At 42.0% G+C, this 71,675-nt stretch overlaps 3 protein-coding genes across 5 annotated transcripts in view; 1 reads left to right on the top strand and 2 right to left on the bottom strand.

Moving 5' to 3' along the window:
• Positions 1 to 23,377: 23,377 nt before the first annotated feature.
• On the bottom strand, positions 23,378 to 24,880 carry LOC105929554 (cyclin-dependent kinase inhibitor 1C). Its single transcript, XM_012867398.3, has 3 exons — positions 24,191 to 24,880; positions 23,988 to 24,078; positions 23,378 to 23,502 (listed from the first exon to the last, which is right to left on the bottom strand). Exons 1-2 carry the CDS (start codon positions 24,732 to 24,734, stop codon positions 23,990 to 23,992), a joined length of 633 nt encoding a protein of 210 aa, XP_012722852.2. The 5' UTR covers positions 24,735 to 24,880; the 3' UTR covers positions 23,378 to 23,502; positions 23,988 to 23,989.
• An 11,377-nt stretch (positions 24,881 to 36,257) lies between these two features.
• Positions 36,258 to 63,750, top strand: ptdss2 (phosphatidylserine synthase 2). 3 transcript variants are annotated; one of them, XM_012867431.3, is made up of 13 exons: positions 36,258 to 36,510; positions 37,075 to 37,303; positions 43,641 to 43,742; positions 45,644 to 45,726; positions 49,682 to 49,749; positions 50,184 to 50,318; positions 52,913 to 52,963; positions 53,138 to 53,251; positions 55,819 to 55,937; positions 56,809 to 56,923; positions 57,476 to 57,621; positions 57,714 to 57,899; positions 63,332 to 63,488. In XM_012867431.3, the coding sequence occupies exons 2-13, from the start codon at positions 37,092 to 37,094 to the stop codon at positions 63,486 to 63,488; spliced, it is 1,488 nt and encodes a 495-aa protein (XP_012722885.2). In that variant the 5' UTR covers positions 36,258 to 36,510; positions 37,075 to 37,091. The 3 variants fall into 3 exon arrangements, with proteins under 3 accessions (XP_012722885.2, XP_012722877.2, XP_036003097.1); XM_012867423.3 differs by having other exon boundaries at positions 37,070 to 37,303; XM_036147204.1 differs by lacking the exon at positions 36,258 to 36,510 and having other exon boundaries at positions 37,092 to 37,303; positions 63,332 to 63,750.
• A 7,322-nt stretch (positions 63,751 to 71,072) lies between these two features.
• Positions 71,073 to 71,675, bottom strand: part of tmem168b (transmembrane protein 168b) — a 4,182-nt gene continuing 3,579 nt past the window's right edge. Inside the window, exon 4 of the mRNA XM_012867410.3 lies at positions 71,073 to 71,675. This exon is cut by the window's right edge and continues 655 nt beyond it. The gene's annotated coding sequence lies outside the window, so the exon portion shown is untranslated.

Here is a 71,675-nt window from a genome sequence, read left to right as displayed (position 1 = left end):
GATGAAAAATATGCTGCTCTAACTCTGCGGAGGGTCTTGTTATACAAGAAATCTTGTTATACAATAAATCTGTCCAGATCAAACTGTGCAGTTTAAAAATCCATCACATCAGCGCATGAGAAATTGCTCCTCCATTGTTGAGCGTTATTAGTGACAAGAGGGCAAATAGATTTTAAAATGATTTAGTTCACATTAACCAGCTTATTGCTCATGTTCATAGAGAACATGGGTCGGGTCAGCCAGAGCCTTCTGGTGCAGTTTTCAACTCAGATTTTTTTTTTAAATAGCAGCTGGTGTATTTTTGTACATCGAATTAAATGTTTAATTTATGTATTGATAAAAATCCCTGTATGTGCAGCAAACAGGCTTAAACTGGCAGCGACCGGACTTTCACTCAGTTCTTTCTGAAAATGTTTAACACCTATCCTGGAGTCTTTGTCAGTTCTGCTGGCTCGTACTTCACCAACCTGTAGTTGGTGCGCTGCTGTTTTTAAAGAACATGGGGGCCTATCTTCCTAAAGACATTCTAAGTCAGATGCAAATCAGGGACTCATGACACATTAATCTAAATTATAAGTGTCAAACTACAGTCATCGAGGGCCGGTGTCCTGCAACTGTTATGTCTCTGCATCTACACACCTGAGACAAATAATCAGGTCATTAGCATGACTCTGGAGAATTTAACTGCATGCTGAGGAGGTAATTCAACCATTTCATTCAGGTGTGTTAAACCAGGGATATATCTAAACGTTGCTGGACATCGGCCTTCAAGGACTGGAGCTTGACACCTGTGATTTAGATTCATGTGTCATTTATTTTGTTCTGGAGTCTTGCGATATACTGTTGTTGTTGTTTTCGCTGTTTGGGTTTCGCCATATACTTTCACTTCTCCGTCTTTAGATCAGTGGCTGGACAACTGCATGTTTCAGATTTTCAGGAACTACACCTGAGGACAAACTGCTATGCACAAGTCTGTAAGAAAAACATCTTTAAATAATCAAGGTGGAATTGCATCATCCTGTCTTTCTCTCTCTCTCTCTCTCTCTCTCTCTCTCTCTCTCTCTCTCTCTCTCTCTCTATCTATCTATCTATCTGTGTATGTATATATATATATATATATATATATATATATATATATATATATATATATATATATATATATATATATACTTAAACTTAAATCTTTAAGATATTGTATAACAGCTTTCTGTGTTTCTTTTATTCCCTCTCATGTTGTTCCTATTAAGCCTTTTTTCAACAGCTCATCTCTCCTGTATTGTATTAGAGTGGTAATAATTACAGTAAGAACACAGAAACAAATATAATAAGCCGGATCGCCTTGGCTGCTGCAGAGTCCTGCGCTGCCATCTTCTATCTCTTGGTTCTCCTGGTTCTTCTACTGATTTGTAGCAAATTAATCAGGCGACTCAAAGTGTTATGTCGTCATATTTTGTCATTATGCTGTAATAAGCAGGAAGTAGAGGTTGCTAACTAGCACGGACCACAGGATGTAATGGAGGTTTTAATGAATGTGTTGCTATTGTTTTTACGGATGAGACAAAGAAGTGCTTGAGTCTCTTCGTCTGTCCACAGGTACCTGCTGTTGCTTCCAGCCCTGTTACTGAGTGTTGTGGGAACATTGAGGAAGACACCGGCAGCAGAAACAGCTGATCAGTCATGTGAGGTTCACTACATCAGAGCTAATTCGAAAGATTTTACCGGCTCCTTTTTAGTGCATTTACTGTTAAAAGTAAAAATCCCCTCAAATGAGTGTAAAAAACTTTTTTAATAAATTCAGTGAGTTAATTGGATTTTTTGTCTTTACCTCAGCCTCTTCTAATCAATATTTCAAAATATGCATTAAAAAGCTTGATGGAAAAAGACCTTGTATGTGTCTGTGTGAGAGGGAATGTGTTTCTCTGGTCATATTTTCTCTCTCCTTTCCTCATTCTTTCACAATCTGACACTAACATTAAATGGCATCAGCAGATCAATGCTGTGCTTGTACAGATAAAGTTTGACCGCTTTCCTTAAAATTGCAATGAAAATTTTGGGGCACGTTCACACTGCCATCTGTTATCTGCGTTGCAGGTAATGTTATTTAACGTTAGTTGCTTGATGTTCTTCCGGCTGATTATTTAGATTGAGCATTTGCCATGTTGCTCAGGATAATACAATCCTGTTTGAATGGCACTGCACTTTGTTTAGGACAGTGATGGGTGGGTAATTGATTTGCACCAGACTTAGAAAGCGCCTAGGAAGATGGGCCTCCATGTCCTTTAAAAAAATAGCAGTGCACCAACTGCAGGTTGCTCAAGTGCGAGCCACCAGAACTGACAAAGACTCCTGGATAGCTGTCGAAACGTTTTCAGAAAGAACTGAGCGAAAGTCCGGTTGCCTCTGATTTAAGCCTGCTTGCTGTTGCAATGACCCGGATAACTGAGAATTTGCACAGCCCTATTCTAGAGGTAGTAAAAAAGTAGTAGTAAATTAGTAGTAAATTCAACTTATAAATTCCTGTATAAACCCTGATACAAAAGAGCGTGCTTATTTTCTTGTGAAAATGAAGGTGTTGGCACTTTAACAGAAAGAATGACCACTTCAATTCTCTTCTAAAAATGCACCTTCAACATTGTGTGAATGGCTCACTGTTGTAATCGCAGTTGTAGAGCCCCAAAAGCTGCTAAATGTACCTAAAATTTAAATTTTCTTTGAAGCAGAAGTCCAGAGTTCATGACGTTTTGTTGTTTGTGCAGTCCAGTCTAGAAAACAGTCTGAGTATTATCAGCTTAAGTAAAAGCGAAACCCAACAGAAGCTGGGAAAGACCCTTCTGCTCTGGGTTCCTGTCCAACCTAAGATAAATGGGACTGTTTCAAAACTTTTTACAGAGCCAACAGGTCTCCTTAGAGCTACATCACGAAATAGACAAACCATGAAGGAAGGCTGTAGGTGCAATTCCCATCAAGGAGACCAGCATGGGTAAATTGTGAGTTTTGGGAACATAAATGCTCACATCATCTGAAATCATCTAATTTATTTATAAACTTCTTGCAGCAGACGTAAAAGAAAAATAAATACTGATGTATATCATTTTGACACTGGCTTGTATCATCCCAGAGGTAAGGTAGGTGGAAATAGTCCAGTATGTGTGGTATGATCAATAAAACAAATTCAGCCGAATTCTTTGTCAAACAGCTTTTTTTTTTTTTTTTTGCTTTTTCTGTGACAAACTCTTATTTCTTGCATCCATCACATGGGGGCATACTTCGACCAACAGACGGCTCCCTTTCACCCACCCCGGCCTGCTACAGCACACTCAAACACACACTTCGCCGCTCACACCAGACTTTGACATCCAGTGTCACGCAGGGCGACACCCCCCTGTCTTTTAAATGTACACAATCGCCATTCACTCGGCAAAATCCACACACACACCACGTCCCGTCTGGATGGGTACACTTTATCAACACACACGCGCGCTCCTACGCATGCACGCACCCTTTCGCCTGCAGACAAGCGAGCACTTCAACGAGGGCCCCTCGGCTTATTGGCTCTCCATTTGGCTGGTGCCACTTAGTGCGAAGGTTTTGTTGTCGGCTCACGGGGGGGGGCCGTTCAGGGCTGGATGGGCTGTGAGGGCCACAGGATGGAGGCCACGCCCCGAGTAAAGTCCCCACATTAAAGACATTAAAGACTATCTGCAACATGTACAGAAGGTTTACCTACACTCCTCTGCACGGATGATATTCCAATCAAGGGCTTTCAAAGACACAATGGAACGGGTCTTTTTTCAGACTTGGACGTGTGTACACGCTGCAAAAACGGATCTAAAAATAAGTAAAATGTTCTTAGAGTTAATGTTTTAATCCTTGATTTGAGCAGGTAAATAAGATTATCTGCCAACGGAATGAGTATTTTGAGCCCTAAAATAAGATAATTAGATATACTGTACTTAAAATAAGATGATGGAGATGAATTGTCCCCATTTTAAGTGCAACAATCTTATTCCATTGGCAAATCATCTTATTTACCTGCTCAAATCAAGGACAAATACATTCATGTTAAAGAATATTTTACTTATTTCTAGTTCCGTTTTTGCAGTGCAACAAGCAACTTGTACAAGTGTTAAAAACTTGAAGTAGGTACAAAATTTGTGCTTTTCTTTGGCGTCAAAACTATACATGCAGAGTTCGATATATTCAAACACTCCTCCCCCCCTTTCTAATTAGTTACATGTTCCTTTGTAGGTTCCAAAGAAACTACACACTTTTTTGTAGCCATGAGCGCGTGCCTGGTATAAATGGAGCCAAATATTTCTCCTCTCTTCTTATGAGAAATTGTAGATTTCTGATGAGGTTGACTGACCGCGCACCTTTGGTTTAGGTGCAATAATCCTGAAAGAAGTGACTTCTGCTGCTGTTACACCTGAATATATGTCAATACACATGTATATAAGTCACCGTGAATGTACATAAGATATCCTCTGCCTTATTTCTATTTTGTATTTTTATTTTCTTATCTACTTCTTTTTGATCCACTGTATAAACGGGGACACACTGTATGTACCTGATGCACCTTGTCCTACTTTGGCACCTTCTTCTTCTTCTTCTTCTTCTGATTACTGAGCCGATGTGACATGTGAATTTCTCCAATGTGAGATCAATAAAGCCTATCTATTATATCTTACCTTCTGACTTGACTATACCCACCCTAGATAAGGTAAAAAAGGCAGTGTACTAGAAATGTAACGATTCCCCAGAACGATGCATCATGTGCATTCATGTGGATTCAGCTACCAAAGAATGTTGGATACATAATGAGGCCTGTGTTTCTGACCCTGGTATTGTGTGGGATGCATTTAAGGCAGTCCTACGTTGGCAAGAGTACAACGTTGCTCATATGGTAAGAGGGGAAAATATAGACAGGTTGGCTGGGTTGGAACAACAACTAATGCATCTTGGACACCAACGTGGCCAAACCCCGGACCAATTCACGTCTAACAAAGTAAATGCTTTAAGGTGTGACATAAATAGTATTTTTTTGTTAAGTTGAATTTGCTCTGCTCTGTACCAAACAGTGCTATCAGGAATGCTGTGAAACGGTCAGTGATATTCCTGGGTCACAGTGTTGAGCAACCGAGCACACGAAATACCATCCCATCCATTCTGAATAATAAAAACAATGTAAGGAAACGGAGAGAGATTTGTAATAGTTTTCAGGGAATTTACCAGGAACTCTATACATCACAAGGGGAAGTTTTCTACAGCCCAATATAAATCTACTTCTTCTTAACTATTGCAGTGAACTACTGGAAAGGATTATCTCTACAGGAAATACAGAACGCTATCAGTGGTATCAAAGTCAGGACGAACTCGTGGCAAAGGTGGCTTTTCAGCTAACCTTGATATCGTGACGTACTTGTTCCTGCACTATTAGTTTCTAACAGCACACTGGAGAATGGCCAACTCCCTATCGTTATTAGAAAAAGTCCGATTACATTCTATATACGTATCTTTCTGAGAAATTGAGATTGCTAAATCCTTGCTAATGTACTGTCAAGCAGATTCAAAACGTGTGTCCCACAATAATGCATCCACACCAATAGGCTTTGTTAAAGGCTGATCATCCGGAGATAATATGGAAAGGCTCCTGCACATATTTATGGGGAAAGAGAGATAATCCACACACGGTCACGGCTTTTTCCAGTGAGTGGGAGTATTTGTTTTTTAACATCTTGAAGAAAAGTTGGGTTTGGGCCAATAATACTTGCATGGATTAGATTACCATATAAGAACCCTGTGACCTCCGTTTTGTGCAACGGCATAATACCGTCTTTTTCTTTACATAGAGGCACGAACCAGGGTTCCCCGCCTTCACCCCTGTTCTTTCCAGTCGTCCTTGAGTCCTTAGCAGTTCCAACATTTAGCAACTCAGACATTAAAAGAGTCCAGTCGGGTCACCGAGAGCAAGAGTTGTTTTTATTTGCAGATGATATGTTGCTAGTCACATGAAATACCCAGGTTGCTGTTCCAGTCATTTAGTTCCTGATAGATAGACTTTTACATTTATCTGTTTATGAAAAAAACTTGGGGAAATCAGAAGCTAGGCCGATATCTAAAACTTTCACAGATTTTTTGATTGGTCAACATGGCAACCAAATGGCCAATCAAATGAGGGCCATACCATTATGTGAAAACAGAGAGGGGTGTAGCTGTGAGTAGAGTGGAGATTGGTAGGTTGTCCTGTAAAAGTAACTATGAGCGACAGGCAGGAAATAAAGCCTCTGGCTGCAATTTAAAGACTCTGGGGACAACAGAGCAGAGCTCCATCACTGCAGCATAAAAAATAACTTTAAGAGCAGGTTCCACTACAAACCTGCAGAGACATCAGAGCTGTCAATTTAGTGGAGAGTTTGTTTCTGGTTCTGTTCTGTGGATGTCTTTGCAGGGTTTTTTTTTTTTTTTTTTTTTTAAGTTGAGCAACAAAAACATTTGACTAAAATATTGCATCATTCTGCAAATCGACTGATGTTTTTTCTTTAATTTCCAACTTGAACACTTAATTTTGATATTCCTTATTATCTATTGATAATTAAACAGTATTGAACAGAATTGATCTTTTTTCATATTACATAATCGTGTGTGTGTGTGTGTGTGTGTGTGTGTGTGTGTGTGTGTGTGTGTGTGTGTGTGTGTGTGTGTGTGTGTGTGTGTGTGTGTAAGTATGGTGTCTAGGCCTACTTATTTTAGCCACAGTTGCACCCGAATTTCCCCACTATGGGACAGTAAAGGTATTTCTTTTGTATTAAACATAAGTAAGAAAGGTTTCTAAAAATGCATTATTTATTATGCCTGAATTTAAATTAGCTGCTTACCTGAATGTGTAATTATTTTTATCGTATTTATGGGTTAGGGTTAAAAAAAATAAGAGTTCAAATTAGCTCTGAAGTAAACTAGAAGGGTTCCATTCAATATGAATATAATTATGCTTTATAATCTAAAAAAAATCCAGAATACAATATGCAAGTTAAACTTTATGCATTTTTGGTTTGTGACCATTTTCACTACAGAGGCAGATGTATTGATATTAAGTCAACCAGAAAGGACTGAGCTTAGACATTTTGATCCTAGAACTTTTCAGCTGCAGATTTATTTTTGTTATTCAAAAAATAATATAATTTTTTTGCTAATTGGCATTTTTTTATTTCTTTCCATTACTCTTAAAATAAGCTATGTGTTGTGTGTATATATATAATACTTCACATTGATTTGTGTGTGTATTGCATGTGCTTGGGTCTGATTATCATTTGCTGCATTGCTCACCAGTAATCAGCGGTGCTGTAACGCTATAGAATGACGAGGGTGATCTTTCTAGGAACGGAGGAGATTTCTTTGAGGTTGGAAATGCGGTGGGGTGGTGAGAGTTGAGGGGACGGACAAGAAGGGGGTGTCCACGGTATCTGGCAGCAGATGGCCTGCCTCTCTCCCTGTGTCTCCTTTTCGGTGACATCCACTGGGAATTGGAGAGGCCTTTAAGCATTCCTTTAGAGGCCAAATGCAGATAAGTAAGTTATGCAGTTCGCCACCATCTGGACTCAGACAACGCCAGGCCTCCAGCTGACAAGTGCGTGCATGTATGGGTGTACCATAGTTGTTGTAAAAAGGGAGGGGTCAGAGCCATTCCTGGAGAGAGCTCTGTCCTCCTCCTTCTCCTCCTCCTCCTCCTCCTCCATGGTTCTGAGTCAGTATTGTTAACTTGGGACGCTAACATTGGGACATTTTTTTTTTTCTCGTCATTGTCAACAAATTTGGGCCCGTCCTTGAGCAGCTGATGGTGCCTTCATGGGACACAGCATCTGTTGTTAAACAGAGGGAGGGAGCAGGAGAAGATGGCGGGACACCTCGTTAGGTTTGCCAGTTTTCCCGTTCCCATCGTTCAGGCCTTTGTGCGCATTGTTGCCGGCACCACCGCTCTGCCAGGTCCGCTCCGTGTTTGACCTGCAGCGCGCCTCCTTGTTGTTGTGTGACTCCTGATTCTTCGCTTAAACACAAAAACAACATTGTTCAGATGCAATTGCGTGGGCAGATGGAAGATTCATTAACTGTGTTACTGGAGTTTTTTTTATAATAGAATTATAACAACTACAGTTTTACAACAATAAGGTCTGCCAATGATAAAATAATGAATTTACATAAAATATCACGGAAAAAAATCTATGCTGCTTTTTGTCCTAGAGTTTTGTTTTTGTTTTTTCAACAAAAATAACTTGACAGGAACTATCTCTAGATTGAAAGAGGTGTGTAATGTTTGCCATCATCTGATTATTGAAACCTTCTCAGCTGATCATTTTCAACAGATAATTTTCAACAGAATCAAACCCCGAGATATAAACCTATCACGATTTTCACTGCGTTCAGTTTGCTGGGAGTTTGGATAAACTCAAAACTTTTTGTGAATACGTTCAAGTGAATTTGTGGACTTTGTTGTAAAGCTTTCATTTTATAAGAATTACTCCAATCGTTTTCCTTTCGGGTCAAAAACGGATCAACAAGACAAAACCCTAAACCAAAGTGATTTACTGGGGTCACATGACTGCAGTGCACACCAAAGGTCTGGGAGCCACGTCTTTACAGGTCAAATATTTGGAAGCAACCTGATGTTTCTGTTCACAATCCTTTTCATAAAAAAAAATCCTAAAATGACTTGATTTTGAAATTCATTTAATACACAGACAAACTTTGCTTTCAATGATATGCTCCACTCTCCTCTCTTTACTCTTTAGGAATATGCTGACGCTACCAGGATAAACATGACTGTCAGGTTCCAGGTAATTCTTCTAGTGAGACATCATGGTAAAAATCAAAAGAGATCAGCTGGGTTCATCTTTGGGTAAAAATTTCCACATACCAGACAAGGCCATGTTTATCTGTCTATCTATCGTGCCGCTCCGGAAGCAGACGGCTTAATGACCAAAAGGAACCCTGTTGCATTCAGGGGAAAACGATGAAAAAACTTGTAAGCCTGAATAACACCATCTAAACTGTATAAGGGTGGCAATATGCTGCAGAATGGGTCGGTGCATGTTGTAGCATCTTGAAGAGAGGATGATATGTGCATGTAGTGAAGCAACATCTCAAGGCATCAGTCAATAAAGACCAAGCTTGGGCACAAATGGATCTTTCAAATGGACCTTAGTCCAAATTATGTTGTTTTAATTCTCTGATTAATAACAGCTTTATCTAGCGTCCTGTTATTGTTACATTGTGCTGCTCTACCAAAGTGTCTCTCTCTCTCTCGCTTGTCATCGGACACAAATCAAATCAAACTTCTTCGTTTTGTATTCTGCGGTGTAAATTGTGAGTCAGACTCAGATTTAGAAGCTGGTATATGAAATACATAAAGTGAGAAGACGCACAGGTAGATCATCAGAGTTTAGTCGGTGAATCCACCTGGTCTCTGCTTCAGAGACCTTTCAGGTTGTGGAGGCGTGAACGATCTTTCTCTGGATCCACGCTGAGCCGCCGACGCGCCTGAAGACCCTCAGGATTCTGTTGTGGATGTTCTAACTTTATTGCAATTTAATTCAAATTATGTTCTAATTTTATTTACATAACCTTTGTTATGACGGTTGAGTTGTAACTGCAGCTGCAATCTCTCCGTTTTTTTTAAGATTGGGGTTGCGTCAGCCCGGTCGGGACATGGAAGGGGGTGCGCGGCGAAAAAAGTTTGGGAACCCCTGCACTACACCATACCCCAGCACACTACAAAAATGGCCAAACCGGGTGGAGTGGAACGCTCAGGTACCTGGAGGGGGACGCACTGCAAAAACATAATTAAAAATAAGTAAAGTTTTCTTCAAATGAGTGTATTTATCCTTGATTTGAGCAGCAAGTTTAAATTATCTGCCAATGGAATAAGATTTTTGCACTTAAAATAGGAAGAACTCATCTCCATCATGTTATTTCAAGTGTAGTTTATCCAGTTATCTTATTTTAGGTGTAAAAATACTCATTCCATTGGCACATCATCTTATTTACCTGCTCAAATTAAGGACAAATACACTAATTTGAAGGACTTTTTTAGTCATTTTTAATTCAGTTTTTGCAGTGCGGGGTGTAGAGGTGCTGTGGGGCAAAAATAACGAGGCATTCGGACCAAATCATTGCAGTTCCACTTTATATAGACCACAACTTAAATGATTTCAATGAGGAAAGGAAGGCTCTAAACGGCATGGCATGTCCCCTTTAATATCTGGTTTCAACAGCAGATACGTTCACTTTAGTGATCAGGTTGGTTGCAGCTTACTTTTCTTTTTCGCTTTGTCTGACTAAATGAAACTTTCCAAACTGAATTGAGCAACCCAATGAATAAATATGTAACCTCGGTTTCTCCTCCAAAGTCCCTTTTTATGTGAATACCACTGATGGCCACGGCCTTGAAATAAACCTCCTGGATCGAATTTAAGCTCTAATCCTCGTCATCTCCGCCCCATCATCTATCATTCTGATGCTCTGCTGGGGTACATCTGTGCACTGCAAAAATGGATCTAAAAATAAGTAAAATGTTCTTAAAGTTAGTGTATTTGTCCTTGATTTGAGCAGGTAAATAAGATCATCTGCCAATGGAATGAGTATTTTAACCCCTAAAATAAGATAATCCTGCACTTGAAATAAGATGATGGAGATGAGTTGTTCCTATTTTAAGTGCAAAAATCTTATTCCATTGGCAAATAGTCTTTTTTACCTGCTCAAATCAAGGACAAATACACTAACTTTAAGAACATTTTACTTATTTTTAGATCCATTTTTGCAGTGTGCAGCTAAGCAGCTTGGCTTCCTGACCTACTGCTCCCTATGGTATACGGAATATCTGCCGTGCAAGTGTAAGGTCTCCTCCTCATCTTGTCTGATATCCTTCCTTGAACTTTTACAAGCAGGTTTGTGTGTGGACGTGCGAGTGCATCTGCAGGAATTAGCATGGGTGCGTGCCTGAGCAGGCCTTTCCTGCAGAGTAATTGCACGCTGCATGTCAGCCCCACTGGCACTGCCCTGCGTGAAAAAACGAAGCACGTTGCTAATCCGCCACCGTCAGGCAGCCAGCAGCGAGCGAATTTGACCCCCGGACCGCGGCCACAAATTAGGACGGGCCGACAGGACCCTGAGGCGTTGTGGGTATTGTTGTTGACTGCCAGCAGGTTTCAAAAGTGCATGTGAAACGGGGGGGGCCACGGAGAGGTGAAGATTAATAGCGGCTTGCTGACCTCGGAGTACGGTTATAAATCTATATTGCCATCAGCAAACACGCGGGAAAGACAATCCAGCTGAAAAAAAAACCTCCGTGCTTCTGCGACCGCGCAGCTGGGAACAAGAAGGATGAGCCCGAATTCTGCCGCTCCCGGCTGCAGCCAGATGAATGATGCCCCTTTGTTGAGCCGGCCGCGGCCGTCCCTTTTCATCCCGAACCTGGGGAGCAAATGCGAGGCATGAATAGCATTAGTCCGAGTCAGTGCACACATAGCGGTGTAGCCAGCCCTGAAAACTCTGCCCGATGGCCCTCCTCCCTCAAGTTTTATGGGCCGAGATGATTGAAGGAGAAGAAAAACCTCGCTGCCGATAGAGAAGAGGAGCGGGGACGGAGAGGCGTCACCGAGACGGATGGACGGACGGCCGAGCAGAGATAGCAGCCGCTCACCAGAAGACTCTCGTCCTGCGGAAGGAGAGGACGTGAAGGGGAACAGGTTGGCTGCAGAAGAGCTGAAAAGGAGCAGCACAAAGGGAGGGAGGGGAGAAGAATGGCGGCGGAGGACTGTTGGTGTCAGGACTGGCGCTGGGAAGGAGTTAGATCTTATTCTTCATCGTGTCATCGCACTATCTGCGTCGCCTCCGCTCCTCTCACGTACCAATTATGCAGCCACAATAAGGCAGACCTCTTCCTGTGGAGCTGCATATGTTCCTCCGGCTGTGAAGCCACACAGTTTTTGATAGCTACAGTATGTGTGAAACCCTTGTAGGTTCCTTTAGTCTGAACCCGGAACCTTGTCCATCACAGACCACGGGCAACGCTAAATTATCCTCTGTCTGCCTCTGCAGCGCCGTCGGAAACCACTCGATGTTTGTTTTTGTCATGTTATAACCACAAACTCTAGTGTATATTTCAGGGATTTTATGTAACAGAGCTCCACACAAAGTGGTGCATAATTTTGAAGTTGAAGAAAAACGTATACATTGTGTTCAAAATCTTACAACAAATACGAAGTGAGTCGTTGCCCAGATTTGGATTCAGTACCTCTGAGTCAGTATTTTGTAGAACTATCTTTCGACGGAATTACAGCTGCAAGTCTTTTGGGGTATGCCTCACAACTTTGCATGTCTAGAAACTGATGGAGTTTTATTTTTCTCTGATTCTTTCTTGCAGAATTGCTCGAGGTCAGTCAGATTGGATGGGGAGCCTTTGTGAACATCAACAGCTTTTGCCACTGATTCTCAAATGGATCCATGTTTGGGATTGGACTGGGCCATTCTAACACTTGGGAATCCAAGACATTGCATTTACTCCCTGTTGTCCTGATGGAAGGTGAAGCCTCACCACAGTCTCAAGTCTCTTGCAGCCTGCAGCAGGGTTTCTTTGGGTATTGCCTGCCATTTAACGCTATCCATCTTCCATCAGTTTTGAATAGCGTATATATATATATATATATATATATATATATATATATATATATATCCCTGCTTAACAAAAGCATCCAGTGCATGCTTCGGTGGCGCAGTGGTTAGTGCACATGACCAATGTGCGGAGCCCTTATTCCTCGACGTGGCCAACCTGGGTTCGACTCTGACTTGTGGTCCTTTGCTGCATGTCTCTCCCCCTCTCTCATACCCCCTTTCCTGTCAGCCCACTGAATGAAAAACAAGCCACTGGTGCTGTACGAACCTAAAAAAAAAAAAGTAAATAAAAAAACATCCCACAGCATGATAATACTGCCACCTTATTCCATGCATGGGGATAGTGTGTTCAGATATAGCATTAGATTTCTTCTGCACAGTGTGTTACCTATAGGCCACAATGGTACATTTAGGTCCCTTACCTTTCTTGTTGCAAAATGCAAACAGGATTTCTCATGGTTTTCTTTCAATTATTATTTTTTTTTCTTTTTGCTATGCTCAGAACAACTAATTATCCTCCAGCCATTGTTTTCCCGTCTGATCTGTGGATCTTGTGATGACGCTGCCAGATCCATTGGCTGGAGTTCAGCATGCAAGCAGCTGGAAAACACCTGTGTTGGTCCTTCATCCCTATAAAAAGGGCTGCATCCTAAAAGGTCTAATTGGTAAGGACGCTTTAGCCAAAGTGGAATTGTGTCAGTGTTCGCCGTGATAAGTGCATGATAGGAGCTATAATAAAGTCCAGGGCTCCTCCCAAAAACGTCAAATTATAGCTCCTAGCTCCTGTTCCTTGACCTTTTATGGGGTCAACTGTAAGAACTCTATCATGGGGAGGAAAGGAGCTTCAGACTGCTGTACCAATTTCGGACAGCCTTTAACTCCAGCATCATTGTGTGACGAAAATGCACATGGATGATTCTAGTCAAATCCGGGCCTACAGCCTTCTGAAAATGAACTGCAAGGTGTGCGTTATGAAGTCTTGGGAGGAGATTAGTAATGGGGAATTTAATGTTAGATAGAGGGGATCTTCATATCTGAAGCCATTTACAAACGGGCATGAAAATGTGTTAGTTTTGGGCCGTGAGACCAAAAAGAACGACAGAATTTGAAACCTGTACTGCTTCTCTGTCGGAGCAGATGTTGAAAATTGCAGAGAATTACTCTGACGCTCCCAAAAACGGACAAAAGTCTGAAGGAACTGATTCCTGCAATTATTGTCCTGAAAGGGGTCACTGGAAAGCAGAATGTCCTGAACTGCAGGCCAAAACTAAATGAATAAAACCTGCTGCAGCCTCTGCACCTGTTACATTTGGGGAATAGAGAGAGTCTACTGATGATTTGTGGATTCCTGCTTTTTTTTGAATGCCTTTGCTCCTTTTACTGGTTTTGTCTCCTTGGTCAGAGGTAAGGATAAAGTTTCTGAAAAAATTATTAATCACACATGTGAGTAAATCCTCTGAAATATTTATTTTGACGTCATGTTAAAAGAGATGTTGTAGCTTACACTAGAGGATGAGTTTTTTTTTCTTTTCTTTTGATTATTCTATCTTTGGAGGGATGTTTGGTCCTGTGATCCCTTTTTTGGGGGGTCACTGTCTTTATGGGTGGGGGTGTGAAGGCCCTGTCAGGTGACGGTGACGGTTTGGTTGAGCTGTTGCAGGAACGGATCCATTTGGCTGGAGTGCAGAAGGAAAGCCAAATGGAAACACCTGAGTTGGTCTTTCATCCTTATAAAAAGGCTTAGGTGCTGTGCAGTGTCAGAGGGGGAATTGTGCTGACTCTAACAAGCCTCTAAGGTCTTCGGAAGAAAGCTTTTCCTAAACTGAGACTAGAATACAAACTGGACTCGATTTATTAGTTAGGGGACTTCTGAAGGCACTTCATTGCACTGGGTAAACCCTGGGTAAAGAGAAGTAGGCAGAATACAAATGCACACCGCACTTTTCAGATCTCCATTTGCAAACGAGGGGCACGATAGTTATGTGCTGCTTTGTGGTGGCCTATTTCACGACATCTGAATAAGATTAGCTGCATGTATTCTGCCGAGCTGCTAACTAATACCCTCCTAACATCCATACTTTAAAGGCCATAACATCAACTAGTGCTCCTTGCATCCTTGTGTGGGAACGTAACAGTCACCACATGACTGTGAACCATTGATGCCAAGAAGCCTAAAGAAAATGCAACACGGGCACCAACAACAATACTAAACTTGGGAATGTACCAATAAAATTGAGATGTCTTTATATGTCCCCTATTTAAATCACCCTGGTTGTTTTTATAAACAGTTTGCCAGGTGTGGACAGACAGTTAGATATATTGTCGCGTCCTGTAAATACAGCCCAGCATTAAGCTAATATGGCAAAGACGTAGCTAATATCATTAACATTGTGTCGGGGAGGAGAGCCGGTGTTGCATTGTGCTAGTTGAATCTCTGTCATGGCTTACAGCGAGCCCATAATGGAAAGAATGAGGCATCGGTAATGTTATTAGTTACACCTGCTTTTCCCTCAACTAAAAAAGTTAAGTTTTATGTCTCAATGGAACAAAGAGGCCCAAGTCTGCAGGGGAGCACCGTCACAAAAAGCAACTCCGACAAAGTCACATGGGCAGAATCGCTATGAATATCTGCCTAGCTTTTGGATATTTGGGGGGGGGGGGGGGGGCTTGTCCTTTTGGAATGAAGATAATGGAACTCTGCGCTGTTTTGGCGCCAGGCGGTGTTGACCTTTTCACCTTTTTGGGAGGGGGTAAAAAAAGAGCAGCCCAAAGAGAATGGAAATCCCTTAATTTGCCAGTACTTGAAAATGTTCCACTTTTAGTCTTTGTGCTGTCAAATGTTATTTTGGCTTGGAATCGTGGGGAAAGAGGGCCTGCTGGTTGTAGGCTGTGTTATGATGGTGTCGAAGTAGTATGATGAAGTAAAGAGGGGAAAAACATCAATGTGAAGTTTTTTTGTGTTTGTTTTACAAAAAAACTGGAGCTGATGTTGGACTGAGAAACTTAAATCGGTTAAAACCGCATATGTTAAGCTGTTTTTCCAGTGTGCATACATTGCTGCAGCCATTTCAGACTTATAGAATGGAATTCTGTTCTTTAAGCCATTTTAACTTAAGTCGACACCGATCACTTATTTTAAATGTTACCTTGTAAACACACTTTTTTTAAAGCCTAAACAGGAAACGTGAAAATGGCCCATTTATATTACTGTTTACTGGTCTTCATAAAAGTAAAAAAAAAAACTAATCCAAAATAATAAAGTTGTTGTTGTTTTGTGATTGTTTATCATGCTTTTTATGGCAATAAAACTTAACGCCTGGCCTATTTGTTGACAGACACACACACAAGATGATTCTTGCAAGAATGTGCAGGCATAAATACTTTTATAATAACTATTCCTGAGTTAAATGAGGTCACTTTTACATTTTCTAAATTCCAGTCATTGTTCCTAAATTAAATCAGTGAACAAATTTAGTAAGATGGTAAGTTGTCATTATAATAATTTTGTTGATGGCAACAAATATGGCAGTTCTGAACTAGCCTGTCCATCCATCCGCCCGCCAGCCCACCCACACTAGTCATCTGGTGGATGCTGGGTGAGTCAGGCCACAATAACCACCATGTTACATTCTAATAATGTATCATTTATTTTGTTAGAATTTGTTACCAAAATAAAGTAAGTTGTTAGAACTGAACAACTATTCAGTGTAACAAATAAAAACAAATATTAATAAAAATTTAAATTTTGAGAATTTTAAAAGCTGGTATTTAATGTGCTCCAAGATTAGTTTTTATAGCGTTAAAAAAGGGAGATAGAAAAAAACATAATTCAGGATCAGGTTTATAATAAAGTGGTAGAAGAAATATCTACTGTTTTCACATTTTAAATTATTTACAGGCTACTGATACAGGCTATTTTCTATGCACTGTCATACATTATAGAACAAAAGACTAGCCATTAAAATAATTAAAATTTTAGTCAAGTACATTAGTTTATAAACGTAATCTTAAATAATGGAAGAATCTTAACATGAACAACTTTTTAGATGTGGGTTTAGTCAACCATACCTGTTCATCATGCGTGGTTTGCGGCAAAAACCTGTAGGGCCAATGTGTTTATGTGAGTTCTATTTTGACTCAATATATCAACTCAGTAAAAATAAAGGAATGTTTAAAGATTTACAATTGATAGTTTTTGAACAAGAATGTAGGTTTTATGCAGCTTTAGCAAGTTTAGCAACAGTGCTAATGCTAGTTAAGCTTGCTAGCAAACTGAGCTTCTAAACCCTGAAAATGAAATTTATATTGTATCTGTGTTTTTCAGGTAAAAGTTTTGCATGCCGCCCTTGGGAGAATATTTAAAAAGTTTGTACTTTATAAAGTTTTTTTTACTTGCTTAGCAACAGAGGTCATTTCTTTCTTGCTAGTTGCGCTTCCTAACCCCGAAGAAGACGTTGCTAACGAACAGCGCATCTTGGTAATTAAAATTTGTCAAACAAAATGTTTAAATGCCACCTTGTTAAACTACATTTAAAAGGTTAATTATTATTTAAAGACCAGTTTAAGCCTTAACCCCAGTCTAGTTTTTTTTTTCTTTTTAACATAGAGGACAAACTAGATGACAAACACAGTGAAGGTAGGCAACTTGTTGGTCAAGATTTTTCAGGAGGATCTGGCCACAATTGTGAAACTGTATCCTCATTAATTAAGTGGTTTTGTGATTGATAAATCTGAGCATGTAGGTTTTATATGTATAATAAGGAAGAGTAGCCTATTCTGAAATTTTTAACATTTAAATGCATGCTAATACCTTGTTGTTTAACAAATGGTGAATGTAGAGTATGTGTGTGTTATGATAAATAGAATCAGGGAGGACAAACAATTTTTAGAAGAGGTTGGAAACTCAACTAATTTCTGCCCAGAAATAAAAAATACATTGATCCAAGTAAAATGTATGCAAGTTGTTGCAACGACTTTCTTTATTCAAATTTGAACAGGTTGTTTTATCCGTGTGGGCCCCTCTCCACTCGCTTCAATATGTAGACCAAACTTTTTAAAGGACCTCCCTTTTTATCCGTCTGTGGAGCATTAAATCTTATCCCCTTGATGCACGGGGAGAGCAAAGTGAATCAGAGATCGAGGCAGCAGCTCGATTCACCCCTCCTTCCTTTACCTCCTTCCTACTCAAACCGAGACCAAAGTCGAGATGCAAAGGGGGGGGGGGGGGGGGGCAGAAAGGGAGGGGTTGGAGATGCAGAAAGAAGATATTTGAAAAGCTGCCACGAGTTCCCTGTCACACCACCTCCTGCGTGGATTGAGCCGTGCTCTTTGTTATCAACAGGCATGAATACTGAGTGGATGTAAAGAGCAAAAAAAGCTAAAGACAGAGAGGAAAGAAAAGAGAAAACACTGGCCGTGCGTCTGCATCTGGTGGCCGAACTAAAAGTAACTTGACCTGCAGATTCACTGCAGTAATTCTCTCATTATTGGATTCTGTTGGAAACTGTTGTACAGTTCATCATTGTCATTTATTTATACATTTTGGCAGCTTCCTGTTGAGTGTTGATACTGTTTCTTTTTAGTCGTTGCTGCTCTTTAAACACAGAATTCAAATTACGTTATCAGATTATTCTAACTGCCGTTTTTACGCTTTGTTTCTGATTTCATTTTTATAGTTTTATACTTTTTGTAATGTGTGCATACTGTTCTAAAGTGTTTATGTTGATTGCTTTGCACTAATTTGCACTAATTCGATTGAATTGGCACTTCATGTCATACACTACTGTAACAACATAAATTCCCTCTTGAGATTAATAAAGAATATTTTCTAAATCTCAATCTAAGCATAGCTGGTAGATGTTAACCTTTGCTTTTCAGAGTTAATGATAGTTGATGTTTTTTCTGTTTGTGTGCCTAAGTGTAAAGAAAGCTATTATTGGAACGAATGCTATATAACCAGTTAAAACTATGGTTTTCTTAAATCATTTTCAAGATTCATGATTTATTTTCTTCATTATTCTTTTTAAAACATGCAAACCTGTTTCTTTGCAAACTTTGCTCATTCACATTCACAAGGAGACAGGTGTCCAACAAGCTCACAGACCCCCACCAACACCAAAACACACACACACACACACACACACACACACACACACACACACACCAAAACACACACACACACGTGCATTTTCTCTCTCTCTCTCTCTCTCTCTCTCACACACACACACACATGCACACACACAAACACACACACACACACACAAACACACACTTACGCACACACACAGACAGACAGACAGACAGTAGGATGCAACCTTCCAGCAGGATTAAATAGGGATCATTTTGGGATTATTTTGGAATGTCACAAAACAGTCACTTTAATAATTTAACAACATTTTCCTTTAAAAAACAAGGGATTGCTTAAACAGGCATCAAACAGGCCTTGCAGAGGTGTTTAGCAGAGTTTTTGGGTCATCTGCGGGCCCTGCAGGCTATCCTTGGTTTGCTCTCACAGCTTTCTTAATACGTTTGATTTTTGAGTTTCCTTGTTGTTGTTTTTTACAGCTTTACACCCATTTAATTGCTGGACTTGGTTCTGTAAGTCCACTAGCTCGGATTAACCTGCAACACAACGTTTGAACTGTACGATTCACTCTTTTTCCACCTGTTCTGGCCTGGAGGCCCAAAGAACAATCGGACCTGGATTCATGTTCCAATGTGCGTCACTCAAATACTCAAAATTAAATGTGTTTTTTTTTTTTTTTTTAAGAGGGGCTGGGAGGGGTAAAGAGGGGGGTCAGGGAGCTTTAACTCTGTGACAAAGCCTCATTTGCAGGTCAATGCGATGGCACACTCGCCTCTCCTCTCCATCCAGCTCGCCTTTGTTCCCAGTCGCCTGCGCCGATGCCAGATGGTCATGGAAAATGCTAATTCCCCCCACCCCACCCACCCACCCCCCCTCTGACTGATTTTCCTCCTCTCTATATTTAATTGCCGTCTTCTATATACCGTCCCGATAATTACGTGCTTCGAGTGGAAAATGTGTCCCTGAAATTATACTTTTAGTCGCTACATTTGCACAAAAAAACCCACAGACTCAGATGTGCAGTCACCTTTAATATTTGGAGCCGTCACTGAGCTTGACTCGATTTTGCATGAAGGGTGAGGACTTTCACCTGTATTCAAATAAACGCATTTCAAGCCACTGTTGTCTGCTTTTGGAATCAGATTAATTAACTTGAATGAAGTTTGAAGGTAGAATTGAGTGATTAATGTTTTTTTCAGATGTATTTAAAAAATTAACTTCCATACAGACTATTAATAAGTAACTCTTGTTATGTATAATTGTGCAAACATAACTCCTTAAATGATTTGCGTTGTTTTTTTTTTTTTTGTTTTTTTATGCATCCACAACTGTTCCTGCTCTTCTGAAATTCTCGCGTAGTGAACATAGATTATTGCACGAGAGACGGCACGTAAATAAGTGCATAAAAAAAAAATCTGAACTTTGCAGCGATGCAAGTTAAAGGTCAGGTGGGGGCCTGTGAGACCCATGAGACCGAATCTCTCCATCAGCAGCTGCTTGTACAATGATGATCTATTGTCGAAGACATGTTTAATGAGGTCTGCATGTTCGCTGTCATCTCTTTCCTTTATCTCCGTCATACTCGCGTCATGCGTCGGCTGAATGAAGTTATAATTGTCAGACGGGCCATTATGCAGCTAATTTAAAATGGCAAGGCTCCGTGCGTGTGAAGACGTTGGAAAACAAATGATGCCTTGACTGGTTCTGGGCTTGTTTAAAAAAAGCTGGCCTGGGCCTACAAATTCATTTCTGTTCGGCTTAAAGAAGGGCTTAGCGAGTTGTTTCTCGGGCCTTAACCTGTGAACCTCCCCAGAATGGCTGAAATTCAAAACCTTCTCAACAAACGGGAGCGACTTAAAGGTTCTATTTACTGGGACAAATTTTATATAGTTACACAGCTGCAGGGACAAATAGGGGAAGATGACCTGTTTAGCACCATGAGGGGGCATGGATGGAGGGGGGGGGGGGAGTGGGACTGAATCCGCCTGAATGTGTCCAGTCTCCGACACAGCAGAGACTTCATTAAAGTAACACATAAACAGCTGTTGTCTTTAACATGTAAACTATTGGGAATCTAAAACTGAGCTGAATGCGCTCCCAGCTCCCCCGCAGGCATATGGGCGTTAATTAGCTGGATATAACCATAGATTAATTATAATATTTTTTCTTTGCCCATTGGTATCAATGGAGGAGCCAGACAAAGTGTCCTTTGTTCTCTTACGCAGGACATTCTGTGGCTGGACTGAATAGGTCTTGGCTATGTCTACATGGATTTGCCATATGGCAACAAAAAGGAAAGAATGGAGCCAGAGAGCGCTTTGTGTTGGAAATCAGAACAAGCTCCCGTCACAGCTTATGGCTGACAAAGTCACCATCAGATAGTCTCCGTTTCCATCCAAACATTCGCGTCGCACCGTCGGGGGAATTCAAAGGCCCTAATGGACTCGCGGAAAGTTATGAAATATAGCCCCTATTTGCTTTGTGGGGCATTGACAGGCGTCCGCGCATGCATGCATGCATGCAGGGCCCCGCGTTTGGCTTCTTTCAATTAAGGGTAAACTTGCAAGTATGACCTGTTGAATGGTTTGTTTCAATAGACAAGCACCATAACAAAGACTAGTAGTTTTCTTTTTTGCACTTTCTGGCAGGTGGCCTCCACGCCCGGTGTATCCACGGCAGGGTAAACAGAGTGCGTGTGTGTGTGAGTGGGTCCTTTGGAGGGCCTTGTTGAGTGCGGGTTGGACGTGTGTGTGTGTGTGTGTGTGTAGGGGGGGGGGGGGTCTTTGCGGCGGACAAAGCGGGGATCCAAAGGCAGCTGCTGCTTCTTTACAAGGGGCGAAAGGGCCTTTAAATCTGAGCCTATATCCCGCAGCTGCCATTAGGGGTTGCTGCGTTTGAATGCGGGTATCCCCCCGCAAGGGTCTTTGGGTTCATGTGAAGCGGATCCACGCAGACAGAACGTAGCATCACCGCATAGAACATCTGATATCTATATAGACAGGGGATAATTTTATACCGCTTTTAAAGGTGACGGAGCGCTAACCAATCCGAGGAATGCCGGTGATTTCACCCCTTTGCGATCGTCTACTCTGGCAGTTTTGGGTTGTTTGGACTTTTTCATACACAAAAACTGAAGCCAGTCTGGTTTCCCTCTGGTTTTGGTGACTGATGATATAAAGATAAGGGTGCGGTTTCATAGGTTTTCTGGCCTGCGTAGGAATTGGAATCAAACGAGGGTGCGGAAAATAGGTAAATATACTAATTAATTTTGCATTTTTCTATTTATCACCATAATTCAACAAAACACCAACAAGTACGGAGATAAACAAATACATTTTAAAGTACGTTAGTGCTAAATGGCAACACCTTTATGACCCATAAATGTGTCCCCTGTAGATTTTAAAACTATCAATTAGTATTTAACTTCATAATGAATTAAAATATTAAACTACAACAGAAAAAAATTATAATTTTCAAATTAGTTTGCCTACAACCACAGTGTGTTGAAAAAATCATTATATATATATATATATATATATATATATATATATATATATATATATATATATATATATATATATATATATATATATACTATAACCTAAAGTATTTCTAGCTAAGTATCCCAACTCATTAAAATAGCCTACTTAGCTACAAAAAATACATAAGTGGAAATACTATAGATGGGTATGAAGTGGAAACATGATGAAAACACCAGTAAAATTAACATTGTTTAATAAGAATGCAGCTTTATCGCTGAATAAAAAACTTGTATACAAAGTAAAAACAAATAAATACACTATCTCTGTGAAGCTAGACACCAAACCCGCTGTCTGCAAGCAGGAAATGGGGCTATGAATTGATCCTGAGCCAACCAGACACCAAAAACACAAACTGTCTTAAAAGTTGAATTCAAATAGGTTTTATTACTGTCTTTTTTCAAAAAAAGAAAATATTTAGGGCACTTGCATGAAAAAAATAAAATAAAATAATTAACAAACACACCATGAAACAGCTCTGACACAAAGAAAGGCTGAACAACTATTGGGAAGCTACAAGATTGCAATACACCACGTTTTGTTTTAGGAAAAGCAAATTAAATTAAATAAAAAAAATCGCAACAGACTAAAATCGGCAAGGCATTTAAACAAATCAAAGAGAAACATAAATAAATTATAAGTTAGAATAAACTTAAAATATATACACGCACAGGAAAAAATAAAAATAAAAGACCAGAAATAAACAAACGCTACGGTCTCTATAAAGCTGTACACTTTGGGCCAGTGTAGGAGATCTTCTCTAGGATTGCACAGATGTTAAAACATTTAACACTGTCGAGTGGCTGTATGCAGAAGCAACCATCAATGCTACATTTGTACTGGATACAAGTCGTTCGCCGAAACCCGCTCCCTTTTTGTAGTCCCCCATTTCCACTCTCCACGTCTCGGTTTCCTTTCCTTCTTCCAGCCGCCCGCACCCCTCCGAGCGCTCCGGTCCTGAGGAGCTGCCGCCGGTGTGGAGGAGGAGGAGGAGGCCGCGCTCCGCCGGCGCACCGAGCCCGGAGCTCGGCGGCGGAATAACGGGACGTCTCTCTCTGAGTCCCGCTGGTCTTCCCCCGCCATCATAAAAAAAAAAGAAAAAAAAAGAAAAAGAAAAAGACTCTCGGCTCCGGTAGAATCCTCAAAAAAAAACGCGCCGGGAAGTTGTGCAACAACGGAGAAAAAAAAGTGTAGAAGAAGAAAACAAAGCACCACCTGAGGAGGAAACGAAGAAGAACAGGGTTCAGTTTTCCGTGGAAACCAGACAACAGAGGAGAAAGCGGCGATGAGCGGCAGCTCCGCGCTGGAAGCGGAGGAGGAGTGACGACAGCAGCGGCAGCCGCATCCGCGAGGCGTCACCCCTCACGAGCGGAGCGTTTTCCCGCCACATCGTGACGCACTCCTCCCCCCTCCCCCTCCTGGTGTTACTACTACTATCGCTACAGCCGCTCCTGTGATTTCACCAGCAGCTCCCTCCCCCCCCCCCCACCCCCCCACCCACTCTGCCTTAGATAACGCTGTCTGGATCCGCAGCGTCAAATATATATTAAACACCTTTTTTTCATTCTTAACAAGTTACGAAAAAATAAAAAATAAAAACCCCAACAATAATAACAAATCGTTACACTTTAATTAAAGGGCAGAGCGCAATCACGGTTAGACGTGGGCGTGTTGGGGGATTTAAAGGAATTGCTTCTTACGTTCAGCGGATCCTCTTTCGCGGAGTTTGTTCCACCGTGATGGGAGACTTGGGAAGTCTGTCGGCAACCTTCTTTCGTTTCACGAAGAAGTCTGGATGAAAGAGGAAAAAACATGAAGTCAAAATCAGGGCATTTGGGTGGCATAAAAAGCGGCTTCTCTGTGTTTTTTTTCCCCCTAGGCTTTTTAAAGCCGCCGTAACTACCTGTGATGTGCGTGTTGTTGTCAGCAGCAGCAGCAGCAGCAGCCGTCCTCTTGCGCCTGGCACACGGAGCCTGTCTGCGAGTCCCTGAGATCACTCTGACCGGCCTGTTCTCCTGGTTCGCCTCCACCGGGGTGGCGGAGATGCCGTCCCCGCTCTCCGGCGCCGCTAAGCGCTCCATGACGTCCGCGCCGGGACTCTCCGGCGCGCCGGAGTCCGAGGGGGGCGTCTGCTTGACGGGCGTCGCCGGCGTGCGCCTCCGGCCGCCCGACGCCGACTCCCGGTAAAACGCCGCCGTCTTCTCCGCGGCCACCTCTTCCCACTCGTAGTCCCCATCCAGCGGCGCGTTGTCCTCGAAATTAAAGTTCCACCTCTCCCGGTCCCGCTCGCGCATCTCCCGCAGCTTGGCTTCCACGTCCCGCTCCAGCTCGTCGTGATCCACCGGGCCGAATAGGCTGCGGCAAACGCCGGTGCGCCTCTGGAGAGGGAAGGTCCTGCGCGCCACCAGCCTCTCCAGCGCGCTGCTCGACAACTGCACGTGGGACATCTCCGAAAAGAGGACCGCTTCCCGACCGCAGAGCTCCAGGTTTGGCTTTTGTTGTTGTTGTTGTTGTTGTTGTTTGGTGGCACTGTGGGTGCGAGTCTCCCTGCCCCTCACAGCTCGGTTTAAATGTACCACGGCGCAGCACGGCGCAGCATTTATAACCTCCCAACGTGTGAGACGGAGCAGCAGCTCGGGCGACTGCCTCATTGGCTGCCTGAAATCCAGCCCTCCCCGATCAAACACCAACCCCCACCGACACCGATTTCCTCCCACCTACACCTCATCTCTCCCCCCTCTCTCCCTTCGTTACTCCTCTGCCCTTTTGCCTGGGTCAGAAAATGGATGGATGGATGGATGGATGGATGATGATTTCTCTCCTGCGTCTGGAGCGGAGCTGCGTCGCGACTTCCTGAGGACGCACATGCCTCTCTCTCTCTTTATCCTCCAGTCTCTTTTCACGCATCAAGCGAATGATGCGTCTGAATTTACACCCTTAGACTGGTCAAAGATGAATAAAAAATAATAATAACAGCTTCCCCGGTTAACAGCTTAATCTCATTCTGAATGAAAATGCCCCCGGACACGGTTAACCAAAACGTGGGCGCGCAGGTTACGTCCTGTCTCCCCGCATCTTTCAACCCTTCGGCAAACAATGCGCGCTCTTGGATCAGGTTCTTCTCAGTCGGTGTCTGCGGGGATGCTGCAGCCAGAGCGACGCGCAGACACGCAACCTTTGACGCAGCCTCTGACAGACTCTTATTTATTGCGTAGAGAGCGAAAGGCAAAAAAAAAAAGAGGAAAAAAAACGACGCGTTTTGATGCGAGGGTTGTTGCTGTTTAACGCATAGGTGAACGTACAATAGGTGTTTTTGTGCCAGATGTGCAGGAAAGTAACACGCAGTGGCCTCAAACTCCAGCGTCCTGCTGCAACTTTTAGATGCGTCTCTGCTTCAACGCGCCTCAGCTCAGTAGCAGAGCTCTGCAGAGCTTGGCTGCGCGCAACTGAGGTGGTTTAGGCCTTTTATTCAGGTGCGTATTTGGAAGAAGCGACCTCTAAAAGCTGCGGGATGTGAGTTACAAAAAAAAAAAAAATCCCCCGGTTAGAACAACAGGGTGGAGGAGATCTAAGCGGGAATCTGAATCTGAAGCTGGATCCGTACACCTCTGATGTTTTAACAGCAACTCGTTGGAACGATGCCTGCAGAGAACCGAGTCTGTCCTTCTCAGGTCCGAGCAGAAATCAGAGGAAATGCAGAGGCAGAGGAAAGATGGGTGCACAGCGACCCTTAGTGGCGATCAACTGATACTGCAGCTGGACCGGATACGGCTACAAAGAAATATTCTTTGTGACCTAGGTGCTTTTTTTTTGTCACACTTATATTTTCCTGATTAAATAAATACAATGGCCGTTTTAAATGCGATTTAATGTAGTAACTGGAACAAAGTTTCCTAAAAAGTCAACCTGAAATGATGTGAAAACACTGTATAGTTATGGTATAATTACTCATTAATTGCGATTGAACACTTGTTTAAAAGCTGTGTTCTGTTTCACTAGCCACACCCTTGCCTGATTAGCCTTACTGTCAAGAAATTAATAAATAAATAGAACCATGTCTGGTAACACCAAGTAGGCTAAAAGCAACACTTCATGCCCCGTTCTAAAGACATTTATGAACTAGTAAGGAAAACAAAAGCGAAGTCATTGATGTCAATCAGTTTTAAAATGGGTTACAAGGCCATCACTAATGTTAAGGGACTCCAGCGAAACAAGGAGAGAAGCAGCATCCACAAATGGAGAAAACATGAAACAGTGGTTAACCTTGCCAGGAGTGGCCGGCCTGCCAAGATTATTCCTAGAATGCATCTAGTAGGTAAAAAAAAAAGCAAAACCAGATAGGCTGCAGAACCCACTTGCCTCAGACAAGGCCAGTGTTAAAAATGCAATAATAAGACAGGAACTTGCAAGACAACAGTGAAACATTTTGGAAGATTGTTGTCATGTTACCTTTGCATAAAGCTAACACTTTCATCATTCCAACAGTCCAACACAGAGGTGACCAATGGGCAGCCTAGGAACCGTTTGCGGCCCCTGGGATGATTTAGAGTGGCCCACCCACGGAAATTTAAGAATAATACAAAAGTTACCCCCTAGCACACGTGGTTGATGCAGATGGAGACTTTTTTTTTTTTTTTTTTTATTTGTGCAAAACTATTCCTTTCCATCCTAAAGTCTTCTCACAGTGCAAACAGTATTCGTCTATTAATAATCACTATTTTTTTTCATTCGATTTTTACTCTTACTGGTGAGAATAGGATAAAATGTTTTTGTTTTTGGCAAACTGCTAACTATTTTCATGAGGAAAATGTGCGGCATACTTTGGATCTCCAGTGATTTACACATCGCACTGATACAAAAAAAATGTGACTGTTTCATTTAAATAGAAACACTGAATGATCAGAAATAGGGAATACTTAGTTTATTGTTGAGCAGTTTGGGCACCGCTGGTCTAAGATGTTGGTGGCTGTGTGATGGTTTGGGATGGTTTGCTACTTTAGGACCTTGAGATAACTGAAGGAAACATGAATTATTCTCTCTTCCAGAAAATCCTGCAGAAGAATTTGCCGGATTCCTTAAACGTAAGTAAGGACAATGATCTTAAACTTAATGAACTGTGGCACACTGGCAGCTCCGTCTCAGAGTGGCTGAGAAGCTCGAGGAAAGGTGTTTGAGCGGCCTAGACAGGAGAGAAAGTTAAACCTCACATCTGATGGAGACGTTGGGGTTCATTTTTAACTAAAGTGTAATAACTCTATTATAAACATGATGCCAGGTATTATGAGACAAATAGCAGAATCCGTATTTGACTTCATGTTGTCGGGACACAGCACAGTGGGAGATGTCATACTGGATGTCACAGGGCCGGATTACCAGCTCAGTCAGTACACATTATGGCTTCCATGTGAGCGTCATCAGAGTCACATGCATGGAGACGAGCAGGGCATAGGGAGGGATGTCCTTGTATAGAAGCTCTGTGCTCGCTGCTCAACAACAGCAACGTTCAGCTGACCCATCACCGTGTGATGGTGGGACACGAGACAGGTGAAGAACTTTTAAGAAGTTTTCTTAATGGCAAAGAATGAAACCCAAAAGTTGATTCTAACTGTTGTGGTTGAGACACATGCCGAGCACCTGCAAATTAATTGTCAAATGTAATGCCTTGCCAAAAAATATCATTACTGCTTGATTTTTTTATTTATTTATTTGTTGTTGTTTTTTTGTTGTTGTTTTTTTTGACACTGCAACCATATAGTTCAATGTTTCAATCTATCCATCCATTGACTTTACCCTCTTATGGAGGTGCTGGTGCCGACCGAAAGGCTTGGTACACTCTGGGCAGGTCGACAGTCCATCACATTAAATCTCAGTGTTTTTTGTTTTTTTGTTTGTTTGTTTCAGTCTTTGGGAACAATCCAGCACAAAGTGCGACATAATTGTGAAGGAGAAGGATACTAGGATGGTTTTCAACATTTCTTACAGATAAAACTCTTAAAAGTGGCACGGCTCACACCTACCGATACCTAAAACTGTCCGGCAGAGCAAGGGGGAGCATGAATCAGCGAAGCAGCCAAATGGCCCGTGGTAGCTCTGGAGGAGCTGCAGACATCCATAGCTCAGGTGAGGGGGGTCTGTTGACGGGTCAGCCATTAGTCTAGCCGTCCACAAATGTTGGAATGTTTAAAGGAAGAGTGGCAAGAACAAAGCAATTGTTGAAAGAAAACAAATGCACAGAAACAAATGAAAGATGTTTCTCTGCCTAGATTAATATTGAACTTGTTGGCTCGCATGCAAAAAGCTGTTTGATGGGGACCAAAACAGTGCACATCACATAGGAGTCACCCCCACGGTGAAAAAGGGCAGCGGCCGCATGCTTCAGCGTGAGGGAGAACAAGTGAAACTTGAAAATTTACAGATTCTCTTAATCTAGCCTGGCTAGGCTTGAAACAAAACGTGTAAAAAAAGGATGGAATTGCTCAAAATAGCAATGCAACGGCCCTGTGACTAACTAGCTCCCCCTAGTGGTCACTGATATGAACAGCAACTTCTAGATCTTAGATCACTTAGAACTACCAACGTGGTAAATGTAAATCCATCTGCATCGTTGGTGTAATAGCCTTTTATTAACCAAGTAGGCTACATAAACTACACCTTAGTAAGGGGATCATAGATAACACAGGCTGATCAAAGTGTTTAGAGTCAAACTGCTACACTTCAAAATCATCTTTCTCTCGGTTTCTTTTGTGTTCAGTTGGTTACTGGTTGGTTTAATGGGGTGGGAGGGACATTTTGGCTCCTCAGGCAAAGCTGTTAAACAGATACTATCATCTGTGAAAATGCATGGAGAAAGTCTGCACTCATTATGCTTCAAGGAGGGAGGGAAGGTGGGGGGGGGGGGTGATTTTGCAGCTTTCATCTGACCAGCAGGTGCGGTCGGTCTGCAGTTCTGCCGTGACCTCTGACCGGTTTATCCGGGCGAAGACGGGGTGGGATTCTTTCATCTTTGGAGTGCACACATGCATGAGCTATATGTTTAAGGCGGCTTGACTGGCTTGTTGAAACAAATGGAAACGACCAAAGGGCTGGAGCTCTGGTTAGGAAAACAGCCCGGAGGCAGAGCGGGCTTCAGACAGAACGCCGATTGAAGAGGTGGTCAGAGAGCGGCGACGGGTTTGGCGGTGTTTGTTTGAACCACGTGTGCCTGTTGAATGGCTGATGAATCTCTGTGAGGCATAAAACCAAGAACGTTTGGAATTAAAAATCAGGTAAACGTCTGTGAAAGAGCAGTGTTTTAGATCGGTTGGTTTGTCGGTTAGTGCTTCATTACCTCTGAAGGTTAAAGACAAAAGATGATGTGCTCATCGCTTTGTCCCTGCTTGATGAGGAATTAGGATGTTGCACTTTATTCTAAGAGCAAGGCGTGTCTCCTATTTATTACATACAGCTGGAAAAAGGGACACAAGTATATACAAAGAGACACGTAGCCATTTTTTTCTGTCTGAAAGCAAAATCAGATTGACTTTGTCTTGCTTTAGCTCAGTGGGGACGACCAAAAGTATTTCTGTATGCCAAACATAAGATGTTGCATTTGAAGGAATGATTTCGTCCTCTCTGAGAGTCCTACTCGCACATGGACGTTTGCACAGATGAGCGTGGCACGTTCAGGCATCTGGAAACTCTCCCCAAAGACAACCCAGACTTGCGGAGCTCCACCAATCCTCCTCCTGATTTCTTGTGATTTTCCTATGATGTCACAGTGGGAGATGTGTGTTTTTGAAGCGTGCGGCTCCATTTAACAAGCGTCACTACCCCTCAGACGCTTTTAATGCTATGACATCCTCATCGGGTTGGTAAAACCCCGGAATTTGTAGTAAAGAAAATTTTTGCACCCGTTAATCTACAAATTAGTGGATAGAAATAGCACAAATTGAACTAAAACAAAAGTTTTGTCCGAATTAAAGTCAAGACAGTGAGAAAACGGTTTCAACTCTACATCAGCTTATTGGTTATTTCACTATATGGATGTTTTTTTTGGGGGGGGGGGATTTTAATTTGTTTTTATATAAGCTGTTCTTTTGCCTGGGTGTTTTGTTGCTGTTTCAGGCCTATGAACACGAGACACATTTTTTTGGGGCGTTGCTTGCCATCTCCCGCCCAGACGCAGATCCCTCGCCCCGAATAAACCGGGGCCTGAGAGCAGGACTGCTGAGCTTTGCAGAAGGTAAACAAATGGCTGTTTTTTTAGTTTTAGGCCGACACGTGACAACCCCAGCGCAGAGATCCACAGCTCAGGTGGAGGAATCCATTCAGGACGGTTATCAGTCAGGCCATTTTGGATCAGTGTTTTTTTTTTTTTCTTGTTCAAAGAAAAGCCACAGGAGTTTATGTTTACAGTTTGCCCCCCAGTCATGTAGGGGAATACAGCAAACATGTGAAACAAGGTGCTCTGGCAAAGACCAAAATTACATTTTTTTAATTTATTTTTTTACCTAGAGGCAAAATGTTTATGTGGAAGAAAACTAACATTGCGCTTCACCCTGGACACACCAGTGTGAAACATGAGCCTGGCAGCATCATGCTGAGGGGGGATGCTTTCCTTCAGCTCATGAAGCGAGTCAGAGTTGATGGGGAGATGGATAAAGCGAAACAAGCCCGGGTGGAAACCCGTCAGAGTCGTGAGACTGAGGCGACAGCTCTCCTTTCAGCGGGGCAACATCAATAAACTTTCCGCCAAACCCACAAAGCATAATCATTTGACATTACCCCGACCTCAAGACCTGAATCCAGCTGAGAATCTGTGGCTAAATTTATGAGTGGGTGTTCACATACGGTACTCCCTGTATCCGGTCGGGCTGAGCTATTTACCAAAGAGAAAAGTTGAGGCCTGAAGACTGGCAGACAAATTCCCCATAAGACCTGTTGCTGTTACTGCAGCGAAAAGTGAATCTAAGGTATGACTCAGTGGGCTGAATATAAACGTCTAACCTTTCAGATTGTTTATTGGAAAGAAATGTGTAGTAAAAAAAGAAAGAAAAAGTATGTATCCTGTTCATTAATCCTCATAATAATAGCCCTGCTTCAGTCTTACACAAACAAATAACAATACAAAACCCTGGTTTGCTGTTGCACCCTGTGAATATGTAAAAATAAAAAGCCTTACAGGTGAGAATACTTGAGAAGACATCGTGTAATGAGCTGTGCATTGCTGGATTGGTGAAAAACTCGATCAGAAAAATATTTGAAATCTTCAAAAACCTCTCTTTTTTGCTTTCTGATTAAACGACCTTGGGTTGTTTTCATAATTTTTTCCCCGAAATTAGAAACTTTTAACTTTATTAACTTCTCTTGTTCTTCTGTTTTTAGATGTGTACTTTTGTCTTATTCTCATGAACCTTTCTTTGTCTTTTGGCCCTGAAACACATTAAGTTCTCTATTACTTTCAATATATTTGTTCAGTTTTAAAGCCTGTAACAATTATAAATACGTTATGGAACAAAGTTCTATGTTGTGAATAAGGGATTTAATTTTATTAAAAAAAAAAAAAACAATAACTGTTTATCCTTGATGGGAAAATTGCCTCTCTTTTTAAAGGCCAACTGTATCGACCCACACAGGGGAAAATTCATTTAGCTTTAACAACACAGGTTTGTGATTAAAGTGGATCCTCTGCAGTGGTTTACAAGATAACCAGCGTTCCTCCTAGCCTGAAAGGACTTAGGGTAACTACGCAAATAGACATGCTTTTCTTTTTAATCTTTAACTTTTGTTCTCTTAACAAACTCAAACGTATCACAAAGTAGTGAATGAATGAAACAAAAAAATCAGACAAAAAAAGGCACCAATATTAAAGCACCTTCAAAAGAAAAAGAAAAAAAAAATTATTCTCCTTGGACAAGAACATCTTAGCAGGTTAAAACCACAATCAACAAATTATTTTATTGAGATCCTAGTTTTTCATAAATATTACAAATAAAAATCTGAAAAATAAGTAGGAAATTTTTACAACAACTTTGCCCATTCTTCTCTCCCAGATATCATCGCTGTTGTACAGATAGAAGGTCAACCTACGTTCCAGTGTCATCTATAGAACAGACACAGAAAACCTCGATAAACAGGGGATAATTTCCCCTCTGTCTTATTCCTTGAGTTACAGAGTTTCGTTGCACAAACGGGAATTTAAAGGGGCTTAGTCATTTGCTCACAATGGCAGAAATATAAGTCTTTAAAACAGACTCTATAGTAGAAACTCTTGAAATGTGGGCTAACTTAATGCTGTGTTGAGCTTAAGGATACTATTACTTATATTTGAGAAAAGAGGTCCTTGTTGAAGACCAGAGAACATAGACAGTCTTTCTCTAATTCATAGAAATCCTTGGTAAACAAAGCCTTTGACTTATTTAATATACTGGAAACATAAACAAAGCGCCTTTAATTTTTTTTTCCTTTTTTTGTTTTGTTATTATTTTACTAATAATAAGAAAATATGCCATACATTAAGTTATATTTGAACCAAGGGAGTTAAACCCAAAGGTATCTTTGTAATGAATATATTTAGTTTTGACCAAAAATAAAAATAAGTAACTCGATTTTGTGTCGTTTTATTTCTAAAGGAGGCGGATATGACGTCATGCAAATTATCCAATTACAGCCGTGCTAAAAGTGTTTAGCAAGACACCGTTTAAAGCGGCTGTTTTCAAACGGACATACAAAAAAAATGCACTGAGAGTCAGGTTCTCGCTTAGAAACCATTACTGAAAACTAAAGGTTCTCTGAGTGAAGCCCGCCAGAAAGCTTAGACTGCGCCGGCGGCCAAGTTCCAGCAAGTAGCCGAAGGAGAACTTCCGAGGTTTTAGATTTAGATTTTCACAATAAAACAATTTCAGCTCGTCATGAGCTGCACAGAAAGGACGCAGGAGCGTACATATGTATGTCAGTTGCCGCCATTTTGTGAGTGGCATTTCTACTTTTTAGGCCCTTTTTTAAAAAAAGCTGTTGAAGACGTGGTTTCCGAAGATTTTACTATGAGTCCAGATATTTATATATTGTATAAAAAGGTCTAACATTGCCTTTCTTGCCCTCTGACATCAATTCAGAGCAAATGTTTCCTCTTTTGGGTCACTTAGAACTAAAATTGTTTATTTTTGCTAAATGCCAGGAGATCATTTTTGTAGAGTAATTTTTACTGCTTTCTTCAAATCTAAGTTTATACACGCAACATTTACAACACTTTAAAACGATTTGGGAAAGCCCAGATGATGATCTCATGGGGTTGTAAGCTTCTGAAAGTTTCATTCACAACATTCAAGTTAATCGGAGGAAAAGCTGGTAAGATAAGCTTGTAAATAATTATTATCCACAGAGAAATGGGTTTTGTTCTGTTCTGACACTTGCTGAAAGGAAACACAGAAAGGACGAAGCCATTACTCCAAACACAACATGAAAAGTTAGATTACAGGACTGAAAATACCACATATATTATGGTAATATATGTGGTACAATATTTTTCCACAAATAACATTTTCTATGTACATTTTTTAGCATTTCATGTTTAAAGAAAGTTATATCATGGTGAATTTATTTTAAGATACTGATGTGCATGGCATATGTTGCTGGTTTGCCAACCATGTGTAGGGTTTAGGTTGGGAAACCAGCCTAAACACTATAGCATGTGAATCATTTTGCTACCATTTATGGGGAGAGGTGAGCCAAAGGCCATGGGTTAAATTAAACCAGTGGTTTAACTTAACCCTGCCAAGAGCCCATAACTTCCAGTCATATTTTGTCACATTGCAGAAGAGCTACTATGCCAAGAATGCATAATTGAGGACCACCTGGGGCTCAACATTGTGCATGACACCATTTTATTAAGTTAATAGTTTCCTACTGTTTCTTAACAGGGTGAATTGACCTAATGCATTCCATTAGCTCTAGATTGGCTAAATCATTTCATGACTCTTCACCGTCTCTCTTGTTGTACATCTGAAGCAACCTCTGTTGGTCGAGCCACAGCTTTCAACTAAGCTAGAGAGTTTTTTTGACAGTCTGATCAATGTGTTGGACAAGTGGCAGGTGAAATAGGCTATATCATTAATGAATGTTAATTAAAATCGTTGCTCATACAATAGCACTTTATCCTGTGAACTTGGATCAACCTATCACATTCCTGGGGCAAACACAGCAGGGGTCATCAACTACATTTGTCCGAGGGCCATCATTTTTCCAGACATTGTGAGGGCCAGTTGCTTTCGTAAAATTTTATGTATATAGATAGATAGATAGATAGATAGATAGATAGATAGATAGATAGATAGATAGATAGATAGATAGATAGCAGTGGCGGCTGGTGAAAAAAAATCTTGGTGGGGCTTGCCAATAGATTTCCCTGCCTAACCCAGTACATGCATTTAAATTAAAAGTCGGAAAATTACTACGATTCCACAATAAGCATTTAATTAATAAAAAAAACATTGTTTACAAAGGATTATTTTGGTGTTTTTGTCTTATTAATCCTTTTCACAGACTCATGCCAGAGGGTTTGCATACATTGTACATGTACGTATATTATTACAAAACAAACGTTTACGTCTTGACTTTAATATGTATCCTAATTTTTTATTTATATAATGATTTAAGTAGAACAATGACTAGTGCAAAATTAAGTTGTATTTACCGGAGATGAAGTGTAGACTGCAAATTCTGTCTTAGTATGATGGCTCCCACAGTCCATTGGCATCCTTCATCCTTTTCATTGAAATTATCCATTTCTTTCTTATTTCTTTGTCCTTCGGTAAACGAAACAAACGTACATCCAACGATTTGGAATGCTTCTGTGTGCAACCGGGAGCACAACAAGTCGTAGGCATTGTTTAGATTCCAAAAATAAACTAAAAGTACGCTCTAATTCACCCGTTTTGTCACGCTGGTAAGCGAAAACAGTGCTGTGTTTGCCGACCACCGTTACCCGGATGTAGCGCGGATGTAGCTCGTGACGTCACGCGTGAAGTGCACCTATCACTGTGCAGCTAGGGCTACTACTCCAGGAGCCCCAAAGCCATTCATTTTGGCGATGCTGATTGGCCAAATATTTATAAATCTTCCCTAGCAACAGTATACGATTGGTTATTTCGCTACACTTGTAGGGCTACTTCAGTCACAGCCCCAAAAGTGTAGAAGAAGAGAAATGATACGTTCTGTTGGTGGAAATGCACTGTTAAATGATAGAGTAAATCGTTAGAAGCGTTTTAATAATTCTTTTTACATGTAGCCACGTACTATTAAGTAAAAACTGACATTAATAATAGTTTTAAAATCTATATATATTTTGACTTCTCCACTCCACATCTAGGGAGGGCAGCGCCCGAGCGCCCCCTATGGGCCAGCCGCCACTGATAGATAGATAGATAGATAGATAGATAGATAGATAGATAGATAGATACTTTTTCCTCACTGAGCTATTCCTGAATTCAGAAATATTCTGTTGGACGATTGGAAAGCTAGTTGACATTCACTTGCACACAAACGGTATGAACTGCACTGAAATAAAGAATAATGAATAAATAGCCAATAAGAGGTGCCAATAAATAAGTGGCTGAATAGTGGCAGAACTGTTGGGTTATTGCGCAGGATGTTTTCCTGACACTGTGGATCAGACAGAAGTTTCCAGCCTGTTCCCTGACTTTGGAAATGTGGGTTGGCACTGATTATCTTTTTTTTCTGCAGTCCTGACTGTTCGTTATATTTCCAAAGCTGTTAATCATTCTTATATTTTCATTTGTTAGACAGCAATCCACATTAATAGTAGACGTTTATTTATTTATTTATTTATTTATTTATTTATACCAATTTACCCCATCCTCCCTGGCGCTTTGGCCCCTCACAACATGGCGCATGCGCTGACGTGTCACGTCTAAGCGCGGAGGAGCGCGCCTCTTACTTTGAAGAGCCCTTAACCGGAAGCGTCTTTGTGTCAGCAATCAGCGGCACGCGATTGTGCTCGCCGACCGACCATGCAGTTAAATTGTCAACGGGGTCTGCTGCTCGTAGCTTCGGCAGCGGCACAGTCGGTCTGCGTGGACACAGCGAGGCTCTGAACAAGTTTCCCCACAGCAGCGACGCCTTCCGTCCCCCTCCACCTCCCCCAGCCTTTGTCGTAATGTAACCAGCGGCAACAGCTCCTCAGCTCACCCGTAAAGCAGCCCGTTGAAGCACACATTAACTCAGCTGGTGAGTAATGGCAGCTACGGCACGACTGGCTAGCTGATAAATAAAGGACACACACCGCCAAACGCTTTCTACGAGAAGTAGGTTTGCGCTGCCTGGTTAATTAATTACAACCCCTTGTTGTTGACTTAGCCTCCTGGACAAGGTCAGACATTTATAAATAGCTGCCGGTAGCTAACAGGACTCTGTGACATTAAGGCGCAGCCGATGTTCTGATTTGTTTATTAGCTTCTGTTTGGGTTTTTTTTTTTTTTTTTTTGGAGGAAGTCGTCATTGCTGGTTGTCTAGGAATAGATGGTGTATAAAGAGTTAGATCCAGAAGTAGGCGGCGTCAGCGTGCGTGTCTGACAGGTTCGCCGCCACACGGGACGTGATTTTCAGGTTCCCCCTCCTCCTGTTGTCCTAGTTACGTCGATTTTCCCCTCCGACCACCCCAGGATGCTGGCAGTCACCTGGGTGGGGCCGATGACGGAGACCGGGAGCAGATCGCAGGGATAATCCGAGCCGAGTCGGATCGCTTCTGCTACTTATTCTTTATTTCTTTTTTTTTTTTTTGTTAAAGCGCAGCGGGCGGTTGGTCGGGCATGACCAAGTCCGAGTCGAAGAGAAGCGGCGCGTCCGCGATCAGCGCCGCCGCCGCCGCCGAGCAGGTCAACAACGGCTCTCTGGACGCCGGCTTCCCGGAGCAGAGCCCCGCGGGCAAAGCCAAGGTGATGAAGCAGACGTCCAGGGAGAGCCTGCAGCGGAGGAACACGGAGTGCGAGGTGTATGACGACGGGACCAACACCTTTTTCTGGTGAGTGAGTGAGTGGGTGGGGGGGTTACCAGTGAGGGTGTCACCTCCGATCACGACCACCTGCACTTGTTTTCAACAGCCTGTGATGAACGCATCAAGGTTATCTGAAAGTCAGACCCAAGTGACCTCCGTTCATAACACCACCATGGGCTGGAGTTACACATTTCCCATCCAAGCTCAGAGCGCGTCCCCGCCGTGCCTTACCGGCGTCCCCCTGGTACCAGGCGAAGGCGCAGCAGGTTAAACCTGAAGTCTGGAGGTGGTGTTGGGAGTTGGTCTGGAAATGTGACATTCCCTCCCTGCAGTCTGCAGCAGCTTTCTTTTTTTTTTCTTTTTTTTTCTTTGTTTTTTAAATCTAGCATTTCGGCCCTTCAGCTCGTCTCTTCAGGAATATTTCAGCTAGGCGTCGGCGGCCCAGGCGTCCGGAGGAACAATTGTCGTTTCTGGTCCGCAGCCTTGAGGTCCAGGGGGTTAACAATGGGGCTAAACCTGCATGCCTCAGCAACACCCTGCACCCTGCAGATTCTAATTTTACTAATGTTAACTGTGTTTGACTAAATATCCACATGCAGGGTCAGGCCTCATTAAAGCAAGCGGTGCCCGATTTATTGCAGGTTTGTTTTATTGAACGGCTTCAGTTTATTCAGCAAACTAGGGAATGAGCAGGCAAACAACACTCTAATGCAATTAAACTATAAAATGTCCGATTATAATGCTTGTCTTTTTATTATGCTCTACTGTTAATGGCGACTGTTTGTTTCAGCCTGATCTTCTTGGCCTCGGTAGTCGGACCTCTGGTAGTTAATTATGAAAACACCAGCGCTGTGCAGACGGGCTTCTGGGCTGGTCCACATTTTGATCAAATGTCACTGTTCTGTTGATGCTTTAAGCCCTGGACCAACCCAAAGTAGTGCATGTCTATGAAGTGGAATGAAAGGTTTAAAATGTGACGTATAAAAGTCTTAAAACTGTGCATTATTCGTCCTCTTACGCCGATCCCCCTAAATGAAAACCAGTCTGACGGCTCAGAATCTGTTGACGGGGAAATTATTAGTTTTGCACTCCATACATCTGGCCTCTATAGCAGAGTGGTAAGAAGAAAGGGGGGGGGGGGGCTTTTTCTTCTTGCATGCAGTTTGATGGAAACCTAATCCTCCACATTACCTCCCCATGGTTAAACATGGTGGTGGCAGCATCATGCTGTGTTTTTTAATTATTTTTTTTTTTTAAGCGGGGACAAAAAAAGCTGATTTAAAGATTGATGAGGTTAAATATTGCAGACTTTGAAAACCGAGTGTCATTTCCTGGTTTTCTTTATGCTTCTACAGTTCTTTGTGTGGATCATCTGTCACATGAAATAGCAGTAAAATAGAGGTTTGACCAGCTTGGCGAGACGTTTTTTTTTTTTTTTTTTTCAGCTGCAACCCTTGTGCTTGAGTTAGAAAAGGGGAGAGCGCTTTGTGACTGACTGGAAGTCTGCTCGGGAAAACCCGATCCAAAAAAGGCCTTTAGTAGAGGGGGGAAAGTGGCTCATGTTGGGAGTGAAGGGTTTAGTCATTATCTGGATTTCAGGTCTGTTTTGGGAATGCAGTTAAAATGGCAGCTGGCTTTTTGGTTTCACAAACAAGCAGATCTGGTTTTAAGTTATTCTGCCAGGTGCTGTAGAGAAACGGCATGTCCCAGACCAGTCAGTGGATGAGGAGATCGTTCTTCTAGCACACAGATTGGAAAAGTGCGTGCTTTCGTTTATTTATTTTAAAGAGAATTTTGGTGGTCCTCTCAGCTCCTTTCCAATAAAATGAACGTAATTAGATCATTTATTCCTTAAATCCATACTGAACAAGCCTTGGCTCCACGCCTGTCTCCTCTCTGCCGTGCTCTACGAGCCGATCGTATCTGCGACGCTCTGCTTCTGGTCTACAGATCGCCGTCTTTCTAATCTCTGCCTCCCTCTGAGCTACTGCCGGTGTTTGTTCTGCGTCGTTGTTGTTTTTTTTTTGTTTTTTTTTCACCTCCGGTGTTGCTGTGCGGTTGTCAGCCTGGAGACGAACAGGGCCCTCCCCTCTTCCTCCTGCCGAACAGGTCGGATAGGGGAGGTGGAACCAGGAGAAAGCGCTAACGCCAGCGGCCTCGCTGTCATGACTCAGACTTCTAGCTCAAGGACTTGCAGAGACCTTCTTCAGTTTGACTGATGGAAGCTGGAGCCGCAGCAAAAAAAATCCAGTTACATAAAGCGGCTGTTACAATTCACCTTGAGCCTCGCAGTTGATAAAATTAGAACCTCTCCTGATGATGATGATGATGATGAAGAATGGCAGTGTGGTTTTGACCAGCATGTCCGTTAGAGGACCTTCGGCTGTGTAAGTTTGTCTGTAAACATGAGCCGCGCTTGTCCTAGAGGACTGAACCCTTTCACGCTGCTCATTCCTGTTGACATGAATTTCATGCACCTTTTTGTTTAAAAGAGCGCATTAAAGCAAACAATAACTGTCCAGTGTTTGTCTTTAAACTCTCCTGACTATTTCTGTGGATGTTAGAGCTGAAATTCAGCTCTCAGGTATGTGCACAGTTATCAGTCACACATACCGTATGGAGATTGGAAACAAGATCTCTAAACTATTTGCCGTTTGTAATCACTTGACCAAATGCACTTAACAATAAAAGCCCATCTCCAACTTTGCAGGTAACATATCTCCAGGTAAGGCTGTGAAATTAACCATATGTTTAATTTGTGCTCTAACAAATGACATAAAGAGGGGGAAAAAAATGCAAAATACAATTCATATTAGTGAGTTGGTAGTGCTCCCCTTCCCCTGTGCATAAAATGCAGCTGAAAGGAGGCACGTAAAACTCAATGTTGTGGAGTGGGTTAATGCGCCAGACTGCGCGGGGTTTCATTTGTTATTGCCGTCTACTTCAATGCTAAATTTTCCACGGCTCCTTTTAATGTAAAACAAAAATAAGCCAGCTCTACAACAGAACCTGCATTTCTTCATGGTTTTTATGGCAAAAAGAAGTGAAATACATTCATGTATACATTGTCTGCATCTTCAAAGTAACATGTTGAAAAGAAAAGGGACAGAACTCCACCAAATCTGACCATGAAATCCAATATGGCTGCCTCGAATTCAAATTATAGTAAAGTATGCTTCAATGGTACATTTCTTTGTACTTTATTCATGTTTGGATCTCATATCTTCACACATGTGAAATTCTTCCATTCGTCCATTATTGTTAGCTTGCCTCGCTAACAGTATGTAGCCTGATCATCGAGAATGTCCACAGTTGGTAAAACCTGCTGACTTCCTGACAACTAGTACCTACTTATGTTTAGTAGTAGTCCCCAGGCCAACAGCAGTAGCCTCTTGTTATAAGCTTTAGTTTCTGCTGATGTCCTCCGGGGATCCGTTTTACTGTCACCAAATAGCAAATGTGGCTTAAACGCACTGCTTTTTGCCTAGTTGGGGTTAAATACTCATTAGCTCATTATTAACCACTTAAATGGTTGAAACAAAAACATCCTCTGGATCCTACTAAAGGCAGCTTTAGATCAGGGGTCCGATGATGACGTTTCAGTTTGCATTGAAATGTGCTAAGCTTGATTAAATATGGGAGGTTTTGCTTTTTTAATTGTTGAAATCTACAATTTCTATAAATAGAGACTTTATGGGTGGAAAATAAATAGCTACTTTGTAATTCATAGTATAAAAAATTTGCAGAATAAACAAAATTTGGAAAGACATTGAATTTTGTGTCCCCATTGTACAAAATTCAGCAAATTATTATTTTTTTTTAAACTAATGATCATTAAAAACAAACGTGTTTTCATTATTCACCAAAACGTCAGTGATATAGCCACCCAGGTTTTGCTAAGTAGGTGTATAAAATCCTTTAGCGCCCTCACTATTGCTAAAATTAAATCTCAAAAACTGGCAAAATCTCTGTGTAGACAACATTCAGCACATCTCCTCAGCTGTCGTGCTTCAGGGAACATCTCCCCCTCACGTAGAGACACGGGTCAGCGTCCAAGTTCCACAACGATTAAAACGACTCAAAGAGGGATTTGGTTTGTAATGGAAACGATTTGGGTAACATGACATTTCTCTGAACGGTCACACCGTTTTAATTTGACTGAAGGCGTCTGGAAGATTTAAAGCAGAAGGCTTTCTACTGTCGTCATCATTGTACAGCTAAGGTGAAATACTTGTCTGAAGAAAAGTGTCTTTTATTCCGTAGACAAAAAGCAGCGTGTTCTGACAAGACATGGTGGCCTGAAAACCTGACTTGGCCTCCACCCCTCTGTTTAGTTTTCCTTTTAGTCTTCGCCCTTAACTGTCCGCCTCGGCTATCTGAAGATTGTATCTTGGCGCTCAGACCTTTGAACGCGCCATTACTTCTTGCCGTAGATGCATTTCCCCTGGAGAATATCAGCAATTGGTCAAATAAAACTTTGCCCTTTCAGCAAATATCTATAGACGGCAAGAATCCACAGGATTTATCAGCGTAACGTTGGTGTGGCGTGATAACGGTCAAAGATCGGCCGTCACTATAGGCTGACGAAGAAAGCATGAGCCGCCGGGACCAAGTCATTGCCTTCGATTTGTGGTTCACCTCATGTAGATGTTGTCTAGATGTAAAGGTTTACCGTCTCTAGTCAGAGGTTTGTAGCTGAACCCGTTTTACGTTCTAGGTCCTGCTCAGTCGATCCAGTTTCCAGACAGAAACCTGCTGGGACTCGCTCTTTTAGCTCGCAGCGGCATAAAAAGTTTCCACACCCCAAAACCTCTGTTACATTTTGTCATATTGTGGCCACAACTTAAACGTGTTTTGACATTTTTGTGCTCAGATTACCACAAAGTGGCTCGTTCCTGTGTGACTGTGTCAGCACTCTGTTGAAGCAGTATTGGCTTGGCTGACGTCCCACGTCGTACACCCAGACACCGTGCTTGTTATCGGACTCACTCGTGGTCAGGCCGACTTGACGGAGAGCATCTGTGATTGATCCCGTGAAAGTTCGTGGATCCAAACAACTCCTTGTAGCTCTGGTCGTATGTTTTGTCTCGTTCTCAGGGAACGTTTGTCGTAGTCTCTGTTCTTCTGCTGTCTCTAATAGCTTCCATGTCCCTGCTAAAGAAACTCATCCTCACAGCACGATGCTGCCACCACCATAATGATGAGAAATGGTGTGCAGAGTTTAGTCCTGGGCACACAACAAAACATTTTGGTGAAAAAGCAAAAGTTTTGTTGCTTTTCTACTCTTGGTCTAGACCCTAAAGGAGCTTGTTTTAAGACGGGGTTCCACATTGTAGCGTTTAAAACCCATCCTGTTTTTTGCTGTCGTGTAGAAAGGAAAAGCTGAATCTGCCTGTATGGCGAAGCCCTGGCATTTGCACAGTAGGACCTAGTGGTGGTGTCATTTTAAGCAGGACGTTTGGATGTGCACGTGTTGTTGTGTTTGACAGAATATACCGCCTACTAGTGGCGTGGCAGGGAAACTACACTGTTTTTAGCCATCGTAATTAAAACGGCATGTAGATGCTAGCAGAAACACAAAATGGGTCGCGTTGTCGTACTCGCAGGGTCTCAGTTTTCCTCCAGGAATCGAGTTTTGCGTTCAGGCCTGAAAGTTAAAGTCGGTCTCTATCAAGATACGTCTGCTGTGTCACCGGCATAGTGCAAACTGCAAATGGGAATTCTTATGGCTCTCCTTCAGTCTTTCAATATTTCCATCAAAGCCAGGTGTTTTTTTTTTTTTTTTTTTTTTTTTTGAGTTAATGACCAAGTTTATCATGTGGGGGAAAAAAAAGTCCTAACTGAGCTATGCATCTCTGCAGCTCCTCCAGAGTAGCATGGTTGGCCTCTGATATAACCTTCTTTTGACCCGTCTGCTGTGTTCTTGATTCATTTGTTTATTATTGTTCTGTTTTCCTTCACCTTAGAGCTGCACTTATCCTTATAATTAGGACTGCTGTCAAGTAAAAATACAAAAAGCGTAGCAACATTTGTATTCAGCAGTCTTTACTCTGTTAAAGATTTAGAAAATGGTCTATTATCATTCCCCTGTGCAGTTATGCATGGCACTACTGTCATAAAATGACAGTAAAATATATATGTAGTGGAGTTTGTGGTTGTGATGTAAGTAAAAAGGGTAAAAAGATGAAGAGGTCTGCGTTATTGTACGTTCCTTTTTAAATGTTTGAGCCGTTCCAGAGAGGTGAAGACTGAGGAAGCCTTGGGTCTGCAGCCTTGGCTCCAGACTTTTCCCAGAAACGTTCCTCTGCGGTGGCAGGACTTTATAAACGGCGCTGACCGTTGTCTTCTCGTTCTCCCCGTGCAGGCGAGCCCACACCCTGACGGTGCTGTTCATTCTGACCTGCGCCCTGGTCTACGTCACGCTGCTGGAGGAGACTCCTCAGGACACCGCCTACAACACTAAAAGGTCAGTGCGCCGCCGTTTCCTCTTCCTCCTCCTCCTCCTCCAGGCCGATGCGCTGCCTGACCCCCGAAGGACGAAAGGGCAGAGATTTTCCACTAAACGGCTGGAGCCGCTTGATTGGATTATGCTTACTGCGACGTGCTAGGAAGCACTTCATCAGAAGAGGAAACTATTAACTAAGTCAATTTGTTCCCATTGAGTAATTATCTGCTCTCATGTTGCAGTCGGTCGGCCTCGTAAAGTATTTTCCCTTTAAACGTGAGCGCTCTAGGCTCAGGGCCATGCCTCAGAGATGTATAAGAGAGATAACCATGAAGAGTTTGATACCTGGTGACTAATTCAATCAGGTTATGAAATGATGCCTCAGATGTAAGCGAAGATGTGCGTCCCAGGGTTTTATATAACTCTGAAACCTCAGCAGCTGGGAGAAATGCCAAGCGGCTGCCATGTGATTCAGTTCCCTTTTTTTTATTTGTGCCGGCGACCACAGAAAGGCCTGGTGACGTTTGCCTTAGAGAGCTGGTGTCATGAAAACGCCGCTGCTGTTCACATCATCAGCAGCAGCGTTCCCCTCTGTCCCCCAGGACTCCGTACGGTTGCCTTTTTAAATTGCGTCAGATCCACCTCTGATGACATTACTCTTAAACCCAAAGGCAGACAAAATAAACCCGAGGTTTGCTGGATGCAAAAGCTTCTGTAGGTTATTCCTCTTTTTGGTCTTTCAGCTTCAGCGTGCCATAGCTTTACTGCAAAAACAGATCTAAAAATAAGTAAAATGTTCTTAAAATTTGTGTTTTTGTCCTAGATTTGAGCAGGTAAATAATATTATCTGCCAATGGAATGAGTACTTTTACCCCTAAAATAAGATAATTAGACATCCTGCACTTGAAATAAGACGACAGAGATGAGTTGTTCCTATTTTAAGCGCAAAAGTCTTATTCCATTGGCAGATCATTTTATTTACCTGCTCAAATCAAGGACAGATACTCATTTTAAGAAAATATTACTTATCTTTAGTTCAGTTTTTGCAGTTTTATTTTTAGTTTTTGTGCGAGGGTGTTGTGCGCGCTCATGAATCTGAAGGAAGTTGAGCTCGAGCCGCGCCAGTGATGTTTGTGTTTGTTGATTCTGTCTGCGAGAGATTGGGAGAAGGCTCTAAACAGGATTTGCTGCCGTCAGCACGGTCCGGCTCGATGGGATAAACATCCAAGCTTCCCAACGGAGTACGCGCACATAGATACTCTTACACACACACACACACACACACACACACACACACACACACACCTGTATGAATTATACTTTTTAATCCCACCTGCCGCTGTATTTTCTGCTTGCCTTTCACCAGCTTGCACATACCTTTTTTTTCCATGTAGCCCTCATATCTGAGCTACACACTTAATTCTCCTCCCACACACACACTTGCACAATCAGCCTCGCTCTCGTGTGACCAGACTCCCTGGCAAGCAGCACAGGCTTTACTTTTAGCTGACGTCTGGCTACTTATCCCTACCTACGCTGTTTTGCTTCTAAGTTCGGACTGGCGTCTTCGCTCCCTCTCATTAAATGTCCGATTTTAAAAAACGCACGACACAGCTATGAAAAGGATCCACCGCACCATAAGGAGCCTTCCAGTCTAAACTCAGGCTTTTCTAAATGCGGCAGACCAGAAGAGTTCATACTCTCTGAACCTTTTTTAGATGGATAGATAGGCTGGTGGGTATGTTGGTATAGTTGAATAAATTGTGTTAGCCGTTTATTTTCTTTCCTTTCACTCCACTTCCATCTAAAATCCTAAGTGGAGCTTTCAGAGCTAGAGGACCATTTTCTTCTTCAGTGATTTTTTTTTATGTGAAGAAGCGGTATGAAATAAATGTGAAGGGTGATCGTGTCGCTGGTTGCAGGGGCATCGTGGCCAGCATCCTGGTGTTCCTCTGTTTCGGGGTAACGCAGGCCAAAGATGGACCCTTCACCAGACCCCACCCAGGTAAGACAAACGCATCCGTTTCTGATATCAAGTCTTCATAACAATGAAGGTGTGTTTTTATGGTGATTATTTTGAAATGAAACCCTTCTTGACTTTAAAATGCTAAGGTTAAGCTGATATAAAGAGCCCTCGTCTCCCTCTTATACTACAGCGGTTTTAGGCTGCTCTGGTGGTGCTGTTGATCCAGCTGTCCTGATGTTTTCTGTGGAAACTAACAGGCTGACGTTAGGAGTTACTCTGACCTTATTCAGGGTGCTTTTATCCTCGTTGTGAAAGGCCAAGGCCAGCTTCCTATCGCCACACGGCCTTCTTTGCTCTGATTGGTCGAGGGACTTGGCCTGATAGATTGGCCCCTCCCGTCAGCAGCTTTGCTCTTACTTGAAATGCAGAATAAGGCTTTTAGTGGTTGGCTGCAAACTGAATTTGCTACCAGCCCAGAACAACTTGGATGTCAAATCCCACAATTATTTGAAAAGTCTGAAATGTCAAATAAAAATAAAAAATTATATTTGACATTTTAGAGTAAGGTATTGGTAAGGAGACGGCAAATATTTCAAGACTCGTGGAAAGTACTAATTTTTCTGCACTTTAGAATTTGTGTTCTTCATAAGTACTGAGTAAATCTATTAAGTCCACTTTAGACACATTCACATATGAAGCCAGCAGATGACATATTTTCATATATGTGCAGAAGCTGGTCTCATGGGGGGGGCTAATAACAGCATTAGCTCATGTTGTGCGGGGGGGTTTACAGCTTTACTGACCTTGCTATGCTGCTGTCAAACATCGTAACGTTTCAGCGTACGTTTGAAAACTTTGAGCGTACGGACCCATTAGGCTGAAACGCGATGGTCCTGATGTTAATGCTGCTGCTCAGGCCTTAATGATTCACATAAAAGTAGACATTGCTGAACACGGTGGCAGCGCTGGGGTTGCCTCAGGCCTCCACCCGGGTGTCCTAGGTTAGCGTCCCAGCCTTAGGGACCTTTGCCTCTCTCTCAACCCGGTTTCCTGTCACGTACCCTCAAATAAAGGCCTCTAGTGCCCCAACAAGAATAGACGTAGCTAAAAGCATCCAGATGTTCTTCCCTGCAGGAGAACCTCGGTTCTAGGCTGCACGGGGACAGACTTGTACCCCAGTCTGTTGGATTTGCAGCTGATCTGCAGACGATTGGTCACATTGTCCAGGGTTACGTGTGACGCTTTGTGCTCTGCCATGTTCCCCAGAGTTCAGGTTCTTACCAACCAGAGAACTGGACAGGCGGCTGTTTATCCAGCAGCTAGCGTGCTTCCTGAGTGATCAGATCTCAGTTTAGTGTTGCCCAAATAAAACACGGAGCCACAAACACGTCAACAGGTCTGCTGCTGTTTCTGTTGCATCCCAGATGTGTTCCAGGGTTTCCGCTATATGGAAGTGATATTTTTTTTTAAATATATGGTGAAACAATGTAAAGTATGAGATATATTTACCAAATTATGTATAGCCTATATTTGCGCGCTTATACTAATCATAATCCGAGGTTGAAAGTAATTTAAGTATCATGAAACATTAAAATGTTCTTTATTTTGAAAAACCTACGCCGCCTGCTCCTTCCTGTCTGGCTGCACAGCTGGCTAGTACCATTTTTTTTTTTTTTTTTTTTTTTTTTCTTTTTCAGAGCAATTAGCAACAAGCTAGTTATGTTTTAATGGCAACTTTACCAAAAGCAGTTCCCACTTCCTTTAGCACTGTCTCACAGGCACACCACTGCTGCTGCTGCCTTGTTACAGAAATGTATTATTTTAAAGTAGTCTTTTTTTTTTTTTTTTTTTTTTTTGTCTCTAAAACTGTTGCACGGCAATAACTCACTGAATTTGATTCATGCAGCTTTAATCACATCGTTCAGTTTGTGCGCTTCTGAAGTCTGTCTTTTTGTTTTATGTGATATAGCTTCAGGCAATGTACTAACATTATTAATGATAATTAATTAATCATTTTGTAAAGGTAGATTTGTTGTTACCAACACATTTAATCACTATTTTTAAGAACTTCTTTTGTCTTGGCCAAAGCTGTCCTACAGCCTGGGTCACAAGTGTATTAAGAAATATGCAAATTAGATGATGTTACCCCCCCTCACCTTTAAAAATAAATAAATAAATTAATAAAAAAATAAATAAAAAATACAAAAACAAACCAACCATGGTTTTAAAAAATCCTGCATTCAGGCACTGAAACCCTTTTTTATAAATGTATATCTGAATCATATTTTTGTTGTTTGCTCCAAAGCTTCACCCACACTGCACCCTTTAATCCACAGATCAGAGTTGGGACAGAAGGTGTTTTATTATACAAGAGTTCAGCAAGGACTATATATATAAAAAAATTAACTCTTTAAAATATTCCCTTGATTTCATTAACTGTTTTTTGTTGCTTGTTTACCACAATTCAGAATAAAGGTGCCTTTCTAATATGCTCCTGCTTTACGGAGTGTTTTTTTTTTAAATCTGCGTACCTGAACTATTATCAGTGCATTCGACTCCACTAGTTTTCCACACTATCGTCTTAATAAAATAACACCACACAAAAGGAGCTTCCATTATACCAGCGCTTCAAGTCAGTTCTCCACCTGACCTGTTGAGCGAGTCACGTAAGTCCTGCTGTTAATCACAACGTTGCACTTAACTTCGTACACTGCAGGGTTGTGTCCTGGGAAAATAAACATACGAAACAAAAGCCTGATTTTCACATGTACAACCTGAAGCTTCTGCTGGATCAGAGTCCTGGGAGTGCCGCTCATACATGTCGACTCGCACGCTTCCAGTAATGGCAGCAGCTTCAACATATGCGGCTGGAATCGGGTTAATCAAGAAAAATGAATCTTCCAGGGCAATTAGATTCTCTTTTATTCCTTAACAGACTGAGCAGAGGGCGTCAGAACTGCTTTGTATCAGACAGAATGCACAGTAATTAATAAACAATGTAAATGTATATAGACAGCATGTGCACACAAAAAAGCCGTAGAATCCTGATGTGAAACCTTATAAACTACGTGTTTTACAAGGTTGATGCGCTTTTCTACTCCTTCACTAATTTTCAGTGAAGGATGTTAAAGCCATGAAGGAAAAACTTAATATGAAATGTTGATTTCTGATGTTTTCCGCAAAGCTTTGACATCCAGACACCAACTTTAACTGATTCCAAACCTTCTTCATGGGGCTATAACAGAGATGTAAGAAAAACATTCAGGTTATTTCTATCTGTCCTGAAGCGAGCTGATGGTCAGTGTTATAGAAAGTAGAGGCGACGTTGCACATGGAAAAACAGATAAGCGTGTTTTAAGCAGTCTTTAGCATCTTATAACAGAGAGCAGCACTGCTAGCATTTCTAAACCTGCTGTATATGTGTATTCCTCGTAGATGTAACTCTTGACTCCCAAGATTTGAAAAACTTTTTCAAATCCAGCCTGTTCCACGACAAAGGTTGAAAACTCAGGAAAAAAGAAGTCAGCTTTGCTGCAGGACTCCCAACCTTCCTGTTATCTGCTAGAAGCCTCACCTCCCTCTCTAACTCTGCTGAGTTGTCTCAACGTCTTGTAGAAAATGCTCCTCCCTTTGCTTCTTATCTGTGTTTCCCTTTACTTCCTTTTAATACACCTCACTGATCCTGACAGCCGCTGATTTTTAGCCTTCAGTCAGAAACGGCCTCCAAATCGAAGGTTGTTGCAGTGATGTTGGATCACTTCTGTGATTGGTTGGGAGGATGTATCGACTGTAGTATTAACCTACATGATAGGCTACAATGCAAAAGGAAGGAAAACTGTTAAACTTTTTATTGACCCGTGTTTTTTCCTACCATCGATAAATGTCTATCGATCGATAATGTTACTGAATTATGGGCGGGCCCTAGTTGGACCTACAGAGACGGTAGGACTGTAGGACTTTTGAAATGACTCCTGTTTGTCCTCTGTGTCTCCAGCTTACTGGCGGTTCTGGCTTTGCGTCAGCGTCGCCTATGAACTCTTCCTCATCTTCATCCTGTTTCAGGTGAGCATCCCATCATGTAAAGTCGTCTCATTCCTGACTATAGAGCAGCAGAAGCTCTCCGCTGAGATGCACTGACGTTAACTTTAAATCTTTTAAGGCACACAGATTACTCACTGATCTGTTCCATGGCAGCCATAAAGGCATCTTAAATCATGCCTCAACACTGACTAAAAAAGAAATCCTCCATTTTGGCCAGATTTCTGCTTCAGTTCCTGGAGTTTCTCTGTAGTGGTGCCTGGAAGCCTCTTTTCTGTCTTCCAGTTTAATTAAAATGTCAAGTAGCCAATCCTGGCCAGCGGTTTAGACGGTTAAAGCGTCCATCCAGCAGCTCCACTTTGGAGATGAGATATTAAAGTTAAAACTAAAGGCTGATGCCCCGCTGAGTTCACCATGTAATGCTGCTGCGGATTCTTCTCCGTCTTCTTGTGAAACAGACGGTGCACGATGGACGACAGTTCATGAAGTACATCGACCCCAAACTAGGGGTGCCTCTGCCTGAGCGCGACTATGGAGGGAACTGCCTGATCTACGACCCGGGGAACACTACAGATCCCTTTCACAACGTCTGGGTGAGGAAACCTGATTAGTTTCAGGGGATTTCTTCTTCAAATGTGTGTAACGTGACAAATGGCTCCATATTTAATGCAATCACCAGCTTCAGCGTAGTTTACTGGGATTTCTATGTCCTGGAGTAAAACAAAGTGGTGCCTCAGGGTAAAGTGGGAAGGAATGATACTGGGTGTTTACATTTTAGAAGTGTGGCGGTCATTTATATTCAGTCAGTACTCTGTTGAACCGCCTGTTGCTGCAATTCCAGCCGCAAGTTCTTTGGGAAATATCTCTACTATTTTGGAACATCTGGAAACACCATATTGGATGGAGAGGCCTGTGACCATCAACTTAATCCATCTTGGCACAAGTTCTCATTCAGACTTAGAATCTGTACTTTGAATAGGCCGTTCTGAGACATGCTTTGATTATTTCCGGCCGTCTTTTTCAGCCTCTAAAAGGTTTTCTTCCAGGAAATTTGTGTGGGTGAAACAGCCTGGTTTGAGGCGCTGCTGTCCGGTCCTGTGTGTTCACAGCAGTGGTGATGAAAGCCGTTTGCCGCTGTCGTGTGTCGCTCCCCGTGTGCCGAGCCTGTTAGTTTTCCACCACAAACGGTGTTTCTGTATGCAGGCCTCCTCATCTGACCATCGGACCTTCTTCCACATGTTCGCTGTGGTTTGTTGCAAACAGGAAGTCGTTTGGCTTCCCTCTGCCTCTCTGTGATAAAGGCGAGCCATGTGGAGTGCATGACGAGCATTTCTCCTCCACACATGGCTCACAGACGGTGTGCCTGTGACTGGCTGACTCTGGACTGTCTGTAGAGCCAGGACGGTTTTTTTTTTTTGGGGGGGGGATTGCACTCAGTATTCGTCGCTATGACCCAGAACCCGGCCTATTTCTTGCAGCCTCCCTCAGTGGGTCAGTCCACAACTTTTTCTGCTGGATTGTTACCAATCCAAGTAGTAAATCCTGCTAATACTCCACTGGTTAATGATTATCTTTAGTTTTTGGGGCTTCTTGATGCCAAAAAAAGTGTCGTCCTGCTGGCTGACCCAGTATTCACTGGACTCCTTTCTGCTTTGGCTCAAAGTGAACTAGTTCTGGTACTTTTTGGAAACCTTAGTGTTCTTATTTTAATCCAGCAAATACAAATTACAGTGGCTTGCAAAAGTATTTCAACCACACTCATAAATATTATATTGGAATCTTATGTGAAAGATGAACAAAAAATAGTATAAGCAGAAAGAAAATGATACTTTGTCCACCCCCCCTCCCCATGAAAATGGCATTGTCCAAAAGTATTCAGCCCCCTTCAATAATACCTTGTGGATCAATCTTTTGCACCAATTCTAGCTGCAGGTCTTTGAGGCTGTGTCTCCACCAGCTTTGCACATCTAGAGACTGAAAGTTGCCCATTGTTTGTAAAAACAACTCAAACTCAGTCAGATTGCCGTTGGCGAACAGCAGTTTTCGGATCTTGCCACAAAATCTATGTTGGGTTTAGATCTGGACTTTGACTAGGCCATTCTGACACATGAATGTTTTGCTTTAAATCATTGTAGCCCTGGCTTTATGTTTTGGGTCGTTCTCCTGCTGGAAGGTGAACCTCAGTCTGAAGTCTTTAGCAGACTCCAACAGGTTTTCTTCCCAGATTGCCCTGTATCAGGCTCCATCCATCTTCCCTGTCCCTGCTGAAGAGAAGCGCCCCCAGAGCATGATGCTGCCTCCACCGTATCTGACAGAGGGGATCCTGTTTTCAGAGTGATGTGCAGTCTTAGTTTTCTCATCAGCAATCAACAGGCAACTTCTTAAGGGAGTTGGTTGCATTTAGAGAAAATGGGGCTGAATACTTTTGCCCATCACACTTCTGTTTTTTTTTAAATCTATAACAATGTTTTAACTCATGTATAACTTTCTTTCTACCGCACAACTGCATGCCACTTTGTGTTGGTCTTTCACATAAGATTCAAATAAAATTTGTTTGTATTGTGACAAAATGTGGAAAGGTTAAAGGGTTATGAATACTTTTGTAAGCCGCTGTAAAAGCCAAAAGGCAGTAGAGTGTCTGGTACAACAGCGTTTCAGTCCACATAGGTGCACACATCCAGGCCCACTCACAGCTCTGAGAGGGGAGCTGAAGTGGAACAGCAAAAAGCTGCCTCTAAACATTTCTGATCCACTTAGCCGCAGCGTTTCTCCTGTTTATAAATAGGTTAGCTTTGTTCTTAGCAGCCTCATGTCACAGGAGGCGGATTTTCACCAAGATAAACACGATGCACAATGGTGCTGTTCACTGATGCCCCCCCCCTCCATCAGATCAAAGGCTGCGTGTTCCCCATCCTATGCGCCCGGCTGCTTTCCAGACTCTCCAGGGAGAGGATGACCCAGAGGAGAAGCTATGCGTTCAGAACACAGCTGAAGAAAACCCTTTTTCATGTACAGATGAATGCCGCCTGACTCATCTACCGGCTCTGCTCCGTATGGGTCAAATGCTTGTTGGTTATATTGGCGCTTTGCGGTGCGAAGATTGCATCTGTTGCCAGAGCAAGTGTAGATTTACAGACTTTAATCCTGTTTCTGCACGATGTATAAATGTATCTGTTTATTTCTGCAGGATAAGATGGATGGCTTCGTTCCAGCTCACTTCCTGGGATGGTACATAAAGGTAAACACTGACAGTTTATCTAATAACTTTCTGTTGCTGCTTCATAAGATCATTTGCACAATTAATTTATTGTTTGCAATGACTTTCTGTGAAAATGGAGACTAATGTTCCCCCCAGCAGCACCGTTCTTCAGCCTCACCTTCACCTGAGCTTCTGTCGTTTGTTTCTGATCAGACTCTGATGATTCGGGACTGGTGGATGTGCATGATCATCAGCGTCATGTTTGAGTTCCTGGAATACAGCCTGGAGCACCAGCTGCCAAACTTCTCAGAGTGCTGGTGGGACCATGTACGTACAACCAAGTCCTGCTTAGACGCTCACAGCTAGAATCACTGGTCAAAAAGATTTGCCATTGTGCAAAACAAGATGAACTTTAATTTCTCAGTCCTGCTTGTCTTTTACCGTTTAGTTTTAACCAGGCACAGTCCAGTATAAAACACCACGAATTTACACAAATTTAAAAAAAAATATTACATGTCATTTCTATCATTTTAAACAGATAAGCAGCAAATATTCCTACTGCAAATCAATCTATTTATTATTACAGTTATAGTTTTATCCAAAACATTTATTTGGGCTCATTTTGGTTTTGACACATTCTTAGTGAAGCGTTGGACAGAACCGATGATTTACAAGTTTGGTTTGTGTTCAGAAAACACCTGAAACAAAAACAATTCACCTCTCTATCACAATAGGGAGTGAATCGCTCATTCTAGGGGAAATAAACCGATTTTCATTCCGTTCGGTTCCCACAATTTAAAAAGACAAAACTAAAATTCAATTGAGAACCTAAATAATGACGTTAATAAATGACCAACTTTTCATAAACTGGTTCTGTCAACAAGTTTTACTGCCCTTTAAAAAGTAAACTTGAAATAAAAAAACAGGCTTTGTGCAAAATATTGTAACATTTGGTGCTGCAGGTGTGATCATCAGTCATGCAGGAACTCAGCAGCATACGGCATTTTCTCTATCATAAACAATAAAACCTAAAATGAGCTTTCCTCTATAAGTCACTGCTCTATTATTTATGAAGGATTCAGTGCTGCTGCAAACTAACACCAGTGTTGCTTATGAACGTTCACTGTGAAGACTGAGGGGTAGCTCAGCTGTGCTGAGAAATGTTCTTCCTCAGCTCAGGAAACACGGAGGAGGTCATTTAAAAAAATAAACGCCTCCTTCCCAGTAAAGCTGGATGTCGTTAAAGGAGGCGATGGCATCTGTAAATGCCTTTCAATAAATGCTTGTTAGGAAAATAAAGACGAGTTCAAACCCCAGGCAAGTTTGAGCTACAGGCAGATCCCTACATTCACCGCAAGTCGATTTCTCAAGGATATGATGATGATGGATGTGATCGTTTGCAGTCGGCTGGTGTGTGCTTTTTTTTTCTTATTGCTCGTCCATCTTTACCCCTACCTCTGATTATCTAGTGATGCTGGTTCTCAGGAGTTTTCCAGCAAAGCACATGTCAACCAGAGGAAGAACTCGGCACATCAAATGATCCAGCGGACCGTGTTTCTGAATAAAAGCGTAGAGTACCCCATTATTAAACGGTTCTAGTTTGATCAGTTCCAGCGCTTGGTAACAGATGCATCTATATTTATTCCCCCAGAACTACATCTTTTCACGGCACTACAATCTCCCACGTGCACGACGTCTGTAGATCGATGTATATCTGTAAATCGTAACATCCCCAGTGAGCGCTGCCAGTTCCTGTGTTAGTGGTAGCCCAGCTGTCAGCATGAACACACCGTCTCACCTATAGATATACAGTATGACAAAACTCTGATCAGTTTTAAAAATACTGCACCAGACTCTCCAGAACCACTGAATTTAAGCCCCAGTACGTTATGAAGTATGGAGGCTCAGGCATCACGAGGAGGGGATGTTGGTCATTCCTGTTTATAACATGCCGGGGATCGTGGATCGGATCGAGGAGATGTCCTTTAGACGGGTGTTTTTAACAAGACAAAGTTTGAGAACTCAGCAGTGAGTTAGCATCATCAGACCAGTACGGCAGGCGCACACAGCTGGCGCATGCTGAACCAAACGTAAGCTGGAGATCCTTAAAATAAGTAAAGAGCGCACTTTAACTGTAAAAGGAAATTAAAAAGGTTGCTAATTACACTCTGTCGGGTAGTAGAGCTGTTTAAACCTTTAGCTGGTCTGAGGGTTGTCCTGGCTATAAGGTCCGCCATTGTTTTCATTGGGGGAATTTCTCATTATATTCACACCAAAATACATATGTAATTTAGCTGCAAAAGGAAATTGAGAGAAACATTTATATTACATGAGGGGATGTTTAAATTGCTACACAGAGACTCTGATTTATCACTCAAATGTATAAATTTATAATGAAAGTAGCATCTAGGTACCCTCTGAAACCAACGGCTCTGAAAGCAAAGCAAAGCTACCATTGCGAAAAGGGACTAAAAGTAAGTAAAACTTTCTTAATGAATGTATTTTTCCTTGATTTAAGCAGGTAATTAAGACAATTTGTCAATGGAGTGAGTATTTTTACCCCTAAAATAAGACAAGTAGATATCCTGCACTTGAAATTAGATGATGGAGATTAAATGTTCCTATTTTAAGTGCAGAAATCTTATTCCATTGGCAAATAGTCTTATTTACCTGCTTAAATGAAGGAAAAATACATTAATTTCAGGTAAATTTTACTTTTAGCTCCCTTTTTGCATACAAAGCATCGGTTTCCTGACGTGGCAATCAGGAAGATGTTGCTCTGCCCTCTCAGTCCTAAGAAAAGGTCTAATCTGAGGACGTGCGAGTGGATTATGGCTGTATAGAACCACTTGACCCCCGCTGACCCTTTCATAAAACTGCTTTCTCCCCTCCAGTGGATCATGGATGTGTTGTTGTGCAACAGTCTGGGGATCTACTGCGGCATGAAGACGCTGGCTTGGCTGTCGATGAAGCCGTACCAGTGGCAGGGCCTCTGGAACATTCCTACATACAAGTAAGACTTTGGAAAAGCTGCTGGCCTCAGCGCTTGGCTGTCCTCGGTCACTATTTAAAAGTTTCACTTAAAAGTGCCAGGGGTTTATGTAAGTCTTTAAAACGGCATCAGGAAACTCTCTGCTAGCTTTCTGGGACCCATTTTGGAGCTTTTTTTTGTCTTTCTTTCTTTCTTTCTTTGCATCGGTTTCGTTTTCTTAATTTTAACATAAAAACAACCTTAAATATGATGTAAAGCTTAAATATAATTGCAACATCACGGTGCTGTGTGCTCATCACAAAGTACTTCCTGGATTGCAATGAGGGCTGGCTTAAGTTCTCTGTCTTAAACAGCAAGTTTCACCAATTTCACAGACAAACGATTTAGAAAGTGATGAGGTTACGTTAAAAGATCTACAAATAAGTTTTCAGAAAATCAGCACATGTCATCCAGAAGTAACTATTTCAATAAAACCTTGTTGTTTAGATGGAAATAATGATTTATTTTGTTCCCGGTAAGTGGAGAGACTGTCGTCTGCTTTCTGAGTCTAATACAGTAGAAACTTAATAAAATTTAAATAAATTTCATGTATTTAAATGCCACTTCTGTTATCGAAACACTCAACTATATTAATGCATAGTGCATGTTTTCCTAATGTCTTATATTTTATATCCTCGCCTGATAGTAGATCTTTCTTTCAGTGTTATGTGTAAGACAGAACAATTTTGTTTCTACATTAAAAAAAAAAGCTCATTGAGAAAGGGCTGGTGGGTCTGATTCACATAAATAATATCAAATTGTGATTTAGTTACTGCGTTTAATTACTCCCCGTTTAAACTTCTGACCGTCTCTTGACCTGAATGTTAACGCGGTGCTCCTGTTTTCCTCCTAGGGGGAAGATAAAGCGGATAGCATTCCAGTTCACGCCATACAGCTGGGTGAAGTTTGAGTGGAAGCCGGCTTCAAACCTTCGGCGCTGGCTCGCTGTCTTAGGGATCATCTTCATGGTAACGAGATCTTATCAGTTCCTTACAAAACTATTCAGACCCATCGAACCACTGATTCCAAACCTAAACTGCAGTGTTCCTCTGAAGCCAGTGAGGAACAGCCGTGTTCATGTTCACAGTAGATTACACACGACTGAATCCACTGCAGCTTGTGGCTGCAATGCGACCAGAGGTTGAGGCGGATGACTATTTACGCAGAGGAGCCGAGCCTGTAGAAGATGCCTGTGCAAATTCTGTTTATCTGGGTCATCGCAGCAGCAAACGGCCTTAAATTGGAGACAAGCGGTTCTGCATCTGACTTGGAATGTGTCTAGGAGGATGGGTCTGCATGTCCTTTAAAAACAGCAGCGCTCCACCTACAGGTTGCTCACGCTCGAGCCACCAGGGTGGACAGACTCCTGGATAGGAGGCGAAGCGTTCTCAGAAGAACTGAGAGTCCGGTTGTCTCTGATTTAAGGCTGTTTCTGTTGTAGGAGAACCTAAAATCAGTTTGGTTTGTATTCCTCCTGCATTCAGATGTATTTTTTTTTTTTTAACCCCTAACTCTCATAGTTCCTGTTGGCGGAGCTGAACACCTTCTACCTGAAGTTTGTGCTGTGGATGCCTCCCGAACACTACCTGGTGCTGCTCCGCCTCGTCTTCTTCGTCAACGTGGGAGGAGTCGCCATGAGGGAGATCTACGACTTCATGGATGACCCGTCAGTACTGGAGATCCTCCTCCCGTCACAAGCTTACCTGTTAAAAACGGCCTTGCAGCCGGATCAGTCACTGGTGTAACTTCTCCCTACAGGACGTTCCACAAAAAGCTGGGCCAGCAGGCGTGGCTGGTGTCGACGATAACCGTGACAGAGTTCCTCATCGTGCTCAAGTACGACCCCCACACCCTCACGCTGCCCATCCCCTTCTCGGTCATGCAGTGCTGGTTCCTGGGGATCCTCCTCATCCTCATCTGGACCCTGTGGAGGTTCTTCATCCGGTAAGAGCAAACGAAGAGGGCAAAGGTGCAATTCTTTGGATGATGAAAATCTTAACCAAGAAATATTTGCCCAGTCTGACCAGTAGATGATTAACTTTTGGATTAGTGTTGCAAAAAAATGAGTCAAGCTAAGGAATCTGAAGTATGCATATGTAAAACTAGAGAATATTTGGGCTAAGAAAGCTCAGGCACTTAAATCGTTTGCATTTCAAAAATGATTAGTTTAGAATACAAAAAACAATGTATTCTAAACTAAGATAATTGTCTATCATCCCACTGTGTGCATATTATTACATTTGATTTTCTAATGAAAATATCATTTGCACCTTAAAAGTGCTTGAAAGATGCTGGACTTACAGCTTGGAGCAGTTTTTCCAACCCTGAGTTATTACAGCATCTTCCCAGCGTCAGGTTTACTCTCTGCCTTCCCATCAGCTTTAGGGCCTTTTTTAAGCGCCCTCTGTGTCAGCTCTGTCACAAGAAATGGGAATATAATCAAAAAGTTATATTTTTATTTCCACATAGAGATATTTATATTCTATATTTCAACCACTTTTTGGTAATTTTCATGTTTATTTCTTATAGCTAACAAAAATCTAGTAGTCTGTTTTTTCATAGAATTTAAAAAATGGAAGACTAATTCAAAAATTATTTCTAATAGAGAAATGTTGCTATAGCCTAAACAGTCGTGCTGCCTTGACTGTCTTACTCTGTCCACTTGGAGGCTAAACCACAAAGGTTCATTTGCTAATCATACCAATGGGAAGTTTAGTGGAAGGATAATAAGCATGATGCAGCCTATGGAGAAAGTAAAAGCCAGGCCCATTGAAGACTCTGGGAGAGATCACCACGGTGACGGTGCTCCAAGAGGCACTCAGAGATGGATCCATAGGCTACGGCCACTATAGCCACTCCTGAACCAGAGACATCTTACCTGGGTTAAGGAGCAAAAGGCCCAGACTGTTGCTCAGTGGTCTCATTTAAGGATAATTTGCATTTCATTTATAAAAGTAAGACCCCAGCATCCGGAGGAAGGGTGAAGAGGCACGATTATCGTGAAGTTTCCTGAGGTGCAGTGAGACGTTTGCAGGGCGTCTGTCCACCTTAGTCGCCCACCGGGGAGTTTTTCAGCACATTGTGCTTCCCTCTGCTGCTGAGCTTTATGGAGATGCTGCATCCATTTTCCAGGACTTGGCACCTGTCCACGCTGCCAAAGGCACCAATCCCCTCCTCGGGGACCATGGTGTCACTGTGCTGGATTGGCTTTTAAATTCGCCTGACCTAAACCCTCCGGGAAGCTATGGAGGACTGAGCAGAGGTAAATGAACCCCTGAGCCAGCGATGCAGACCGGCTGAATGCTGCTATTAAAGCAACCTGAGCTTCCTTATCGCCTCAGCAGAGCCCCAGGATGAGTGACTCCACGTCCCGCCGGGCTGCGGTGCAATCCCTGCAATAAGTTGCCCCGACCAGGTGCTGCGTGCATATACTGCACAGCACTATACTTTTCATCAGGCTGACATCTCTGGTTGTTTTTATTGAGGTTTTGTAAGATTCTGATTTCCTTAGCATTTGCAAAATATCACGAAATCAACTTTTGAAGTATTTTCTTCTGCGTGTAACCCATCGATTCCAGTTCCCCTTCATGAGTTTGACTATTTAGAGTAAAATAACCTCTGGATGAGGTGACCTTTAAGTGCTGAGTGTCTTAAAAACAAACTGAGTTGTCCTCGGCCAGTTTTTCCTCCCCAATGCGGAGCCTGTAATATGATTTTAAATCCACCTTCAGCTTAGTAACCTTCAGGTCTCCTTCATGTCTGTTCTCTCCTCCGTCCTTCCCTCCTCTTCCTCTCTGCTCGCGCTCAGCAGTAATGCAGTGATATCCTTACTGAGAGAGGTAGGTATAAGAGCGAAGCTGCCTTGCACCACTTCCTCCTCTCGCACGTCTGTTGCGATCCACCAGGAAGCACCGGCACCTCTCCCCCGCGGATCCACCCTCATTTCCCTTCATGTCATTTTTAGTCACCGTTTAGGGAAGCGGAGGACGTCCTGTTTGTTCTGCCGCTGTTAGTCAGATCCATGCGGCCCAGGAGAGCCATCGGCACGCATACCTGCAACGCCGCACGTCGCGTCTTTCTGCTGAGATGTTCACATTACACCGAGAGCCAATGGGATCAGCCTCACACCTCCTCCCAGAAAAACCCAAACACTAAAGCATGCCGTGCTACCCACCCCCTCACCCACTGGGCCTTTCTGAAACTGCCTGCAACAACGACGCACCTTAATCCAACATGGCAAACAGCTGTTTGACTCAACCGGACAGACGTAGCTGTCAGGTTGCCACAGCTTATTATCTGGCAGCTGCATATGCTGCTATATTTTTTTATTTTTATTTTTTTACCATAATAAGCGTCTGGTCCTGCTTTCAAACGAATAAGAACCTCAGCTAGTGATACTAGAGATGAGCGACATAAGCTTAAGGTTTCATCTCATTATTTTGTGCCATTTATTACGAAGACTATAAAAGCAGTGAGAAGGCACTTCTGAATTTAACACTATAAATTTTTACACTGGCTGTAAATTGAACTGCACTCAGAGGCTCACAAAGTTCTCAAATCAAAACTAACTGGCTACTTTAACAACTGCATCATTCTGCTGTCTATATTGTGTGCATCCTGAGCCGGTGTCACCACGGTAACACGTGGTGACGATAAAAGATTAAAGAAGATTAGGCCGGATAATCTGTTTGACAGTTAACAATAACAGATGCATTTATCGGATTTTGAGCCGTAAACGGACTTTAAAGTGGCCATCGTTGACGTGACGGTGGAAAACATGACGATCCGAACCATCCTGGGGTTTACCGATAGCATCTGCGTAATTTTTATTCAAATTAAAGCAATTAATTATGATTTACAGCATTAATGCGTTATCCCTCTTCTCCAATACTAAAGGTTAAATAACTGTCTGATAAAGTATTTCCAAGTGAAACCAGATATGAATTAACTGTGTTGGAATGCAGCTTCCAAAGTAGATAATTAGGGTGATTTCTACTCATTAAAGTTTGTTTGATCTGAAACATACGAGGGGCAATAAAAAAGAAAAGTGTCAGGCAAAGAAAACCTGGGTGAATGTGTTGAAGTGATTTTATTTAATAATGGAACAGAATATATCATAATGCAGGACAGTAGAAAACTCCTTTTCTGGCCTACATAATAAGCACAAAAGGCCACAACATTCTCTTAGAAAACAAGTAAGTGTGGCATAAAATAAGTCAAATCATATTGTATTCAATTAGGAATACCAATGGCAGCCTTTAGCTAGAGGGGCTGTGTACCGCCAAGACTTCAGACTGAACCGGAAAAAAGCTAGACCAACGTAGCACAAGGGTATGTTTAACTGGCTGTTTTTCTAAATCATGGATTAATTGCAACAAACCATGTTTTTAGGACAAGGAGTTAATTCTCACCACCAGAAGTTGTGCTTCTTTTGAAATGTGACATAAAAGTAACAGCTTTCCAGAACAAGAACATCACGCCTACAGTCAAGCATGGTGGTGGTAGTGTGATGGTCTGGGGCTGCTTTGATGTTTCATCACCAGGATAACTTGCCATAATTAAGGGAACCATGAATTATGGTCTTTACCAGATATCCTGAACGAAGCTGTCGGGGCATCAGTTTATGACCTTAAAGGAGCAAAAAGCTAAATGTCATTATTTTAGATGTACTGCAAAGAAGGAACTGAAAGTAAGTCAAATTTTCTGGAAATTAGTGCATTTGTCCTTGATTTTAGCAGGTAAGATTATCTGCCAGATTTCTGAACTTAAAATAGGAACAACTCAACTCCATCTTATTGAAGTGCAGTATATCTAGTTCTCTTATTTTAGGAGTAAAAATACTCATTCCATTGGCAGATAATCTAATTTTCCTGCTCAAATCAAGGACTAACACACTAATTTCAAGAACATTTTACTTTTCGTTCCCTTTTTGCAGTGTAGAAAGAAGTAAAAAATAGTTTTGTGATGAACTAAAAGTATCTTTTTAGATGGACTATGGTTAAACGACTCACACCGTCTGTTGTTCTCCAGTGTCTTGTTTACATAGCCGGGCCGGCTGCACATGCACGTGAACAGCTGCCCCTTCCCTGGCCAATAAATGCCACCGCCAGGCACAGAATGGTGGAGATAAAAACCTTCTCTTGCTAAAGGCATTATAAATTTGAGTTACTTCTTCACTAGACGTGTTTCTCTGAAATGTTCTGCTGTTCTGCTGTGTTTTTATCTTTGGTAAATATGCGCGTCCGAGAATGGAGAAGGGGAAATGGGTGCCGAGTGCTGGAGCGAGAAGACAGGCGTGGCTTGATCCACATCTTGTTGTGCACACGGGGCTCAAGCTCCACCTAGTGGTGAAAATGTGCTTACTGCTCCTTTAAACTCAAACACATTCTGAAGCAAGGCAATAATTCAAAGCAGGCCAGTGAGTCCATTTCTGAAACAGGAGGTTTTGGAGCGGCCTAGTGAAAGTCTCCATTCTGCTGGGTGACCTTAAACGGGCCGGTCCTGCTCCAGAACCCTACAGTGTGGCTGAATTAATGAGATTCTGTAGAGTCCGTATCATTCCTCCACGGCATGAATAAAACTCTTCAGTTCAGAATCGGAAATACTTTAATATTCCCAGAGAGAAATTGTTGTTTCAGTACAATCGCCATAACATAACAAACATTTCACGGGGAGACGATTTACTGAGGCCTTGCTGCCAAGGAACTGCCTTACACGGTGCCCACATGGCGCTGCCATTACTCTGTGAAAAAGATAGAGGCAACAAAAAGGAAGGAGGGAGGGGAAAAAACATAACTCATACTTTATCCTATAACAGGATACAGTTTGAGCTACCTAAAGGATCACTCCTCCACACACACCCAGGTTGGTTTGGATGGGCTTTTTCCCCTTTTAGTAAATGCAGCCAAAAAACTAAAGTCGTCTTGTATTTACTCAGTTTTCATTTGACTGATATTAACATTTATTTAAAGATCTGAGACCTTTTTAAATAGCCAAATATCTGGAGGAGGGCAAACAGAATCAAACGAGGACTTTCAGTGCATACATAGTTCTATAGTGATTTATTAAATTTTTTGCAGCTTACCAGCCTTTTTGTTTCCAAGGGACACAGAGCAATTTATTTACCAAAACCTTTGCACATGAAAAATCGATCAGTCATTGTTTCTGCCAATCAGGCCAATGCGTCATCCAAGAGAGAGGGAAAAAAAAGGATCGGCATCCCACAAAACCACTTCACATTTCTCATCTCCTCCCTTTTCTTGTCAGTGTGTCGCACGGTGACATTAACCCTGAGAGCATCCAGCTGTGCAGAAGTGTCCCAGAGGGTTGCTTCCTCCCAATAACGTCTCACTTCCTGTCCTTCCACGTTCCCACAGCGACATCACGCTCCGCTACAAAGAGACCCGGCGGCGCAAACAGGAAGCGCCCGTCGACTGGGACCGCCAGCTGGGCAACGGCAGCACGGCGGCGGCGGCGTCGGGCCGCAGCAAACTGAACGGCAGCTCCGAGACGCTGCGGCAGAGGAAGTCCTGAGAGGAAGTCCCACCGAGACGGCCACCAGAGGGCGTGGGAGGGGGGAGGGGGAGGTTAGAGCGGAAACAGTGAGGAAGATGGAAGAGTAAGACACCTGTAGAGGCGACCGGATGGACAGTTTTGTGCCTACATTGAAGTCAGAATTGAACGGGGGGGGTGGTTTTAGTCGGGGTGGATGGTGTAGTTAGTTACGCACTACAAGACGTTACCTCATTCTGCTTTTTGTTGTTTTTTTTTCTTACATTCGTGGAGCTATACACAAGAAAAGTTCAATGTTCGTGTTTCTGTACCTGGACGTTTGGGGGCGCGGTTGACAAAGAAGTCAAACGAGTGGAAAGGCTCTTTGAGTCTAATCAGTCCCTTTTTACTGCAGACACCAAAACGAAGGGGCATTCCCTCCTGTGTAAATATCCCTGTTTTCTGAGGTGAGGGAGCGTATTTAAAGCAGGTAGTGAGTTGGTGTTGCTATTGCTGACTGAGCTGTTTATCCACTGCTATGCAATCCTGGCTGCGACCCTAGGATTTATTTATGGTGTCATCTCGGTGACACGTTTGAGTTAGGATGTTCAGTCCACGTCATTTTCCATAGTTTGAAGCTGGTTCCAAGTACACAAGACAGTGTTTTCTATGTGGAGGACAATTTAAGCTTTTCTTGTAGTTATTTAAACGTTGAGTTGGTTTCCAGGATGGAGGAAACTTTCAGATGGGTTTTTTTTACCAAGTGAGAACCTCCTGTAAGTCTCGTGTTGGGAGAAAACGGATCTTTTTGAGCTCTAGGTGTTGTTTTTCTGGTAACTAATCAGTAAGGGGTTCTATAAGTTAGTCGGGTGGTTTTTGTAGAGGGTACGTTGATTATAAAAGCACTGGCTTGGCGGGAGGTTTGGGTGTTTGTGGACAATCACGCAGACGGAGTGAACGGCAGAGCTCTGGGCGTCGCTCCTCCGTCGCTGGATCGTAAATCTAGGCTCAACTCTGTGGTTTTCACCACCAGTCGCGTCCGACAGGAGATCAGATGTTGTCTTTTCATGCTGAAAGCGGTAACGTTTTGGTTAGTTTGGACCTCAGTCATCTGCATAATGTCTTTAAAAAGATCAACTTTACCTCCGAAGTTTCTAAGGCGAAACGTAAAACCTAATGTTAAACTAGAAAGTTTGTTTTTCATTGCTTAAATAGGTTCTTTGCCACCTTGTTGTCCAGTCAGAGAGTTCTGTGTTCATGTGTTGGTGTTTGGGAATAAACGAAATATTTCAGGATTAGAACCGAAACCCAAAAGGGAGAATTTAAAGCTATTATTGTTTTAGGTGTCTGTGGCGTAGACTCTGGATTTGGGTTTGAGCTAAAGCAAACTTTCCAAAGGAGAGAAAACAGCTTTCCATCAGTGTGCGTGATCGCTCTCTTAACAGGCTAGAAGAAACCACCGGAACGTAGACATGCCTTGTGATTTTTCTGTGCTCCTCATTGTGACGCTATAGGACAGATGCTGACAGATGTAGACGGCGCCTGTGAGTTATGGCTTCAGTCCTTCCTGCTCTGTGATCTAGGCTCTTAAGACACTTGTAGTAACTTTGTGGTGACCGTCATCAAATCAGAACAGCAGAATTAAGTTAACTCACTTCATTTTTGCCAAACACTAAACAGAAATATATTTCAGCAAGGTCCTCATGTTCTGTCAGATGTCTGTGAAGGATACAGCGATTCTGTGCAAAGTGAATTCTCACACAAATCTTAAACCAATGTTATTAAAGGGGGCATTTGTTATCCCTTGCTTTAGACCTGGTTTATTTTCTGTTGCCCCCCTTGGATTGTTTTTGTTTTTCCTTTTTAATTTGATGAGGTTAAAAGGTTTAAATCAAGGTCCTCAGTTTACCCGTCAAAAGTGAACATTTTAAAATGGGGAATTAAACTAAAATTGGCACAAAATATCTATTCTCTTTTTTTTTAGCCACACGGTGGCGCTAGATGTCGTCTATTTGAGCTCAGTGCAGCCATGTTTCAATGTACTTTGAATAAATGTGAACAAGTTGAGGATTATAAATACGGGAATACGATGCTGCTCCACATAATTTTATAACGTTTTTCAATAAAATCAATAAAAGCTGAACTCTGTGTCTGATTTTTAATATTCAAAATAATTCGGCTCGGTTTCATTTCCCTGCAGAAAGACTCACAGGGTGTTTTTGTGACCGTTTTAAAGTCATTCATCTTGCTTCACCTGGTTACCATGGCCACAGCCTGTTGCGTTGCGCTGCATGCGTTGGTCAGTTACTATGGCAACCAGCGTTGCCCTGGTGGTAAGGCAAACTTGTTGGGCGACATTGTGAGATTTGACTGATGATGAAAATTATGTTGGCGATAACAGACTCAATCAGCAGCAAACGCTTCCTTTAGGTTTGGAGGCACACCAGTCTGTGTTTTAGGATCTTCATCTTGTTTCTTCATGCTGTGGTGACGTGTGATAAAACCGTTAATTTACCAGCACCATGGAGCTCATTGGCTTTTAACAGCAGAACAGTTCCTTCAAATATAAAAAAGTTTTGTCCTAAACTGAATGACCGACGCAAAGTGGTGCATATTTGTGCTGTGGAGGGAATATATAGTTGTATTTTATTTTTTAAAATAAACAAACGTGTGGCATACACACATTCCATGTACTGCAATGCTTCCCTGTTGCTACAGAGGAAGCAGCAAAGCATCATGGGACTACCAGCTTTCAAGAATGGAATGTCAGGTCTGTGAAGGTATCTTCATCAATCTGGTGTGTTTGTGTGTCACTCATCCTTTGACATGCAAGATGGAGAGTTCCAGTTTGGTAACAGGCGTTTCGTTGGTTTGAAACATGTTCCTTTTAAGGAAGGCAGAGAGAAACGTTGTCAGCCCGGTGTCTGAGTTCTGATAAGTTTGTTCTCCAGTGGGTGATGTGAATAAAAATGCAGATGTTGGTCTGTATGAGTGGGCTTCCAGTAAACCTCAGTTCTGACGCTCCCATCTTCCTCAATGTGTACCACAGTCCAGAAAAGACACCATGATAATGTTGGTATCCTCTCTGGTAAATCTTGGCCGTTTCTCAATATGCGTTCTTGAGCGTTCTCGTGTGCTCGTGTACTCGTGACACGTCATCAGCCTCAGCCCGAGCACTGTTCCAATGCTGAGAACGCCAAATCGAGAACGCGCCGAATTCCCCGGATGTTGTTCTCGCCCGCCCTCTTTATCGAGCATGCATCAGAGCAGACCACAGACATGAATACGTAGACGCCGCGTCCTCGGGTGAGAGGCGTGCCGACAGAGCGGCCATCTTAGGTCAGACCAAGCTGCGCTCAGAGAGAATACAAGTCAATTCAGAAAAATATACTTTATGTTTTCAGACACTCTGAATCCGGTGAATTCTCACCCGATTTCCAGATAAATCAACTGACTGAAACGTCACCCCTTTAGGGGCTACATGGGACCAATTGATTGAATTAAATTATTGTCTAACTTAATATATAATTTCGATTTTGTATTGAAAGTAAGCAAACTTCCAGAGCTACGTCCCAGGAAGCCCGACTTTTACTCCGCTTATGGGTGCGCAAATAAAAGGACAATAGGAACCAGATCCTGGGGAATTACCTTCCATAAGTAAGATTTTATGATAGATCATCCTCATGCTTTACAGTTACAGTTTTTCCGGCATAAACACAATATGTGCTAATGGGTAGCAGGGATGGAAGTAGAGAAAAGTACATTAAAAAGCAAAAACAAACAAAATGGTCCTAAATTACCGGATAGACATGATTTGTTTGTGTGTGTGTGTGTGTGTGTGTGTGTGTGTGTGTGGGGGGGGGGGGGGGGGGGGGGGGGTAAAATATTATACAGTGTTTGCTATGATTTTGTAATGTATTTGATTCTAAGATGCGTTATCAGGTTTTTTGTTGATTTTTTCCCCCCAGATTGCGGTTTGTAATATATAATTTTTAAATGCTGTTATGAGCACCTCTGCTCTCACTTGTCTGTATATAGTTTTGCTCCTATGTAGATCAGTGCTGTTGTCTGTAGATCGGTGTCTGTGTATATAGCCTATACATACAGTGTGTATATACATACAGTGTGTATATATATATATATATATATATATATATATATATATATATATATATATATATATATATATATATATAGGAAGAAAGAGAGAGAAATTTATGTGTGTATAAATTGTGTGTATATTAGATTAATATATAGCTGCAAAATATGTAAGTGCATGTACATTTTTCATCCAGTTTGACTTCAATTTAAATAGTTTTGGTTCTGAATAAATATATGTAATGTGTCTGAAATGTCACGAGCGTTGTGAACATATGATTAAAATGAGATCTGAGCTGCCTCCTATTCATTTTGACAGCAGATGTCTGATCTGTGGTCTGACCCAAGATGGCCGCCTTGTAGGCACGTCGGCCCAGCGGCCGGCAGCGTACAATGGGGCGTCTACGTATATGATGTCTATGGAGCAGACTTGTGCGTTCTTCAGACTGACCGCTTGCCCAGAATGCACCGCGGCCGCAGCTTGACTCGAGACAGCGCAAACAGAGCTCACAGCGGTAAGTTAAAAAATTCCCTTTTCTGCTGCTGTTGTTGTTCAAAAGTACGTTTTAAGATCGTTTGAGGCGAGAACATTATACTTTTAAGCTTCTCTATGTGGCCTGTTTACAGAGTTAGTGCGTAATTTAAAAAAAGTAGTGTGCATAATACCGCTGGTTATGATTTATTTGTTTTGTGTTTATCTGACTGACGTGTGTTGCTTTATTAACTCAATACTTGCTGGAATAAATTGTAAATGTCTCCCTAGGACGACAGCAGCATATAAAATAAATAAATAAATACATTCTATAAATGTTTTTCCTATCTAAGTGAGTTTCTTCTGAGTCAGGACACGAATAATTGAGAGGAGAAAGAGGGAAAGAAAACAATAGTAATAATAGTGTATGAAAAAACAGACATTTATTTTATACAAATGTTTTATCTTTGGAACAGAATGAAGGTGTAATATATTCAACAAATTATTAACAGTTACTAACATGGTTTAAAACAAAGAAATAACTCATTAAGATCTTATACAAACAGACAATGCCTATAAACTTACAATTAAAAATAGTTGGAATGGAAATTAATTTACGCATTATTTTATGTATTTTTCCAGGTGGTGAAAACAAAAGAAATGAAGCAGCATGTGAACATGACTCCAACTTATCTACATTAGGTCAGGTGTAGTCATGTTCACTTAAACATGCAGCCAGCTGGAGCAGCTCCCTGTCTTCAGCTGCCTCCTCTGGGTCAACCTCCTCATCCTCCACGTCTAGCTGGTCCCCTGCCTCTATACTAATACTGTGGAGGATGCAGCAGGCGGCGATTACTTTTGGGGCAAACGTCAGGCGGACCTCCAGCGCCCTGAAGAAGATGGAACGCCACCGTGTCTTCAGACCACCAAAGACACGCTCAATGGTGTTTATCAGCCTTGGCGTGGTGTCTGTTGTAGCGTGCCTCCACTTGACCTGTACCAAATATAAAATTAACTTGTAATTTAGGTAATATGCTGATCTGTCTTAATCTTCTATCCAATTAATATCATCTATCAATTGTGTGTCATTGCTGGCTCTATTTAAGGACAAGAAGGTAAGAGATCTTACTGGCAAGCTGTTTCCCTATAGGATGCACCACAGGCCAGCCAGCAGAGGGTCACCAGCACCTCTATCTCCTGTGGCCATCCATGGACCTTCTGGATGGGCAGCAGCTGAAGGAGGAGGACGATGGTGGACCTGTTTAGCTAGAAGGCTGGTTTCAGGTCTCCTTCATTAAAAAATATTTGGAGGATTGGCACAGAAGTGTTTATCCTCACATATTCTGTTTCTGTTTCTTCCTGTAAATAAAAAATGCCAAATGTTACCATAATTGTTTTTTGTCACCTTTTCTATGCATAAAACTATACCTGTTTAACATGCAGATTATTATAGTGCTCAAGAAAGAAAAGGTAAAATGTATAGTAAATGTAACAAATGGCTTCCCTTCTCTGGTATTTTTACCATTTCACTGAAAAAATGGGCTGAACTAATTTATAGATTAATCACTGTAAAGGTGGACAGACATAAAAATGTTTTTTTTTTTTTTCCTTTCTTAATGATCAATGCTGTGAAGGTCAGGAGGTGCAATAAAGTAGCTTAACCCTATTGTTATTAATGTTAAAACTGGGTCTTCATTTTTATTAATATAGGAAAAATAGTCACAATTTCAACCTGATCACGTTTTTAATATCATCATCAATGGGGTTTTTTTTAAAGATAAAACTAGGAAATAGGCTGTCAATCTTAAAATGCCTACCAGTTGGCAATAGATGGGTGAGCAAAGCCTGCCTTCTGAGCCTCCTCTGCCGTATCAATCTTCTCCTTGCTCGGATTTGCCTCCACAACTGCATCACCTCCTCTTCAGCCTGCTGGTAAAGCTGACCAACGACCGAAGCAACAGCAACATTGCTCGTATCGCTCATTTTGCTTCTACAAAGTGCTGATTTTTAAAGAAGATTCAATCGCCTCTACAATTACAACAATTACAACTCCCCACAAAGAAATTCACGCTATTGCTGTTTTTATACCCACAGTTCTGTTTTTTTAGATATTTTTTATACTTTTTAGAAATTAATTTAAATAAAAACGTTTTCAATAAGATATGATGGTGTAGTGTATAAATAGTTTTGAACGTTAAAGAAATGCTCAAGAGCTGCGGGTGTGATGACGTCACGAGTATACTTCTGTTCCAATGCACAATACGTGCTGCGTGCTCGCGTTCTCGTCAAGTCCGATCTTCCTGTGTTCTTACCGAGAACAGACTTGACATCTCGTGAAATGAGAAACGGCCCTTATGTTGCTGTCCACTGAGCTGCTTTGGATTTTGACCCAAGTGTATCTAAACCAGTCAGTTGGTGGTGTTCCCTTGTTAGCACTGAGCGCCCTGCTCTCCTCCACCTCCATGTACAGACTGGTTACTATGCTGATGATACTCTTATCTACAGAGCCTAATGAATCCAGTTAGGTAGACATGGTTACAGGTGCATCTTGATGACAAATCAAATTTCTCTGCTTTTGTTTCGAATAGCCAAATTGGCGTCTTTGGGCCTGAGTCTATGAAAAACTGCTCAGCCATTCACTTCATTGGCAATGATTATGTAAAGAGCATTGGCGTTATCTTTGACCAGGACATGTCATTTAAATCATTTAGATATTTAACAGCTTTTGGGACCTCCCTCTCACAAACACTATCTTAAACTGTACACACTGTCACGGGTCAAAGCTGAAAAACTAGTCCATGCATTTATTTCAAGGCTGGACTGTTGTAATACAGGAAAGTCTACATAAAGGCAGTTAAAAGCCTTCAGCTGATCCAAAACATAAGAGTTCTAACGAAAATTAACATTTTCCTTTTTTTTTTTTGCTCACTTTGGTCCCATTAAAATAAAACCTTGGATATAAAGGCCAAAATAATCAAGTGTCATGTAGCAAAGATCTGATTGCTCCATGTTCCCAACAAAGCACTTTAGTGTGGCTGAACATCAATTTAAAGCAGTCAAGTTTCACTTCTTTTATTGCATAGTGTATTCGATTTCTCTCCCACTTTCTCTCCACTAATCTCTTTCAACCATGTTAAACTAATTGTAAAAAACAAACATTGCATAGCACAATAAACTGTAATAATGTCTAGAAAGAATATTCTATCGTTCTTTGGCTTATCAAAAGTACTGCATCTCCTTACAGCCGCACGTCTGTTTGAAGCCGTGCAGGGCAACCTGAAACTGCTGGAGTGGGTCGAACAACTTCCTCTATATTAAAAAAAAAAAAAAGTAGAAAAGATTTACACAAAGCAGCAAACCTGAGCATTTCCTAAGCAAAGTGGGAAAACAAAGCAGCAGAAAGTACAATAGGAGTTGTTTCACTGAGCGTAAGCAGATTAAAAACACACAACCTGAGAAATATAAATGCATCTCAGTCACTTTGGTTCAATATTTAAAAAACAAAACACAAAAAACAGCTGAGCAAGTTTGATGCTTTTTTTTCAGGTAAAAGGCAACGTGTGAATGCATTAAATTCAAGGTAGTCCGATCTAACAGGAGCAAAATGTGCAAAGTAGTAGCGCTCAGTCTTCCATCAGGGAGTGGTGGGTTCAAACTTA

Source organism: Fundulus heteroclitus, chromosome 2, assembly GCF_011125445.2.
Source record: "Fundulus heteroclitus isolate FHET01 chromosome 2, MU-UCD_Fhet_4.1, whole genome shotgun sequence".
In the NCBI taxonomy this organism is placed as follows: Eukaryota; Metazoa; Chordata; class Actinopteri; order Cyprinodontiformes; family Fundulidae; genus Fundulus; species Fundulus heteroclitus.
The sequence above is the reverse complement of the archived record's forward strand: the minus strand, read 5'-3'. Positions and strand labels throughout refer to the sequence as shown.

Coding starts and splice junctions, on each gene's coding strand:
- LOC105929554 (XM_012867398.3), bottom strand. CDS start 24,734: ATGTCCCACGTGCAGTTGTCGAGCAGCGCGCTGGAGAGGCTGGTGGCG. Junction 24,079..24,190: donor CAACAACACGCACATCACAG/GTAGTTACGGCG, acceptor TCTTTCATCCAG/ACTTCTTCGTGAAACGAAAG.
- ptdss2 (XM_036147204.1), top strand. CDS start 37,092: ATGACCAAGTCCGAGTCGAAGAGAAGCGGCGCGTCCGCGATCAGCGCC. Junction 45,727..49,681: donor CTTCACCAGACCCCACCCAG/GTAAGACAAACG, acceptor CTGTGTCTCCAG/CTTACTGGCGGTTCTGGCTT. Junction 56,924..57,475: donor TCTTAGGGATCATCTTCATG/GTAACGAGATCT, acceptor TAACTCTCATAG/TTCCTGTTGGCGGAGCTGAA.